At 47.3% G+C, this 71901-nt stretch overlaps 1 protein-coding gene across 7 annotated transcripts; it reads left to right on the forward strand.

Annotated features, from left to right (window-relative positions):
* Positions 1–4334: 4334 nt before the first annotated feature.
* LOC144486024 (ADP-ribosylation factor GTPase-activating protein 2-like) lies at positions 4335–57139 on the forward strand. Of its 7 annotated transcripts, none has more exons than XM_078204131.1 (17): positions 4335–4442; positions 5936–6054; positions 8946–9018; positions 9533–9664; positions 10067–10147; positions 10227–10338; positions 15809–15865; positions 17000–17052; positions 22947–23065; positions 24980–25111; positions 25517–25642; positions 43936–44076; positions 44212–44335; positions 44522–44612; positions 53326–53447; positions 53661–53694; positions 56861–57139. In XM_078204131.1, the coding sequence occupies exons 1-16, from the start codon at positions 4371–4373 to the stop codon at positions 53679–53681; spliced, it is 1575 nt and encodes a 524-aa protein (XP_078060257.1). In that variant the 5' UTR covers positions 4335–4370; the 3' UTR covers positions 53682–53694; positions 56861–57139. The 7 variants fall into 7 exon arrangements, with proteins under 7 accessions (XP_078060257.1, XP_078060254.1, XP_078060258.1 ...); XM_078204128.1 differs by lacking the exon at positions 56861–57139 and adding an exon at positions 11207–11272 and having other exon boundaries at positions 53661–54090; XM_078204132.1 differs by lacking the exons at positions 53326–53447; positions 56861–57139 and adding an exon at positions 11207–11272 and having other exon boundaries at positions 53661–54090.
* The last annotated feature ends 14762 nt before the right edge of the window (positions 57140–71901 follow it).

Genomic DNA, 71901 nt, shown 5'->3' on the forward strand with positions numbered 1-71901 from the left:
TAAGCAAACTATCTTCTTCATCTTAATTTATATTTTTTTTCATCGAGGCAACTCTGGATTTGTTTGTCCTACCTTTCCCTTTTAAGGCAATATATCTTCACTATGTCCAGACCATTTCTGTTTTGAAGGTAGCCCATTGTTCAGCTGCAGCTTTTCCCACCAACTTTTCATTCCAATATTTCCGGCCCAGCTCTGTTCTTGCCCCATTGAAGTCGGCTCTCCTCCAGTTTATTTTTACTCTGGATAGCCCAATTTTCTCTTCCCACTAGGCGGTCTATAGACTACATCAAGCAAAGTAATTGCACCCTTTTTTGTCCTTTAGCTCCAGCCAACTAGATTCTGCTCTTGAATCCTTTGGAACATCCTCTTTCTCCAGCACTGCAATGCTCTTCTAAACCAATACCCCCCCCTCCCCCTCCTCCTCCTCCTCCACACCTCCCCCCCCTCCTCCTCCTCCTCCACACCTCCCCCCCCTCCTCCTCCTCCTCCACCCCCCCCCCCCCCCCCCCCCTCTGATTTTTGCTGAACATCTTGTACCCAGTCCTGCCCTTTCTTGAGCTAGGTCTCCATTATCACCACAACACCATAGTTCCACAATGCAATCTGTGCCTGTAAGTCCCCAATCTAATTTACTGTACTCCGTGCATTCACAAACATGGAAGATAACCTTGATTTAGATGTCACTACTATCTCCCTTGCTCCAACTTCAGCTATTAACATACTATTCTGTGAGCTACCCCTCAGCTTCATACCCCCCGCCAAGCTAATTTGAACCTCCCAACAGCGGTAGCAAATCTCCTTGTGAAGATATTAATCCCAGCCTTGTTAAGGTGCAACCCATCCAGATTGTACAGATCCAACCTGCCCCAGAAGTGGTCCCAGTGCCTCAGGGATCTGATGCCCTCCCTCCATCATCAGTTCTCCAACCAAGTTTTCAATCGCTTAGTACTCCTATTCCCATGCTCAGTAGCAAGTGGCACTGGGAGTAATTGTAAGATTTCTGCTCTTGAGGTCTTGCTTTTTAATTTCCTTCCTAACTCCCTGAAATCTGTTTCAGGACCTCATCTCTCTTCTTACCTGTGCCATTGGTACCGATATTAAAAACAACTTCTGGCTGTTCAATCTCCTCCAGAAGGATGTCCTACAGCTATTCTGTGGAGACAACACACCATCCTGGAGTCACATTTACTGCTGCAGGAATGCCTCTCTGATCCCCTGATTAAAAGTAAAGTTTATTTATTAGTCACAAGTAAGCTTACATTCACACTGTAATGAAGTTACTGTGAAAATCCCCTAGGCTATGGAATCCGTGATCCCCCTATTGATCTTGCACTTTTCTTCCCCCCCCCCCCCCCTCCTGTGCAGCTGAACCCACCATGGTGCCACAGACTTGGGTCTGGCTGCACTCCCCTGATGAAGAGTCCCAGCCCTCACCAGTATCCAAAATGGAAAACCAATTAGCATGCAAGATAGTGCAGGAGTCACCTGAGTCTATCTGCCTGATCTAAGACTGTCTTACAGTCATCCACTCCCTCTCTGCTTGCATGCTCTTAAACTGTAAATGGTGGAAAATCTCAGCAGGTCTAACTGCATCTGTGGAGAGAATAGAACCAATGTTTCGAGTCTAGATGACCCTTAGTCAGAGCTCGGCTAGACTTGAAACTCTATTCTCTCTCCACAGATGCTGTCAGACCTGCTGAGATTTTCCAGCATTTTCTGTTTTTGTTTCAGATTCCAGCATCCGCACTATTTTGCTTTTATCTTTACTCTTAAACTGGTGTGACCACCTCCCTAAACAAGTGAGCCACATACTTCTTTGCCTCACGGATGCATCATAGTGACTGAGCCACAATGGAGCCACCCCTCAATTACCAAAGCCCAGAGCTCAAACTTCTATAGCCGCTGACACTTCCTGCAGATCTGTTCATCTAGGACACATGGTGCATCCAGTCATCCTGAACAGTAGTTACACCATTAGAAAGAGCATTAAACAAGAAATTACTGGAGTGTAAGAAAGCATTGAAGTAATTGTGAGGGACTTCAATTTTCATATAGACTGGGCCAATTAAATTGACAACGGTGGTGTGCAAGATGAGTTTGTAGAATGTTTTCCTGACTTTCCTGAAATAATATATAGTAGACTCAACTTGGGGACTCAACTTGGGGACAAAGAAATTTTAGTTTTAGTAGCTTGTAATGAGGCAGGGTGTGAGTAATCCCATAATGAAAGATCCACTGGGAAAGAGTAGTATTCCATGTTAAATTTGAATGTGACATGTTCCAATCACAAAAAACCAATAAACTGAAATAATCAAATTTGCAAAAGAAATTTGGGGGCGAATTTGAGCCCACACAGTCTGCATGAATGATGGCACATGTTCCAAATCCAGAAAGCACGATTCATGCCCACGAGTTTGGAGTCCCGATCTTACCTGCCCCTCGCCAGTGGCGTGACATGAAACATGCCGCTGAACTACAGAAAGCTAATTTTAATACATTAGCATGTCATTAACAAGCACCCTCGCCAGGAATCCCCCCCCCCCCTCACTGGATGATCAGAGGGCACCGGCATGCCGTCATTCTGGCGCCATTTACAACAGGTTCACCTCGATGTGAACCTGTCATGGGGTCTCCCCACTGACATAAAGTTGAGTGTAGCCCCCAGGGCAGAGGGATATGGCCTGGAAGTGACCTGATAATGCTCCTCGGAACTGCACTCTGCACAGGTTGGCACTGCCTGATTGGCATCACTATTGTACCAATCTGGTAGCGGCCAAAGTGTCAAGGTGTGTGCCCTATTTTGAGCCTCATCGGGGGAGGACTTCATTCAGATTTGCTTGTGGGCCTGGAGCGGAGGAGCAGGGCATGCGACGATGGCCTTTGGGAGGGTGGGTATCAGCTCTGACTGTGGGGAGGGGGAGGAGGAGGGGGGAGGGGCCAATGACTCCAGTTTTGGGGGGGGGGGGTGAGGAGAGAGAGAGAGGCTGAAATTAATGGTGGAGGTGAAGAAGATTCCAATGATCGGGGAGGGAAAGGGGCAGATGTTTGGGGATGTGGGGGAGAAGGGGTCGATGATTGGAGAGGGCTCTGGGAGAAGAGGCTGATGATCATGGGGTCGCTGGGAGAGAAGGGGCAGGTGGTTGTGTGGGGCGAAGAAGGAGCAAATGGATGTGGGGAGGGGGGAGCAGATGGTTGTGGGGAGGGGGGAGCAGATGGTTGTGGTGAGGGAAGAAGGAGCAAATGATCGGGGAGGCTGGGGGAGAAGGGTCCAATGATTGTGAGGGGTCTGGGGAGATGGTCATGGGGGAAGGGGCAGATGACAGGGGTGGGGGGCGCCCAAAGACTTCCATGCTGAGCATGAGGGGGGTGGCCGGGATGGGGGGGGGGGGGGGGGGGGGGGCGGGGTGGGGGGGGGGGGGGGTGGGGGGGGGGGGCGGGGCGGGGGGCGGGGCGGGGGGGGCGGGGTGGTGGCGAGGAATCTACTCAGGTTCTGACGGGGGCGCCAACTCTGAGCAGCCAGATTTTTAAAGAACAAAGAAACTTACAGCGCAGGAACAGGCCCTTCAGCCCTCCAAGCCTGCACCGACCATGCTGCCTGACTTAACTAAAACCCCCTACCCTTCCGGGGACCATCTCCCTCTATTCCCATCCTATTCATGTACTTGTCAAGACGCCCCTTAAAAGTCGCTACTGTATCCGCTTCCACTACCTCCCCTGGCGACGAGTTCCAGACACCCACCACTCTCTGTGTAAAATATCTGCCTCGTACATCTCTTTTAAAACTTGCCCCTTGCACCTTAAACCTGTGCCCCCAAGTAATTGACTCTTCCACCCTGGGAAAAAGCTTCTGACTATCCACTCTGTCCATGCCACTCATAATCTTGTAGACTTCTATCAGGTCTCCCCTCAACCTCCGTCGCTCCAGTGAGAACAAACCAAGTTTCTCGAACCTCTCCTCATAGCTAATGCCCTCCATACCATACTGTATGTTGAAGCCCTGGCAGTAACGGTGAAAATCATGCCTCATTGATTTTTGTGGCAGAATCTGGAAACACACCAGTTTTCTTGCTGGAAACAGCACTCTGCCACTTTTTGGAAAGATTGCCTCAGAGACATAAATGGGGCATTTTCCAGCTGGCAGCTCCAGCAATTAGTTATATGGTGGCAAGGATCAGTGCTGGAACCTTTGACAAAGAGACAGAGAATAGTTATCACAATTTGCTGATGATACAAAGCTGAGCAGAAAACAAACAACCTTATTTCTGGAAGGCGCTATATAAATGTACAAATGTCTGTTCTGCTGGGCGCATGCGCACTCTGATCTTCCTACGGGCGCATGCGCCGCTCCTTCCCTTTCCTGTTCCGGTGTCATGGCGGACGGGCCAGGCAGAGCTGCGTCTCAGGCTGTGTTCCGGCGTTTGCGGGCGACACAGAGCAACAAGGTCAGAGAGGCCGGAGGGGGAGGTTGGGGCATTATTGGCCTGAAGTCCCGGGGTCAGGCTCCGGGGTGGGAGGGACATAGATTCCGGCCCACGACTTCAACCCGGCCCCCTCCGGACTTAACCATTACTGACCAGATGGTGGTGGGCCCGCCCACAACGGGATGGAGCTGACTGGATGGTATATTTATCTGCCCCGCCCCCTCAATCCTTTGGTCTCGCCTTGTCTGACCCATGACTGACCTCCCCATCCTTCCATTGGCCCCAACCCATCTGACACTCTCCCTGGGTGGCACAGCAGTTATGATGTGGAGATGCTGGCGCTGGACTGGGGTAAACACAGTAAGAGTTTTAACAACACCAGGTTAAAGTCCAACCGGTTTATTTGGTAGCAAATGCCATTAGCTCACGTGTGGAGAACACCATCTACCAGGCACACGGTACCTACTCTTGCAACTTGGCCAACGTTGTCTACCTGATACGCTGCAGGAAAGGATGTCCCGAGGCATGGTACATTGGGGAGACCATGCAGATGCTATGACAACGGATGAATGAACACCGCTCGACAATCACCAGGCAAGACTGTTCTCTTCCTGTGGGGGAGCACTTCAGCGGTCATGGGCATTCGGCCTCTGATCTTCGGGTAAGCGTTCTCCAAGGCGGCCTTCATGACACACGACAGCGCAGGGTCGCTGAGCGGAAACTGATAGCCAAGTTCCGCACACATGAGGACGGCCTCAACCGGGATCTTGGGTTCATGTCACACTATCGGTAGCTTGCCTGGACCTGCAGAATCTCGCTGGCTGTTCTGTCTGGAGACAATACACATTTCTTTAACCTGTGCCTAATGCTCTCTCCACTCACATTGTCTGTATCTTTAAGACTTGATTAGCTGTAAAGATTCGCATTCTAATCAGTGTTCTGTAACTTGAGTTTGTGTCTCTGTATGCCTTGTTTGTGAGCAGATATCCACTCCATCTGATGAAGGAGCAGCGCTCTGAAAGCTAATGGCATTTGCTACCAAATAAACCTGTTGGACTTTAACCTGCTGTTGTTAAAACTCTTACTGTGGCACAGTAGTGGCACTGCTGTCTCACAGTGCCAGAAACCTGGGTTCAATTCTGTGTGGAGTCTGCACATTCTCCTCATATCTGTGTGGGCTTCTTCTGGGTGCTCCAGTTTCCTCCCACAGTCCAGAGATGTGTGAGTTAGGTTGGTTGGCCATGCTCAATTGCCCCTGAGCATCAGAGAGATTAACAGGGTAAATGTGTGGGGTAATGCGGAAAGGGCCTGAGTGGGATTGTTGTTGGTGCAGATTTGATGGGCTGAATGGCCTCTTTCTGCACTGTAGGTATTCTATGATAAACTCCCCCTCACCACCTCTGACCCTTTCCCTGGTGGTGGACAGTGTTCCTGGTGGTGGACAGTGTTCCTGGTGGTGGACAGTGTTCCTGCTTTATCTTCTCTCTCTGATCTTCTTTATATTCTTTATGCAGAGCTGTTTCGACTGCGGTGCCAAGAATCCCAGCTGGGCCAGTGTTACCTACGGGATCTTCCTGTGCATTGACTGCTCTGGAATCCATCGCTCACTGGGAGTTCATCTTAGCTTCATCAGGTAGGGTGTATGTGCTGACCAGGCAGGGATACACACCCTGGGGATCACAGCCTCTGTTGCTTATGTCCATCATTCCAGGAGCACAGATCTAGAACATAGAACAGTACAGCACAGAACAGGCCCTTCGGCCCACGATGTTGTGCCGAGCTTTATCTGAAACCAAGATCAAGATATCCCACTCCCTGTCATCCTGATGTGCTCCATGTGCCTATCCAATAACTGCATAAATGTTCCGAAAGTGTCTGACTCCACTATCACTGCAGGCGGTCCATTCAACACCCCAACCACTCTCTGAGTAAAGAACCTACCTCGGACATCCTTCCTATATCTCCCACCATGAACCCTATAGTTACGCCCCCTTGTAATAGCTCCATCCACCCGAGGAAATAGTCATAGAAACATAGAAAAACTACAGCACAAAACAGGCCCTTCGGCCTGTGCCGAACATACCCCTACCTTTTAGGCCTACCTATAACCCTCCATCCTATTAAGTCCCATGTACTCATCCAGGAGTCTCTTAAAAGACCCTATTGAGTTTGCCTCCACCACCACTGACGGCAGCCGATTCCACTCGCCCACCACCCTCTGTGTGAAAAACTTCCCCCCAACATTTCCCCTGTACCTACCCCCCAGCACCTTAAACCTGTGTCCTCTCGTAGCAGCCATTTCCACTTTGGGAAAAAGCCTCTGAGAGTCCACCCGATCTATGCCTCTCAACATCTCATATACCTCCATTAGGTCTCCTCTCATCCTTCGTCTCTCCAAGGAGAAAAGACCGAGCTCCCTCAGCCTATCCTCATAAGGCATGCCACTCAATCCAGGCAACATCCTTGTAAATCTCCTCTGCACCCTTTCAATCTTTTCCACATCCTTCCTGTAATGAGGCGACCAGAACTGAGCACAGTACTCCAAGTGGGGTCTGACGAGGGTCTTATATAGCTGCATCATTATCCCCGTTTTTGAACGTTCACTCTATCTATCCCCTTCATCATTTTATAAACCTCTATTAAGTCTCCCCTCAACCTCCTCCGCTCCAGAGAAAACAGCCCTAGCTCCCTCAACCTTTCCTCATAAGGCCTACCCTCCAAACCAGGCAGCATCCTGGTAAATCTCCTCTGCACTCTTTCCAGCGCTTCCACATCCTTCTTGGCCACACAGGCAGTGACCCGGCTTAGGTCACTGTCTGTGTGGAGTTTGCACATTCTCCTCGTGTCTGCGTGGGTTTCCTCCAGGTGCTGCGGTTTCCTCCCACAGTCCAAAGATGTGCGGGTTAGGTTGATTGGCCATGCTAAAAATTGCCCTTAGTGTCCTGAGATGCGTAGGTTAGAGGGATTAGTGAGTAAATATGTAGGGATATGGGGGTAGGGCCTGGGTGGGATTGTGGTCGGTGCAGACTCGATGGGCCGAATGGCCTCTTTCTGTACTGTAGGTTTCTATGATTTCTATGATATAGTGAGGTGACCAGAACTGCACACAATATTCCAAATGTGGTCTCACCAAGGTCCTGTACAGTTGCAGCATAACCCCACGGCTCTTAAACTCCAACCCCCTGTTAATAAAAGCTAACACACTATAGGCCTTCTTCACAGCTCTATCCACTTGAATGGCAACCTTCAGAGATCTGTGGATATGGGCCCCAAGATCTCTGTTCCTCCACAGTCTTCAGAACCCTACCTTTGACCCTGTAATCCACATTTAAATTTGTCCTACCCAAATGAATCACCTCACATTTATCAGGGTTAAACTCCATCTGCCATTTTTCAGCCCAGCTTTGCATCCTAGCTATGTCTCTTTGCAGCCTACAACAGCCCTCCACCTCATCCACTACTCCACCAATCTTGGTGTCATCAGCAAATGTACTGATCCACCCTTCAGCCCCCTCCTCTAAGTCATTAATAAAAATCACAAAGAGCAGGGGACCAAGCACTGATCCCCGCGGCACTCCGCAAGCAATCTGCCTCCAGTCCGAAAATTTTCCATCCACCATCACCCTCTGTCTTCGATCAGACAGCCAGTTACCTATCCAATCGACCAACTTTCCTTCTATCCCACACCTCCTCACTTTCATCATAAGCCGACCAGGGGGGACCTTATCAAACGCCTTACTAAAATCCATGTATATGACATCAACTGCCCTACCTTAATCAACACATTTAGTTACCTCCTCAAAAAATTCTATCAAATTTGTGAGGCACGACTTGCCCTTCACGAATCCGTGCTGACTATCCCGGATTAATCCGCATCTTTCTAAATGGTCGTGAATCCCATCCCTAAGGACCTTTTCCATCAACTTACCAACCACCGAAGTAAGACTAACCGGTCTATAATTACCAGGGCCATTTCTATCTCCTTTCTTAAACAGAGGAACAACATTCGCCACTCTCCAGTCCTCTGGCACCATCCCCGTGGACAGTGAGGACCCAAAGATCAAAGCCAAAGGCTCTGCAATCTCACCCCTTGCCTCCCAAAGAATCCTAGGATATATTTCATCAGGCCCAGGGGACTTATCGGCCTTCAGTTGATATGGGTTCAGAAGCAGATTTTGGAACTAGTACTGAGCCGAAATGACAATTGCAGCCTGAGTGCAGTGAATTCATTGTTGGATGCGCCAGCAGGGAGGGCCTCTGTGGTCAGCTTCACTGTCCCACTGCTGAGAGTAACATGCCAGCATCAGCCAGGGGGGTCTGAGGTGCCATGGAGCAGCAGGTCTGTGTTAACCTTGACCTGCATGACACAAGTGAATGATTACCATAATTGGGCCCTAATTTGCACACGTTGCAGTGGCTTGTTCACACCCAGGGTTCCATGGTACAGTTGGCTTGTGTTTCCTGGTACAATGGGCTGTTCTTGTCCTGATATTTTTATTCTGTATTTTGCTGCTTTTTCTGCAGATCTACTGAGCTTGATTCAAACTGGAGCTGGTTCCAGTTACGGTGTATGCAGGTGGGAGGCAATGCGACTGCGGTAAGTGAGACACCATTTCCAGGTTTCCCATTCTTGCAATTGGAATTGCTCAGCAGGCAGGGACTAGTTCTCCCGTGTACTCTCTTTTGTGTATGCACTGCTGTGGGCATTAATTAACATGACTTGCATGGCAGTTTTAGCTGTGTTAGAAACAATAAAGCTTCCTCTACATTGTCCCCATCAAACACTCCCAGGACAGGTACAGCATGGGATTAGATACAGAGTAAAGATCCCGCTACCCTGTCCCTGTCAAAACTCTCCCAGAACAGGTACAGCTCGGGGTTAGAAACAGCAATGCAGTGACACTCAGCACTCCCACTGCCCCAACCGGCAAGGATGCAGTTAGATATAGTGCTCTGTGGATCTGCACTGTGGATCGTGCTGTCACATGTAAAAAGTGTGGAGCAGGGATGAGTTGGGAAATTTGAAATGAGCTCTAGTTCTGTTGCTGCTTGTGTGTTTGTTTTGAGTTTGAACTGGATGTTGAGGGATTATTTTTGACTTTGCCCCTCAGGCAGCCTTTTTCCACCATGATGGCTGCATGACAAAGGACGCAAACAGCAAATATAACAACCGAGTAGCTCAGCTGTATCGAGAGAAGGTCAGGACAGCAGCCATAGCTGCTATGGAAAAATACGGCACAGAGGTAGGACACTAGGTTTGTACAATGGTAGTTTTTGGGGCAGTGTGTTGGGTTGGCACTAGGTTGGATGGTGGTGGTAGGCTACGGGCATCAGCTTGTTTTTGGAGGCACACCAGATCATTGGCAGGGTCCCTGAGTTGGGAGAAATACATTGTCCTTACTTGGGGTCACTGGGTGATGTGGGGTTTGCTGTGTCATAGCAGGTTTGGGGGGTGAGAGTTCATTGTATCAATAGGTTGCTCAGTCATGGGATTGGGGGGGCGGTTGCTGTATCGAGGGGGCGTTGGTGAGGCGGCGGGGTCACTGTAGTATTCAGTCACACTGGCATCTCGTGCTGCTCACTGCGCCCACCATTGCTTTGCTTGTTTAACACTGTTTAACTTTGATCCTTCATCCTTCCGGCAGCTGTGGATTGATGGAGGCAGCACTTCACCAAGCCCATCGCTGGGCCAAGACGAGAAAGATTTCTTTGTGGGGCTCTCGCAGGTGAGTGTCCTCCAGACTGCAACCTTTCCAATTGGTCCACAGGGTGAGAGTTTTCTGATTGTTTGTGTACTGCCCTCAGAGCACTGCTGATTGGGAGAGCAGTCTGCAATCGGGGAACAGCAGCAAGGAGCATTTAACAGAGCTAGTGGAGACAGCCAAGACACAGAGCAAGAATGGCAGCAAACCCTGTGGTAGGTACATTCATAGCATGGTTACAGCACAGAAGGAGGCTATTCGGCCCATCATGCCTTTGTTGGGCATCTGTTTTGTCTTTTCCATGCGGCCCATCACATTCTGTTAAGGAGCAGTTGACTGGAATGCAGGACATGCATGTGTCTGTGAAAAGGAAGGACAGGAAAGGCAGGATTCAGGAACCGTGGATGACCAGGGAAATTGCGAGTCTAGTCAAAAAGAAAAAGGATGCATGAGGGAAGGAAATCTGCAATCCTTACCCGTTCTGGCCTACATGTGACTCCAGAGCCACAGCAATGTGGTTGACTGTCAACTGTCCTCCGGCAACTAGGGTTGGGCAATAAATGCTAGCCAGCCTGTGACGCCCACGTCCCACAAATGAATTTTAAAAAAATATAAGGTTTGTGCAACTAAAAACAGATGAAGCACTTGAAGAATACAGGGAAAGTGGAAATAACTCAAACAGGGAGTCACGAAATGACCTTGACAGGAAGGATTAAGGAGAATCCCAAGGCATTTTATACATAGTTTAGGAACAAGAGGGTAGCTAGAGAAAGAGTTGGTCCACTCAAAGACAAAGGAGGGAAATTATGCATAGAACCAAAGGAAGTGGGTGGGATCCTTAATGAGTACTTTGCATCGGTATTCACAAAGGAGAGGGACACGTTGATTGATGGTGTCCCGGAGGGGCATGTAAACCCTTTGGCACAAGTCACCATGACGAGGGTGGAAGTGTTCGGTGTATTAAAAACATTAAGGTAGACAAATCCCTAGGGTCAGATGGCATCTATCCCAGATTACTGAGGGAGACAAGCGAGGAAATTGCTGGGACTCTAACAGAAATCTTTGTTTCCTCTTTGGCCACAGGTGAAGTCCCCTGGAGGATAGCCAATGTTGTCCCGTCATTTAAGAAGGGTAGCAAGGATAACCCGGGTAATTATAAGCCCGTGAGCTTGTGTCAGTGATAATGAAATTGTTGGAGAAGATTCTTAGGGATAGGATCTATATACATTTGGAACTGAAGGGTCTTATTAGCAACAGACAGCATGATTTTGTACGAGGGAGGTCATGTCTCACTAATTTGATTGAGTTTTTTGAGGAGGTGACAAAAATGATTGACGAGGGAAGGGCCATGGATGTTGTCTACATGGACTTTAGTAAAGCATTTGACAAGGTCCCTCATGGTGGGTTGGTACAAAAGGTTAAATCACACGGGATCAAGAGTGAACTAGCTAGATGGATTCAGGGTTGGCTTGGCCATTGAAGGTAGAGGGTAGCGGTGGAAGGATGTTTTTTTGAATGGAGATCTGTAACTAGTGGTGTTCCACAGGGATCAGTGCTGGGACTTCTGTTGTTTGTAATATATATAAATGACCTGGAAGAAAACGTAACTGGTCTGATTAGTAAGTTTGCGGACGACACAAAGATTGCTGGAGTTGCGGATAGTGATGAACATTGTCAGCGAATACAGCAGGATGTCGATAGGCTGGAAAATTGGGCGGAGAAATGATAGATGGAATTTAATCCGGACAAATGCGAGGTGATGCATTTTGGTAGATCCAAGTCAGGTGGGAGCTATAAAATAAATGGCAGAACCATCAGGAGCATAGACACACAGAGAGATCTGGGATCCAGAGATCCTTAAAAGTGGCAGCACAGGTAGAAAAGGAGATGAAGAAAGCAGATGGCATGTTTACCTTCATCGGACAGGGCATCGAGCATAAAAGTTGGTAAATTATGTTAGTTGTATAAAAAAGTTGGTTGGGCCACATTTGGAATATTGAGTTCAATTCTGGTCCCCTCACTACCAGAGGACGTGGTAGCTTTGGAGAGAGTGCAGAAGAGGTTTACCGGATGTTGCCTGGTATGGAGGGTATCAGCTATGGGGGGAGATTGAATAAACTGGGATTGTTCTCCCTGGAAAGACAGAGGCTGAGGGGGGACCTGATATAAGTTTATAAAATTATGAGGAGCATAGATGAGGTGAACAGTTGGGAGCTTTTCCCAGGGCAGAAATGACAATCACAAGGGGTGGAATGTTCAGGAGAGACATGGTGGCACAGTGATTAGCACAGCTGCATCTCAGCTCCTGGGACCCGGGTTTCATTCCCGGCTTGGGCCACTCACTGTGTGGAGTCTGCACGTTCTCCCTGTGTCTGCGTGCGTTTTCTCTGGGTCTTCCGGTTTCCGACCACAGTCCAAAGATGTGCGGGCTAGGTTGATTGGCCATGCTAAATTGTCTCTTCGTCTCCTGGGATGTGTAGGTTAGAGGGATTAGCGGGGTAAATGTGTGGGGTAGTGGGGATAGGGCCTGGGGTGGGACTGTTGTCGATGGAAGTTTTTTATACAGGGTGGTGGAGGCCTGGAGTTCACTGCCAAGTGAGGTGGTTGAGGCAGATACGTTAGCGACATACAAGACTTTTCTGGACAGGCACATGTACAGGAGGGGAATAGAGAGATACAGGCAGTTGGTCTAGGTAGGACAATGTGATCGCGCGGCACTGTTGGGTGAGGTGCGAAGAAACGCGGCACTGTGGGGTGGGTCACGAGGGAGCGCGACGCTGTCGGGGGATGGGTCGTGAGGGAGCGCGGCGTTGTCGAGGGGTGGGTCGAAAGGGGGCGCGCGTTGTCGGGGGGTGGGTCGCGAGGGAGCGCGACGCTGTCGGGGGGTGGGTTGCGAGGGAGCGCGGTGCTGTCGGGGGATGGGTCGCGAGGGAGCGCGGCGCTGTCGGGGGTGGGTCGCGAGGGAGCGCGGCGCTGTCGGGGGATGGGTCGCGAGGGAGCGCGGCGCTGTCGGGGGGGTGGGTCGCAAGGGAGCGCGACGCTGTCGGGGGTGGGTCGTGAGGGAGCGCAGCACTGTCGGGGGATGGGTCGCTAGGGAGCGCGGCGCTGTCGGGGGTGGGTCGCTAGGGAGCGCAGCACTGTCGGGGGGTGGGTCGCGAGGGAGCGCGGCGCTGTCGGGGGTGGGTCGCTAGGGAGCGCAGCACTGTCGGGGGATGGGTCGCTAGGGAGCGCGGCGCTGTCGGGGGTGGGTCGTGAGGGAGCGCAGCACTGTCGGGGATGGGTCGCTAGGGAGCGCGGCGCTGTCGGGGATGGGTCGCTAGGGAGCGCGGCGCTGTCGGGGGTGGGTCGTGAGGGAGCGCAGCACTGTCGGGGATGGGTCGCTAGGGAGCGCGGCGCTGTCGGGGGTGGGTCGAGAGGGAGCGCAGCACTGTCGGGGGGGCGGGTGGGGAGGGAGCGCTGCGCTGTCGGGGGGGGAGGGAGCGCTGCGCTGTCGGGGGGGGAGGGAGCGCTGCGCTGTCGGGGGGGGCGGGTGGGGAGGGAGCGCGGCGCTGTCGGGGGGGGAGGGAGCGCTGCGCTGTCGGGGGGGGGGCGCTGCGCTGTCGGGGGGGGAGGGAGCGCTGCGTTGTCGGGGGGGGCGGGTGGGGAGGGAGCGCGGCGCTGTCGGGTGGGGAGGGAGCGCGGCGCTGTCGGGGGGGGCGGGTGGGGAGGGAGCGCGGCGCTGTCGGGGGGGGCGGGTGGGGAGGGAGCGCGGCACTGTCGGGGGGGGCGGGTGGGGAGGGAGCGCGGCGTTGTCGGGGGGGCGGGTGGGGAGGGAGCGCGGCGCTGTCGGGGGGGGGGGCGGTGGGGGGGGAGCGCGGCGTTGTCGGGGGGGGGCGGGTGGGGAGGGAGCGCGGCGCTGTTGTGGGGGGCGGGTGGGGAGGGAGCGCGGCGCTGTCGGGGGGGCGGGTGGGGAGGGAGCGCGGCGCTGTCGGGGGGGCGGGTGGGGAGGGAGCGCGGCGCTGTCGGGCGGTGGGTCGCGAGGGAGCGCGGCGCTGTCGGGGGGTGGGTGGGGAGGGAGCGCTGCGCTGTCGGGGGGGTGGGTGGGGAGGGAGCGCGGCGCTGTCGGGATGGGCGGGTGGGGAGGGAGCGCGGCGCGGTCGGGGGGGCGGGTGGGGAGGGAGCGCTGCGCTGTCGGGGGGGGGGGCGGGTGGGGAGGGAGCGCGGCGCTGTCGGGGGGGCGGGTGGGGAGGGAGCGCGGCGCTGTCGGGGGGGGCGGGTGGGGAGGGAGCGCGGCGCGGTCGGGGGGGCGGGTGGGGAGGGAGCGGTCGGGGGGGGGGCGGGTGGGGAGGGAGCGCGGCGCTGTCGGGGGGGGCGGGTGGGGAGGGGGCGCGGTGGGTCGCGAGGGAGCGCGGCGTGGTCGGGGGGGCGGGTGGGGAGGGAGCGCTGCGCTGTCGGGGGGGGCGGGTGGGGAGGGAGCGCGGCGCTGTCGGGGGGTGGGTGGCGAGGGAGCGCGGCGCTGTCGGGGGGTGGGTGGCGAGGGAGCGCGGCGTGGTCGGGCGGTGGGTCGCGATGGAGCGCGGCGATGTCGGGGGGGCGGGTGGGGAGGGAGCGCTGCGCTGTCGGGGGGGTGGGTGGGGAGGGAGCGCGGCGCTGTCGGGGGGTGGGTGGCGAGGGAGCACAGCGCTGTCGGGGGGTGGGTCCTGAGGGAGCACAGCGCTGTCAGGGGTGGGTCCTGAGGGAGCGCTGCGCTGTCAGGGGTGGGTCCTGAGGGAGCGCTGCGCTGTCAGGGGGGGCGGGTGGGGAGGGAGCGCTGCGCTGTCGGGGGGGCGGGTGGGGAGGGAGCACAGCGCTGTCAGGGGTGGGTCCTGAGGGAGCGCTGCGCTGTCAGGGGGGGCGGGTGGGGAGGGAGCGCTGCGCTGTCGGGGGGGCGGGTGGGGAGGGAGCGCGGCGCTGTCGGGGGGGCGGGTGGCGAGGGAGCGCGGCGCTGTCGGGGGGGCGGGTGAGGAGGGAGCGCTGCGCTGTCGGGGGGGCGGGTGGGGAGGGAGCGCGGCGCTGTCGGGGGGGCGGGTGGCGAGGGAGCACAGCGCTGTCGGGGTGGGTCCTGAGGGAGCACGGCGCTGTCGGGGGGGCGGATGGGGAGGAAGCGCTGCGCTGTCGGGGGGGGCGGGTGGGGAGGGAGCACAGCGCTGTCGGGGGGGCGGGTGGGGAGGGAGCACAGCGCTGTCGGGGGGGCGGGTGGGGAGGGAGCACAGCGCTGTCGGGGGGGCGGGTGGGGAGGGAGCACAGCGCTGTCGGGGGGGCGGGTGGGGAGGGAGCACAGCGCTGTCGGGGGTGGGTCCTGAGGGAGCACGGCACAAATGGAATTGGCTGACATGATTACTGTGTTACAGTAGTTAACCGTGTTGGACATTGAGGTGAAAGATGCTGTAAAACCTGTACTTTGTTCTTTCTTAGACTAACAATGTGAGCCCCTGAGCAGTGAACAGCTTTCATCCAGTGCCAAGCTTCATCCCGTTTAAAATGCAGCAACGGCCTTCTTCCCCATTCTGGCTGCTCTCTTTCACCGTTGCAGCGTGTGTTTATGTATTGGCTGTATGAATCCTCCTGTGATCATGGGGAAAGGTGATGTTGGGGGGTTGCAGATGGCCGCTCACGTGTGTAGTATACTGGATAAAACCATTGCATTAACACATTCCTCTATTACAGAATCGGAGCAAGGACCCAGCATAAAACACCTCTCGGCTTCACCGATGACCACGTTGGGTAAGAACAACTGTTAGATGGGCCTGAGCACCTCTTCTCTCCCTTCCCACCTCCCAGTCAGGTGGGCCTGAGCTGCTCCCCTCCTGTTCAGTGGAATGTAACAATCCTATACATAGGCAACGGTCAACAAATAGCTCATAAACTGCACTCAGAACTCATATAAACCTGATGTGGCCCCTGGGCCGCAGAGGCCCATCACTGAGTTAGAGTCAACCACATTGCTGTTGGTTTGGGGTCACAGGTTGACCAGACGGGGTCATTGGTGAACTAGATGGGTTTTTACAACAGTCCCAGTTTCATGGTTACCATTACTGAAGCTAGTGAGTTATTCCCAATTTATTAATTAATTGAATGTAAACTCTCCCAGCTGCTGTCCTGGGACCTGAGCTCACGTCATCTACATCTAGAGCGCGGAGGTAATGTGGAGCATTCTTGGGAGTAATTGTGATGAATAGCATCGATAGAATCATAGTGACAAAAGGAGGCCATTCAGTCCATCAAATCTAACCATGCCCATCCCCTCTGTAACCCCCTGTATTTACCCTGATAATTCCCCAAACCTCAATATCTTTGGACACTAAGGGACAATCTTGCATTGTCAGTCTACTTAACCTGCACATCTTTGGACTGTGGAAGGAAGCTAGAGCGCCCGGAGGAAACCCACGAGGACACAGAGAGAACGTGCAAACTCCACACAGACGGTCACCCAAGGTCGGAATTGAACCCAAATCCCTGGCACTGTGAGACAGCAGTGCTAACCCCTGTGCAGCCCTTATATTTAAGGAAAGCTCAGTAAGGACAAGAAAGGAATAGAAGGAGATGCTGACTGGGGGAAATGGAGGAAAGTGGGAGGAAGCTCATTTTCCGGACAATCACCAGCATAGCACTCGAGGGCTCAATGGTCTGTTGTACGGTCTAATTCTCTCCTCCGCTGGCTGTCCCATTCTTACTACCGATTAATCTGCATGAGGTTTGGGCTGGGGTGAGAGCTGGGCACCTGGGGGAGGGGTAAACGCTGGGGACTGTGGGTGCTTTATTCACAAGGTGCTGAGCAGTGATGAGGTTCCCCTGACAGCCCCTGTCCGACTCTGGTCGCCCTCTTTAACCCTTTTTTAATCCATGTTTCTTTTCCAGAGATGAAACCCAGTATTATCGGGAAGAAAAAACCGATGACAGCCAGGAAGAGGGTGAGTGAAAGCAGATGATGAACTAACTCTTCACGTTGCCCCGTGCTGCTGCCTTCAGCCTGATCCTCTCTCTGTACAGTGTCTTCTTGAACCTATCCCTGTACTGACTCTGTGCAGACAGTGAAAGTGGGGAGTGTCTGGTGCAGCTTCCATCGGAAGAATCCAGAGAAGAGAGACCAAAGGGACTGAGTTGGACAGAAAGAGTCTCACTTCGTTTTGCTGGAGAATAGACTGTGGCAGATAGAGGATGAAAGAACCCCTGTACAGAAAGAGGGCTATCCAATTAATCCAGTTTTCTGCCACTCATAGAACATTACAGCGCAGTACAGGCCCTTCGGCCCTCGATGTTGCGCCAACCTGTGAAACCAATCTAAAGCCCATCAAACCTACACTATTCCAATATCATCCAAATGTTTATCCAATGACCATTTAAATGCCCTTAATGTTGGCGAGTCCACTACTGCTGCAGGCAGGGCATTCCACGCCCTTACTACTCTCTGAGTAAAGAACCTACCTCTGACGTCTGTCCTATATCTATCATCCCTCAATTTAAAGCTATGTCCCCTCGTGTTAGCCATCACCATCCGAGGAAAAAGGCTCTCACTATCTACCCTATCTAATCCTCTGATCATCTTGTATGCCTCTATTAAGTCACCTCTTAACCACCTTCTCTCTAACGAAAACAGCCTCAAGTCCCTCAGCCTTTCCTCATAAGACCTTCCCGCCATACCAGGCAACATCCTGGTAAATCTACTCTGCACCGTTTCCAATGCTTCCACATCCTTCCTATAATTTGGCGACCAGAACTGTACGCAATACTCCAAATGCAGCCGCACCAGAGTTTTGTCCAGCTGCAACATGACATCATGGCTCCGAAACTCAATCCCTCTACCAATAAAAGCTAACACACCGTACGCCTTCTTAACAACCCTATCAACCTGGGTGCCAACTTTCAGGGATCTATGCACATGGACACCGAGATCTCTCTGCTCATCCACACTACCAAGTATCTTATCATTAGCCCAGTACTCTGTATTCCTGTTACTCCTTCCAAAGTGAGTCACCGCACACTTTTCCGCATTAAACTCCATTTGCCACCTCTCAGCCCAGCTCTGCAGCTTATCTGTATCCCTCTGTAATCTACAACATCCTTCTGCGCTGTCCACAACTCCACCGACTTTAGTGTCATCCGCAAATTTACTAACCCATCCTTCTATGCCCTCATCCAGGTCATTTATAAAAATGACAAACAGCAGTGGCCCCAAAACAGATCCTTGCGTATCACTAGTAACTGAACTCCAGGATGAACATTTCCCATCAACCACCACCCTCTAGCCAATTTCTGATCCAAACCGCAAAATCACCCTCAATCCCATGCCTCCGTATTTTCTGCAATAGCCTACCATGGGGAACCTTATCAAACGCTTTACTGAAATCCATATACACCACATCAACTGCTTTACCCTCATCCACCTCTTAGGTCACCTTCTCAAAGAACTCAATAAGGTTTGTGAGGCATGACCTACCCATCACAAAACCATGTTGACTATCCCTAATCAAATTATTCCTTTCTAGATGCTTATAAATCCTATCTCTCATAATCCTTTCCAAAACTTTGCCCACAACAGAAGTAAGGCTCACTGGTCTATAATTACCAGGGTTGTCTCTACTCCCCTTCTTGAACAAAGGGACAACATTTGCTATCCTCCAGTCTTCTGGCACTATTCCTGTAGACAATGACGACACAAAAATCAAAGCCAAAGGCCCTGCAATCTCCTCTGCAATCTCTTCCCTCAGCCCTGAAAATTCCTCCTTTTCAACGTTTTGTAGTATTTCCTTTTGAAAGTTACTGTTGAATCTGCATTTAAAACTCATCTGTATCATCTGGTTACTGACCCCCAGCCACAGAAAACTTTATTTCAAACACCTTGATTAAGTCATCCCTTAATCTTCTCTGCAAGAAGCTGCCTCAGATCAGCCGGTGGATAAAAGAGAAGGAGCCATGAGCTCTGAAATAACAGGTAGGACATGGATATACTGGTGAAAGGGAAAAGATTGAGATGAGAGAGCAGAATTAGTGACTGAAATCACTGAATGTCAACATTTGTGAACAGGCTTTAGATAGATGGATAGGGGATATGGGGCATTTGGGATACTGCTGTCGATTGAGTAAGAATGAAAAGACCTGTATCTCTGTTATAATTTTAAGAATGGGACATTCAATCATTGGATTGTGTTGAATTGTGGAGCAAGCTCTACTCCTGTTCCTGGTGGCCCACCCAACATTTCCCTCTCAATCAACATCATTAGCTGCATAGTTCGCACATTCAACACTTGGGGTTGTAAGGCCCTTTGGGATGCCCCAAGATGATATATAAATGCACGGCCTTTTCCCTTAATTCCCATGGAAATTGTCTAGTTCAGGCATTGACAAGGCACAGGACACAGCACAAGATTTACTAACTTTGAACAGAGTTGGAAGTTAGAACAAATTTCTCCACCTACAGGTCGGAATGAAAGAAGAGCTGATTAATGACCAGCTACAGGAAGCTGGTTGATAACCAGCTGAGCAGGGCCACTTGAGGGTTTCAGATTTACAATGCTGTCAAGTTTTATTAGGGACTTGTGATTTACAGAGACGTTTAAATCATAAGGTGTTTAAATGGAGTAAATAAGGAGAAACTGTTTGCAGTGGCAGGAGGGTAGGTAACCAGAGGAGTCAGATTTAAGGTGATTGGCCAAAAAATCACATATAAGATGAGAATTCATTGACACTGAGTTCTGATCTGGAGCACACTGCCTAAAAGGTGCCACACCCACATTCAACAGTAACATTCCAAAGGGAATTGGATATGAATTGAAAAGGGGAAAAAATGATCAGGCTATGGGGAGAGGGCAGGGGAGTGAAGCGAATGAGATAGCTTTTTCAGATAGCCTTATCAAATGATACAAAGATTGATAGGACAGTAAGTTGTGAAGACGACAAGAAAGCTACAAAGGGAGTGGACAAAGATCTAGCAAGTGGGGCATAATATGGGATTGCTCATTTTGGCAGGAAGAGTAAAAATAAACTTATTATCTAAATGATGAGAGATTGCAGAGCTCTGATGTGCAGAGGAATCTGGGTGTCCTCGTGAAGAATCTCACAAGGTTAGTTCTTTATTCATTTATGGGAGCTTTCTTGTGAGCTGCCTTCTTGAACTGCTGCAGTCCCCGAGGTGTAGGTATACCCACAGTGCTGTTAGGAAGTCAATAACAGGATTTTGACCCAGCGACAATGAAGGAATGGCGCTTTATTTGTAAATCAGGATGCTGAGTGGCTTGGAGGGTCACCTCCAGGTGGTGGTGTTCCCAGATATCTGCTGCTCTTGTCCTTCTAGATCAGGGGTCTCCAAACTACGGCCCGCAGTTTGGAGACCGCTGCTCTAGATGGTTGTGGTCGTGGGTTTGGAAGGTGTTGCCTAAGGAACCTTGGTGAGTTCCTGCAGTGCATCTTGTGGATGGTATGCACAGCTGCCACTGTATGGTTTGTGGATTGGATAGCAATCAAGTGGGCTGCTTTGTCCTGGATGTTGTTGGAGCTGTACTCATCCACACAAGTGGGGAGTGAGTATTCCATCACACTCCTGACGTGTACATGGTAGACAGGCTTTGGGGCGTAGGGAGGTGACTTACTTACTACAGGATTCCTAGTCTCTGACCTGCTTTTGTGGCCACAGTATTTATATGGCTAGTCCATTCAGTTTCTGGTTAATGGTAATCCCCCAGGATGTCAATAGTGGGGGATTCAGCAATGGTAATACCATTAAATGTCATGGGGCAATGGTTAAATTCTCTTGTTGAAGATGGCCTATGCCTGGCACTTGTGTAGTGTGAATGTTACTTGTCACTTGTCGGCCCAAGCCTGGATATTAATATAAAAGCAAAACACTGCGGATGCAGAATATGAAGAAGAAACAAAGTGTTGAAAAAATGTAGCAAATCTGACAGCATCTGTGGAGAGAGGAACATAGTTAATGTTTTGAGTCCATATGACTCTTCTTTAGAGCTACAGTTAATTTGGTTAATCCGGTTCTGTTTCTGATTAATGGTAAACCCCAGTGGGGGATTCAGTGATGATAATTCCATTGACTGTCGGGGTGAAGTTTAGATTCTCTCTTGTTGGATGTGGTCATTACCTGGCACTTGTGTGCTGTGAATGTTGCTTGCCACTTTTCAGCACAAGCAAGCCTGGATATTGTCCAGGTCTTGCTGCATTTGGACATGGACTGCTTCATTATTTGAGGAGTCGCGAATGGTGCTGAACATTGTGCAGTCATCAGCAAACAGCCCCACTTCTGACCTTATAATGGAAGGAAGGTCATTGATAAAGCAGCTGAAGATGGTTGGAACTGGGACACTCCCCTGAGAAACTCCTGCAGTGATGTCCTGGAACTGAGATGATTGACCTCCAAACACCACAACCATCTTCCTTTGTGCCATGTATTACTCTAACCAGTGGAGGCTTTTCCCCCTGATTCCCATTGACTCCGGTTTCACTCAGGCTCCTTGGTGCCATTCTTGATCAACTGCTGCCTTGATACCAAAAGGCAGTCACTCTCACCTAGTCTCTGGAATTCAGCTCTTTTGTCCATATTTGAACCAAGTATGCAGGTAAAACAAGTGATTAAGAAAGGTAATTGAATGTTATAATTTATTGTGAGGCGAATTGAATACAAAAGTAGAGGGGTTATACAGTTTTACAGGGCATTGGTGAGATCACATCTGGAATATGGTGTACAGTATTGGTCTGTTTGTTTAAGTGGCAATGAAGGTTTATTAGATTAATAACTGGAATGGGCAGGTTGTCTTGTGAGGAAAGTCTAAACTTGTATCCGCTGGAGTTTAGAAGAATAAGAGGCATATGGATTGAAACATATGAGATCCTGAGGGGTATTGAGAGGATGGATGTGAAAAGGATGTTTCCTTTTGTGGGAGAATCAAAAACTAGGAGTCACTATTTAAAAATAAAGGGTCACTCACAGAGATAGAATCCCTACAGTGCAGAAGGAGGTCATTCAGCCCATCGAGTCTGCATGAACTCTCCGAAAGAGCATCTTACCAAGCCCCCCTCCCCCCCACCCAAACATCTCCATAACCACTTGCATGTGCCCTGGCTAATCCACCTCACCACACATTTTTGGAAACTAAGGAACAATTTACCATGGCTAATCCACCTAACATACACATTTTTGGACTGTGGGAGGAAACTGGATCATCCGGAGGAAACCCACACAAAGACAGGGAGAACGTGTAAACTCCACACAGTCACCCAAGGCTGAAAGTGAACCTAGGTCCCTGATGCTATCCGCTAACCAATGTGTCACCATAAGGAGAATTACTTTCTCTGAGGGTCGCGAGTCTCTGGAACTCTCTTCCTCAGAAGTCTTTGAATATTTTTAAGGCTGAACGAGATAGATTCTCGATTAACAAGAGGGTGAAAGGTTATCAGGGTGGATGGGAGGTTACAGTCAAAACAACCATGATCTTATTGAATGGCAGAGCCGGCTCGAGGGCCGAGTGACTTCTGCTCCTGATTCGAATGTGTGTATGTTTTGCCTCTTCCTCTCCCATCTGTGAAAATGCATCACCTCAGTCTCTCTCTTTCTCAAATTCTATCTGCCTATTTTCCAGTCTGTGAATGTCCTACTGCAGGAGTCTGGTATTCTCCTTAATGTCTGCTGTACTTTCAGGCTTTGTGTTATTGGTTAATTTTGGAAATTTGCATTGTATTCATTTATATATATCATAAAAAACAGTGGTCCTAACACTTACCCCAAAAGAACACCACTATGTGCCATCCTCCAATCACACAGGCTATCCAATCTTGAGCCCGTGTTCTGCTCTGCTTCCAGCTGGGTGCTCAGAAGGTCAGCGGCCAGAGCTTCAGTGAGATTGAGCGGCAGGCACAGGTAGCGGACAAAGTGATGGAGCAGCAGGTAGCCGAAGCCAGGAAACAAGCCGAGGAGTCAATGTGAGTATTCCCCAGGACCAGAACACAAATAGCTTCCTTAACATTTTAGGGCAGTCCCTAAGTTGAGCTTTTCTGGGGTGGGAGAGCACGGTATCAGAAGGAGCATGATAAAACACAAGAATGAACCAGCAGTGATTTTTCAGTCTCCTGCATTCCCACCCCAGTCCACACCCAACCAGCCCAATTCACTACACCTTTCCCAGAGATAGCAAGCTGTAAATACTCAGCAGGTCTGGCAGCAATTATGGAGAGAAACAGAGAACTGGATCTTCTGCAAAGTGACAGTCACCATTGGATTGCTGCTCCCACTGTACTGTTTTGTGCCCCATCACAGCTTCACATATCTGGCCAGGCCTTCTGAACCTGGTTTCCCCAGAAAAGTGGAATGTATAATCCATCAGAGAACTCCATTGCAGTGGCATAAAGTCCGGGGAAGACAGTACGTGCCCCTCTGTGTGGTACTCGCTGTCAGAAGTTTATATGTCCATTGTCAATATTAGTGAGTGCATGGGTAAGCTGTTCGGCGGGGTTGGGCAGCAGGTCTAGAGGGATGGTCAGGTTGGGAGCTGGTCGGGTTAGGGGTAGTCAGGTGGTGAAGTCTGTGCAGGTTGAGTAGGTGGTTGGGGGTTAATGTGGTGAGCAGGGCGAGTCAGGAAATGGTCCAGGGGTTGAATTGGGAGTGGGAAAATCTGTGTGAAATGATTGGAGGGACAATTCTGTAATTACCCAGGAGTTGGACTCGAGTTTTTCTGTCTAACATTTCTTGGGCAAGTACATCGGAACTGTCCGAAGTCTCCAACTCCAGCTCTTAGTTGAAGATGTTCTTAGCGGGTTCCGGGGAGCAGAGGCGATGGGAAGTTTAAACTTCCTGGTTAATTCCCTCAGAGGTCAACGCATCAGGACCCCATGGAGTCCAACAACAATCCAGAGACCGGAAGATCTGGGCCAGGATTAGTATTTATTTCAAGTTGTGACCTTTCATCAGGACACTCACAACTGGTTCTTTGTGATATTAGCCTCATTTTCAGTCGGATTAACTGTCTTAACCAGAGTGGTCAATGACCTTTACTGAGGACACAGGAGATAGATACTGGGGTCAGCTTGTGAAATACTTTATGGAGCCAGTCACCTTAAATATGTGCCCTCCAGTTTACTGACCCTTCTGCCATTGGAAACAGTTGCTTCTTTTTAACTCTATTAAGTTCTTCATTTTGGATACCTCAATTATATCTCCGCTTCTCTGCTCTAAGGAAAGTCATCCCAACTTCTCAGTGTCTCATAGAATCAAAATGTGGCCCATTGTGTGTGCGCCTGCTCTCTTTAGGAATAATTCACCTCGTCCCATTCTTCCACCATCTCCCCCTAGCGTTGTACATTTTTGTTTTAGGATAATTATCAAATCCCCTTTTGAAAGCTTCAATTGATTCAGCCCCCATCACATTCTCAGGCAGTGCATTCCAGATCCTCACCACTTCACTGTTTGAAAAAAGTTTTCCTCTTGTCGCCTTTACATTTTTTGCCAATGACCTTAAATCAGCATCCTCTGGTCCTCGATCCTTCCACCAATGGGAACAGTTTCTCCCGATCAACTCTGTGAAGACCTCTCTAAATTCCCTCTGAACCTTCTCCAATCTTTCCACATAACTGAAGTTCCTCAGCCCCATTTGAGTAAATCTCTTGAGCAACTTGACATCCACCTTGAAGTATGATGCCCAGAATTGGACATGATGCTTGGAGACTTCTCCAGTTGCGATCTGTAAATGCTTGTCCATGTTACATTATAGCTGCACTGTTGTGTAGTCGTGCAGTACTTTTAATATTTGACTCACTGTGGGGAGATGCTGCTTGATTGGCTGTCGCTCCCCTACCTTGTATACTTCTCTCTCTCATCTCTCTCTCTCACTTCTTACCCAGTGTCACCTCCATGCGCCAGGCTTACCAAGAGCTTCAGATCAATCGTAAAGTGGAGGAGAAGAAGCTACAAAATCTGGAGGGTCAGAAACGACAGCAGGCGGAGCGACTTGGAATGGGCCTGGGTGGCAGGGGGTACGTTATTAGGCCTGGGCGGCCTTTACCATGGTTTTGAGGCAGCGGATAGAATGAAATCAGGGAGTGGGTTGGAGGAATGGCGAGTGAATAGATCTTGACTGGGATGAGGGTAATCGGCCTTTCCGGGGAGGGCGAGGAGAACGGTCCTTTACAACTGATAATAATCAATGGTTTGGCAGTGCAATTTTTAGCACATGCAAGTACTATTGAATTGTGGAATCAGAACAAACATTAGGCATGATCATGTGAGTTTTGCAAGCACGGGGCAGGTTGATGGCAGTCAGTACTCGGTCTCTTGTAACCAGCATGGTCCTCCAGCCATTGGCATGCAGGGCCTACATACCTTGCATCAAGTGATTTGACTCACTCCAAGGATTGATCTGTCTTTCCTTTTCTCCCCAGCCCAGTAGCCCACTCAATCCTGACAGAGATGCAAACCATCGAACAGGAGAACCCAGTGTTAGCCAAATCGTCCCGCTCAAAACGCGACAAGTTGGAGGAAGCTGCTTTTGCCTCTGGACCACCAATGTACGTCCTGTTTATTCATGGTTTCATCTATTGCAGAAAGTTTTAATATATGCCATAAATACAACACCCTGTCATCTATACTGTTCCCATATATACCGTCAATATAACACCCTGTCATCTATACTGTTCCCATATATACCGTCAATATAACACCCTGTCATCTATACTGTTGTGGAGATGACGGCGTTGGACTGGGGTAAACACAGTAAGAAGTCTCACAACACCAGGTTAAAGTCCAACAGGTTTATTTGGTAGCACAAGCCACTAGCTTTCGGAGCGCTGCCCCTTCATCAGGTGAGTGGGAGTTCTATTCACAAACAGGGCACATAAAGACACAAACTCAATTTACAAAATAATGGTTGGAATGCGAGTCTTTACAGGTAATCAAGTTTTAACGGTACAGACAATGTGAGTGGAGAGAGCATTAAGCACAGGTTAAAGAAATGTGTTAAAGAGACATCCAACCATTATTCTGTAAATTGAGTTTGTGTCTTTATGTGCCCTGTTTGTGAACAGAACTCCCACTCACCTGATGAAGGGGCAGCGCTCCGAAAACTAGTGGCTTGTGCTACCAAATAAACCTGTTGGACTTTAACCTGGTGTTGAGAGACTTCTGTTTGTGATTTATATAAATGATCTGGAAGAAGGTGTAACTGGGGTGATCAGTAAGTTTGCGGACGACACAAAATTGGCAGGACTTGCAGATAGTGAGGAGCATTGTCAGAAGCTACAGAAGGATATAGATAGGCTGGAAATTTGGGCAAAGAAATGGCAGATGGAGTTCAATCCTGATAAATGCGAAGTGATGCATTTTGGTAGAAATAATGTAGGGAGGAGCTATATGATAAATGGCAGAACCATAAAGGGTGTAGATACGCAGAGGGACCTGGGTGTGCAAGTCCACAGATCCTTGAAAGTGACGTCATAGGTGGAGAAGGTGGTGAAGAAGGCATATGGCATGCTTGCCTTTATAGGACGGGGCATAGAGTATAAAAGTTGGGGTCTGATGTTGCAGATGTATAGAACGTTGGTTCGGCCGCATCTGAAATACTGCGTCCAGTTCTGGTCGCCACACTACCAGAAGGACGTGGAGGCTTTGGAGAGAGTACAGAGGAGGTTTACCAGGATGTTACCTGGTATGGAGGGGCTTAGTTATGAGGAGAGATTGGGTAAACTGGGGTTGTTCTCCCTGGAAAGACGGAGGATGAGGGGAGACTTAATAGAGGTGTATAAAATTATGAAAGGCATAGATAGGGTGAACGGTGGGAAGCTTTTCCCCAGGTCGGTGGTGACGTTCACGAGGGGTCATAGGTTCAAGGTGAAGGGGGGGAGGTTTAACACAGATATCAGACGGACATATTTTACACAGAGGGTGGTGGGGGTCTGGAATGTGCTGCCAGGCAAGGTGGTGGAGGCGGACACACTGGGAACGTTTAAGACTTATCTAGACAGCCATATGAACGGAGTGGGAATGGAGGGATACAAAAGAATGGTCTAGTTTGGACCAGGGAGCGGCGCGGGCTTGGAGGGCCGAAGGGCCTGTTCCTGTGCTGTATTGTTCTTTGTTCTTACTGTATCCATACTGTTCTAATATATACCGTCAATACAACACCCTGACATTTATACTGATGACAATTCAATTCAATCTGATTTTTTGGAAGTGTGCCACCCTTGTGAGATTGGTTTTGTGACTGGAGCTGGATGAAGTTGGTTGTCCTATCTTCTTGGAGCCAGTGTAGCAGTGTTTGCCCTTTCTTTGATTTGATTTATTATTGTCACAAGTATTAACATACAGTGAAAAGTATTGCTTCTTGCACGCTATACAGACAAAACATACTGTTCATAGAGAAGGAAACGAGAGAGTACAGAATGTAGTGTTAGTCATAGCTAAGGTGTAGAGAAAGGTCAACTTAATGCAAGGTAAGTCCATTCAAAAGTCTGACAGCAGGGAAGAAGCTGTTCTTGAGTCGGTTGGTACGTGACATCAGACTTTTGTATCTTTTTCCCGAAGGAAGAAGGTGGAAGAGAGAATGTCCGGGGTGCGTGGGATCCTTAATTATGCTGGCTGCTTTGCCGAGGCATCGGGAAGTGTAGATAGAGTCAATGGATGGGAGGCTGGTTTGCGTGATGGATTGGGCTACATTCATGACCTTTTGTAGTTTCTTGTGGTCTTGGGCAGAGCAGGAGCCATACAAAGCTGTGATACAACCAGAAAGAATGCTTTCTATGGTGTATCTGTAAAAGTTGGTGAGAGTCATAGCTGACATGCCAAATTTCCTTAGTCTTCTGAAAAAGTAGAGGCGTTGGTGGGCTTTCTTAACTATAGTGTCAGCATGGGGGGACCAGGACAGGTTGTTGGTGATCTGGACACCTAAAAACCTGAAGCTCTTGATCCTTTCTACTTGATCCCCATTGATGTGGACAGGGGCATGTTCTCCTTTACGCTTCCTGAAGTCGATGACAATCTCCTTCGTTTTGTTGACATTGAGGGAGAGGTTGCCACACCAGTTCACCAGATTCTCTATCTCATTCCTGTACTCTCTCGTCATTGTTTGAGATCCGACCCACTACGGTGGTGTTGTCAGCAAACTTCAAAATGGTATTGGAGGGGAATTTGGCCGCACAGTCATAGATGTACAAGGAGTATAGTAGGGGGCTGAGAACACAGTCTTGTGGTGTACCGGTGTTGAGGATTATCGTGGAGGAGGTGTTGTTGCCTATCCTTACTGATTGTGGTCTGTGAGTTAGGAAGTTCAGGATCCAGTCGCAGAGTGAGGTGCCGAGGCCCTGGCCACGGAATTTGGAGATGACTTTCGTGGGAATAATAGTGTTGAAGGCTGAGCTGTAGTCAATAAATAGGAGTCTGACATAAATGTCCTTGTTATCTAGGTATTCCAAGATTGGGTGCAGGGCCAGGGAAATGGCGTCTGCTGTGGACCTGTTGTGGCGGAAGGCAAACTATAGTGGATCCGGGTAGTCCGGGAGGCTGGAATTGATTTGTGCCATAACTAACCTTTCGAAGCACTTCATAATGCTGGATGTCAGAGCCACCGGCCGATAGTCATTAAGGCACGCTGCTTGGCTTTTCTTAGGTACTGGGATGATGGTTGTCTTCTTGAAGCAGATCGGGACCTCAGATTGTTGTAAAGAGAGGTTGAAGATGTCTGTGAATACCTCCGCCAGCTGATCAGTACAGGATCTGAGTGCTCGTCCAGGCAACCCATCCAGGCCAGTTGCTTCCCATGGGTTGACCTTCAAGAAAGCTGCTCTGACATTTGCAATGGTGACCCCAGATACAAGTTCATCCAGGGCTTCCAGAGTGGAGGGCGTGCTCTCGTTGACCTCTTGCTCAAAACAGGCGTAGAATGCATTGAGCTCATCAGGGAGGGGTGCGTTGGAGCTGGTGATTTTACATGTCTTCATCTTGTAGCCTGTTATGTCTTGCAGACCTTGCCATAGTCGGCGGGGGTCAGTGTGGCTAGCCTGGAACTCTAGCTTGGTCTGGTACAGTCTTTTGGCATCTTTGATAGATTTGCTTTGATCGTATCTGGCTCTCTTGTATAGACAGCAAGAGTTTTAACAACACCAGGTTAAAGTCCAACAGATTTATTTGGTAGCAAATGCAATTAGCTTTCGGAGCGCTGCTCCTTCGGCAGATGGAGTGGAAATCTGCTCTCAAACAGGGCACAGACACAAAATCAAGTTACGGAATACTGATTAGAATGCAAATCTCTACAGCCAACCAGGTCTTAAAGATACAGACAATGTGAGTGGAGGGAGCATTAAGCACAGGTTAAAGAGATGTGTATTGTCTCCAGACAGGACAGCCAGTGAGATTCTGCAAGTCCAGGAGGCAAGCTGTGGGGGTTACTGATAATGTGACATAAAGCCAACATCCCGGTTTAGGCCGTCCTCATGTGTGCGGAACTTGGCTATCAGTTTCTGCTCAGCGAACTCTGCACCGTCGTGTGTCGTGAAGGCCGCCTTGGAGAACGCTTACCCGAAGATCAGAGGCTGAATGCCCGTGACCGCTGAAGTGCTCCCCCACAGGAAGAGAACAGTCTTGCCTGGTGATTGTCGAGCGGTGTTCATTCATCCGTTGTCGTAGTGTCTGCATGGTTTCCCCAATGTACCATGCCTCGGGACAACCTTTCCTGCAGCGTATCAGGTAGGCAACGTTGGCCGAGTTGCAAGAGTAGGTACCGTGTACCTGGTGGATGGTGTTCTCACGTGAGATGATGGCATCCATGTCAATGATCTGGCACGTCTTGCAGAGGTTGCTGTGGCAGGGTTGTGTGGTGTCGTGGTCACTGTTCTCCTGAAGGCTGGGTAGTTTGCTGCGGACAATGGTCTGTTTGAGGTTGTGCGGTTGTTTGAAGGCAAGAAGTGGGGGTGTGGGGATGGCCTTGGCGAGATGTTTGTCTTCATCAATGACATGTTGAAGGCTCCGGAGGAAATGCCGTAGGTTCTCCGCTCCGGGGAAGTACTGGACGACGAAGGGTACTCTGTCCACCGCGTCCCGTGTTTGTGTTCTGAGGAGGTCGGTGCGGTTTTTCGCTGTGGCGCATCGGAACTGTCGATCGATGAGTCGAGCGCCATATCCTGTTCTTATGAGGGCATCTTTCAGCGTCTGGAGGTATCTGTTGCGATCCTCCTCATCTGTGCAGATCCTTTGTATTCGGAGGGCTTGTCCGTAGGGGATGGCTTCTTTAACGTGTTTAGGGTGGAAGCTGGAGAAGTGGAGCATCATGAGGTTATCCGTGGGCTTGCGGTACAATGAGGTGCTGAGGTGACCGTCCTTGATGGAGACGCGTGTGTCCAAGAATGCAACCGATTCCGGAGAGTAGTCCGTGGTGAGTCTGATGGTGGGATGGAACTTGTTGATGTCATCATATAGTTGTTTCAGTGATTGTTCACCATGAGTCCAAAGGAAGAAAATGTCATCGATGCATCGAGTGTATAGCATCGGTTGATGGTCCTGTGCGGTGAAGAAGTCTTGTTCGAACCTGTGCATGAAGATGTTGGCATATTGAGGTGCGAATTTGGTCCCCATGGCTGTTCCGTGTGTCTGGATGAAGAACTGGTTGTTGAAGGTGAAGACATTGTGGTCCAGGATGAAGCGGATGAGTTGTAAAATTGCATCTGGAAACTGGCAGTTGTTGGCGTTGAGTACTAGGCCGTTGCAGCAATGCCATCATCGTGGGGGATGCTGGTGTAGAGTGCCGAGACATCCAGGAGTGCTCCTGGTTCAACTGCTCCATGTGCGTTGAGTTTCTGTAGGAAGTCCGTAGTGTCGTGCCAAAAGCTGAGGGTTCTTTGTACAATGGGTTTCAGGATGCCCTCGACATAGCCAGAGAGGTTCTCGTATCTGTATAGGTCAGTGTTGTCTGATTTGAATGCCTCAGACCTAGACTTCAGCAAGCAGTGGACATCCCTGTTCATCCATGGTTTCCAGTTGGGGAACGCACGGATTTGCTTCTTTGGCACACAGTCTTCTACGCACTTACTAATGAAGTCAGCTACTTAGTGGCGTACTCGTTCAGGCTGATCGCAGAGTTTTTAAATACTGACCAGTCCACTGACTCCAAGCAGCCCCGTAGGAGATCATCCGATTCCTCAGACTAACATTGCACGACCTCTTTGATGGATTCTCCCGCTTCAGCTTTTGCTTGTAAGCTGGGAGCAGGAGCACAGCCTTGTGGTCTGATTTGCCAAACTGTGGGCGGGCGATAGAGCAGAAGACATGTTTGATATTTGTGTAGTACTTGTCTAGGATGTTTGGGCCTCTGGTGGAGCAGGAGACATGGTGGTAGTAACTTGGTAGTACGCTCTTGAGCTTGACCTGATTGAAGTCCCCGGCCACAATGAACAAGGCCTCGGGATGTTTAATCTCAAGCCTATTCATAGTGGTGTATATTTCGTCCAGCACGATCTTCATGTTTGCATGGGGTGGGATGTAAACTGCCATCAGGATAACGGAGGTGAACTCCCGTGGAAGGTAGTAGGAGTGGCATTTTAGCATCAGGCATTCTAGGTCTGGGGAGCAGAAAGTTCCCCACGATAACCTCATGATGCTCCACTTCTCCAGCTTCCACCCTAAACACGTTAAAGAAGCCATCCCCTATGGACAAGCCCTCCAAATACAAAGGATCTGCACAGATGAGGAGGATCGCAAGACACCTCCAGACGCTGAAAGATGCCCTCATAAGAACAGGATATGGCGCTCGACTCATCGATCAACAGTTCCGACGCGCCACAGCAAAAAACCGCACCGACCTCCTCAGAAGACAAACACGGGACACAGTGGACAGAGTACCCTTCGTCGTCCAGTACTTCCCCGGAGCGGAGAAGCTACGGCATCTCCTCCGGAGCCTTCAACATGTCATTGATGAAGACGAACATCTCGCCAAGGCCATCCCCATACCCCCACTTCTTGCCTTCAAACAACCACGCAACCTCAAACAGACCATTGTCCGCAGCAAACTACCCAGCCTTCAGGAGAACAGTGACCACGACACCACACAACCCTGCCACAGCAACCTCTGCAAGACGTGCCGGATCATCGACATGGATGCCATCATCTCACGTGAGAACACCATCTACCAGGTACACGGTACCTACTCTTGCAACTCGGCCAACATTGTCTACCTGATACGCTGCAGGAAAGGATGTCCCGAGGCATGGTACATTGGGGAAACCATGCAGACGGTACGACAACGGATGAATGAACACCGCTCGACAATCACCAGGCAAGACTGTCTTCCTGCGGGGGAGCACTTCAGCAGTCACGGGCATTCAGCCTTGGATCTTCAGGTAAGCGTTCTCCAAGGCGGCCTTCACGACACACGACAGCGCAGAGTCGCTGAGCAGAAACTGATAGCCAAGTTCTGCACACATGAGGACGGCCTAAACCGGGATGTTGGATTTATGTCACATTATCAGTAACCCCCACAGCTTGCCTCCTGGGCTTGTAGAATCTCACTCGCTGTTCTGTCTGGAGACAATACACATTTCTTTAACCTGTGTTGAATGCTCCCTCCACCCACATTGTCTGTACCTTTAAGACCTGGCTGGCTGTAGGATTCGCATTCTAATCAGTATTCCGTAACTTGATTTTGTCTGTTTGCACTGTTTGAGAGCACATTTCCACTCCATCTGACGAAGGAGCAGTGCTCCGAAAGCTTATGATATTTGCTACCAAATAAACCTGTTGGACTTTAACCTGGTGTTGTGAGACTTCTTACCGTGTTCACCCCAGTCCAACGTCGGCATCTCCACATCATGAGCAGAAAGTTGCCAGTGTTGTAACGTCTAGGCACCACGAGGTGTTGATTAGGAACCAGACCCCACCTCCCCTAGCCTTGCCTGAGGCCGCTGTACGGTCCATTTGATGGATTGAGAAGCTCTCTGGTTGTAGGGCACTGTCCGGTGAAGCAGGAGTGAGCCAGGTCTCTGTGAAACAGAGCACGCAGCAGTCCCTCAGTTCTCTTTGGAAAGTGAGTCTGGCTTTAAGTTTGTCTAGCTTGTTTTCCAGAGTTTGGACATTTACAATCAGTAAGCTGGGAAAGGGGACCTTGGGACCATATTGTATCACTCTCAGCTGCAGGCCTGCACGTTTTCCATGTTTCAGTGACTGCTGCCTTTCGAGCCTGGGAGACGGTGAGAGTGGTTTGTGGTGTTAAGGGTATAGTTGTGTCCAACGAGGTTCTTCGCTGTGGTTGGTGTGTGGCTGGAGGATTTGTTGCCTTGCTTGCAGTTCCTGTGTCTGTAGGTGGGTCTGCACAGTTGGGCGTTCCGGGTCGCTGTCGGGCTGCGTTTTGGCTTTGCCGGTTGGTGGATATCCAGACCACGCTCCGGCGTGGACGGGTCGAAGGCCGGGAAGTGGATGATGTCCCTGGGGTCGCAGTCGCGGATGAGTCCGTGTATCGGGATCCACTGGCTCACTACCAGTTCAGGCTCTTCCTTCAGAGGTCGGAGTATCTTTAGACCTGCAATTGAATTTAAAAGAGCAGTGTTAGTGATTGTTAGGCAGTGAGAGTTTATTTTTAGGAGTGTGGGGCGACTGTAGAAGGGGAGAGGGGAGGGAGTGCTTGGAGCCTGCAGAAGGTCGCAGCTGTCCGGGTCAGAGGGGTTGGGGGCTGGGGGGGGGGAGAGGGCTCCAGCCTCAGGGATGCAGTCTAGTCGTTGGGGACCAGCAAAGTGCAGGCCCTGGCTCCCGCGGCCTTTTCCTGGGCTCTAGCAATGCTCCGAGTGTAGGCCCAGGCTTCTGGGGCGTTTTGCTGCTGTGTGGCAGCCACTGTGGGGGAATCCCTGGCTCTGGGGCTGCAGCTCACACATGAGCAGCTGTTCCGGGTCAATTCCAGGTCAGTCAGGTCGGGTGTCTCCTGGGTCCTAAGGATCGCTAAATCTGTAAGAAATTGCATTAAAGCATTGTTAGAGAGTTTAAAAAAGTTAAAATGAAGTTTTATGTGGGGGTAGGGCCCGGGTGGGATTGGGGTCGGTGCAGACTTGATGGGCCGAATGGCCTCCTTCTGCACTGTAGGGTTTCTATGATTTCTATGATTTTAGGAGCATAGAGCGAGAGTAAAAGATAGAATTAGAAGCTATGCTGGGCACAGCTTGCAAGGAGTCGCCTTCGCTCCGCTTTCAATCTGTAAATGGTACATTGTGACTGTGGCACTGTGTCAATTCTTGTTGACAATGCTCAAATAGTTTAAAACAAGAATCGGAAAATGCTGGAAAATCTCAAGTCTGACAGTATCTGTGGAGAGGGACCAAAGTTAATGTTTCCCAGTCTGAATGACTCTTCGTCAGAGCTGGCAGAGCCAGCATCCGCATTAATTTGCTTTTATCTTAATGCTAAAATTGTTTGGTCATTTTTATGTCCACCATCTACAAGGTATGATGGAATACTCCCCACTTGCCTGGATGGGTGCAGCTCCAACAACACTCAAGAAGCTCTACACCATCCAAGACAAAGCAGCCCGCTTGATTGGCACCACATCCACTCCCTCCACCACCAAAGCAGCAGTGTGTACTATCTACAAGATGCACTGCAGCAATTCACCAAAGAGCCTTAGTCAGCACCTTCCAAACCAATGACGACTTCCATCTAGAAGGACAATCAGCAGATACATGGCAGCAACACCCTCCAAGTTTCCCTCCAAGCCATTCATCATCCTGATTTCAAAATATATTGCTGTTCCTTTAGTGTGGCTGGGTCAAAATCCTGGAATTCCCTCCCTCATAGCTTTGTGGATAAACCCACAGAACATGTACCGGGGATGGGCAATAAATGCTGGCCAGCCAGCGACACCCATGTCCCACGAATGAATAAAAAATAGATGTCAGTGATTTCCCCAAGGAGATCTACACCTGACTAGATTTGGCAGCTTGATAGTTACAAGATTGTTTAAAAAGATGCGTTATATTTTGAGGCCTAGATTATAAAAGCAAGGAAATTATGTTTATTTTGTTTAATAAAACACCCATTAGGCTTCAGACTGAGTGTTCTGTGTAATTCTACACATGTAACTGCCCGACTAGACTACACTTCATCCTAAAATGTAATATTTATAAATGTTTACAGTGAGGGCACTGGTGGTCTCTCCGAGTATAATGTACAATTCAGTGGAGATTTACTAGATTGGTAACAGATGAGGGTCTGCAGTTATGTATTGGCAAGAATGGTTGTGGAGGATTTAAACTAATATGGTAGGGGGATGAGAACCTATGTAAGAATTCAGAGCAGGAGAAATCAAGAACAACAGGAAAGACAGCAAACAGAATAAGAAAAGTGATAGGCAGAGAAATCACGGGCCAAAGTCAGATAGATAAAGGCACAGTAAAGCATGGTAAGAAAGGTTAAGAGGGCTTGCCTTAAGGTTTTCTACCTGAACACTTGGAGCATCCGAAACAAAATGGATGAATTAGTTGTGTAGATAGGTGTAAAGGGATATAGTATAGTTGACATTACGGAGTCATGGCTTCAAGGTGACCAATGATGGGAAGTAAACATTGAGGGCTATTCAGTATTTAGGAAGGACAGACAGAAAGGGAAAGGTGGTGGAGTTGCATTGTTGATTAAAGAAGATATTGATACAATATTGAGGAAAGATATTAGCACAGATGATGTGGAATCTGGCTTTGGGAAAATAGATGGGATTGAAGGTGGCTAAATCTCCAGGTCCTGATAATCTTCACCCCAGAGTACTTAAGGAAGTAGCCCTGGAAATAGTAGATCCATTGGTGGTCATTTTCTGAAATTCTTTGGACTCTGGACTGGCTCCTACAGATTGGAGGCTAGCTAATGTAAGCCCGCTATTCAAAAAGGGGGGTAGAGAGAAGATAGGAAACTACAGACCAGTGAGGCTAACGTCAGGACTGGGGAAGTTGCTAGAGTCCATTATCAAGTAATCAGACAAAATCAACATGGATTTGTAAAGGGGAAATCATGCTTGACGACTCTATTGGAATTCTTGTTGTATAGAACTTTGAGGCCATAACTGGAGTACTGTCTGCAGTTCTGGTCGTCACATTGAGTTTAAAAATTGGCAATTCATTTATAGAACCTTCGTTAGGCCGCACTTGGAACGTAGTGTTCAATTCTGGTCACCACACTACCAGAAGGATGTGGAGGATTTGGAGAGGGTACAGAAAAGATTTAACATAGAACAGTACAGCACAGAACAGGCCCTTCGGCCCACGATGTTGTGCCGAGCTTTATCTGAAAACAAGATCAAACTATCCCACTCCCTATCATCCTGGTGTGCTCCATGTGCCTATCCAATAACCGCTTAAATGTTCCTAAAGTGTCTGACTCCACTATCACTGCAGGCAGTCCATTCCACACCCCAACCACTCTCTGCGTAAAGAACCTACCTCTGATATCCTTCCTATATCTCCCACCACGAACCCTATAGTTATGCCCCCTTGGAATAGCTCCATCCACCCGAGGAAATAGTCTTTGAACGTTCACTCTATCTATCCCCTTCATCATTTTATAAACCTCTATTAAGTCTCCCCTCAGCCTCCTCCGCTCCAGAGAGAACAGCCCTAGCTCCCTCAACCTTTCCTCATAAGACCTACCCTCCAAACCAGGCAGCATCCTGGTAAATCTCCTCTGCACTCTTTCCAGCGCTTCCACATCCTTCTTATAGTGAGGTGACCAGAACTGCACACAATATTCCAAATGTGGTCTCACCAAGGTCCTGTACAGTTGCAGCATAACCCCACAGCTCTTAAACTCCAACCCCCGTTAATAAAAGCTAACACACTATAGGCCTTCTTCACAGCTCTATCCACTTGAGTGGCAACCTTTAGAGATCTGTGAATATAGACCCCAAGATCTCTCTGTTCCTCCACAGTCTTCAGAACCCTACCTTTGACCCTGTAATCCACATTTAAATTAGTCCTACCAAAATGAATCACCTCACATTTAGAACCATAGAAAATTACAGCTCAGAAACAGGCCTTTTGGCCCTTCTTGTCTGTGCCGAACCATTTTATGCCTAGTCCCACTGACCTGCACTTGGACCGTATCCCTCCACACCCCTCTCATCCATGAACCCGTCCAAGTTTTTCTTAAATGTTAAAAGTGACCCCGCATTTACCACTTTATCTGGCAGCTCATTCCACACTCCCACCACTCTCTGCATGAAGAAGCCCCTCCTAATATTCCCTTTAAACCTTTCTCCTTTCACCCTTAACCCATGCCCTCTGGTTTTTTTCTCCCCTAGCCTCAGCGGGAAAAGCCTGCTTGCATTCACTCTATCTATACCCATGAAAATCTTATACACCTCTATCAAATCTCCCCTCAATCTTCTACGCTCCAGGGAATAAAGTCCGAACCTATTCAATCGCTCTCTGTAACTCAGCTTCTCAGGTCCTGGCAACATCCTTGTGAACCTTCTCTGCACTCTTTCAATCTTATTTACATCCTTCCTGTAACTAGGTGACCAAAACTGTACACAATTTATCAGGGTTAAACTCCATTTGCCATTTTTCAGCCCAGCTTTGCATCCTATCTATGTCTCTTTGCAGCCTACAACAGCCCTCCACCTCATCCACTACTCCACCAATCTTGGTGTCATCAGCAAATTTACTGATCCACCCTTCAGCTCCCTCCTCCAAGTCATTAATAAAAATCACAAAGAGCAGAGGACCAAGCACTGATCCCTGCGGCACTCCGCTAGCAACCTGCCTCCAATCCGAAAATTTTCCATCCACCACCACCCTCTGTCTTCGATCAGATACAGTAAGAAGTTTAACAACACCAGGTTAAAGTCCAACAGGTTTATTTGGTAGCAAAAGCCACACAAGCTTTCGAGGCTCTGAGCCCCTTCTTCAGGTGAGTGGGAATTCTGTTCACAAACAGAACTTATAAGACACAGACTCAATTTACATGAATAATGGTTGGAATGCGAATACTTACAACTAATCCAGTCTTTAAGAAACAAAACAATGGGAGTGGGGAGAGCATCAAGACAGGCTAAAAAGATGTGTATTGTCTCCAGACAAGACAGCCAGTGAAACTCTGCAGGTCCACGCAACTGTGGGAGTTACAAATAGTGTGACATAAATTCTGATTCTAGGATCGCATGATAAAGACTCAGGAGGAAAAAAGCAGAAATATTTATGTGAAATAGTGTGACATAAACCCAGATCAGATAGCCAGTTACCTATCCAATCGGCCAACTTTCCCTCTATCCCACACCTCCTTACTTTCATCATAAGCCGACCATGGGGGACCTTATCAAACGCCTTACTAAAATCCATGTATATGACATCAACTGCCCTACCTTCATCAACACACTTAGTTACCTCCTCAAAAAATTCAATCAAATTTGTGAGGCACGACTTGCCCTTCACAAATCCGTGCTGACTATCCCGGATTAATCCGCATCTAATGGTTGCAAATCCCATCCCTAAGGACCTTTTCCATCAATTTACCAACCACCGAAGTAAGACTAACCAGTCTATAATTACCAGGGTCATTTCTATTCCCTTTCTGAAACAGAGGAACAACATTCGCCATTCTCCAGTCCTCTGGCACTATCCCTGTGGACAGCGAGGACCCAAAGATCAAAGCCAAAGGCTCTGCAATCTCATCCCTTGCCTCCCAAAGAATCCTGGGATATATTTCATAAGGCCCAGGGGACTTATCGACCTTCAGTTTATTCAAAACTGCCAGGACATCCTCCCTCCGAACATCTATTTCCTCCAGCCTATTAGCCTGTAACACCTTCTCTTCCTCAAAAACATGGCCCCTCTCCTTGGTGAACACTGAAGAAAAGTATTCATTCATCACCTCGCCTATCTCTACTGACTCCATACTCAAGTTCCCACTACTGTCCTTGACTGGCCCTAACCTCACCCTGGTCATTCTTTTATTCCTCACATAAGAGTAAAAAGCCTTGGGGTTTTCCTTGATCCGACCCGCCAAGGACTTCTCATGTCCCCTCCTAGCTCTCCTAAGCCCCTTTTTCAGCTCGTTCCTTGCTAACTTGTAACCCTCAATCGAGCCATCTGAACCTTGTTTCCTCATCCCTACATAAGCTTCCCTCTTCCTTTTCACAAGACATTCCACCTCTTTTGTGAACCATGGTTCCCTCACTCGGCCATTTCCTCCCTGCCTGACAGGGACATACCTATCAAGGACACCCAGTATTTGTTCCTTGAAAAAGTTCCACTTTTCATTAGTTCCTCTCCCTGACAGTTTCTGTTCCCATCTTATGCCCCCTAATTCTTGCCTAACCGCATCATAATTACCTCTCCCCCAATTGTAAACCTTGCCCTGCCGTACGGCCCTATCCCTCTCCATTGCAATAACAAAAGACACCGAATTGTGGTCACTATCTCCAAAGTGCTCTCCCACAACCAAATCTAACACTTGGCCCGGTTCATTTCCCAGTACCAAATCCAATGTGGCCTCACCTCTTGTCGGCCTATCCACATATTGTGTCAGGAAACCCTCCTGCACACACTGCACAAAAACTGCCCCGTCCGAACTATTTGACCTGCAAAGGTTCCAATCAATATTTGGAAAGTTAAAGTCCCCCATGACAACTACCCTGTGACCCCCACACATATCCATAATCTGCTTAGCAATTTCTTCCTCCACATCTCTATTACTATTTAGAACATAAGAACATAAGAAATAGGAGCAGGAGTAGGCCATCTAGCACCTCGAGCCTGCCCCGCCATTCAATAAGATCATGGCTGATCTGACGTGGATCAGTACCACTTCCCCGCCTGATCCCCATAACCCTTAATTCCCTTACCGATCAGGAATCCATCCATCCGCGCTTTAAACATATTCAGCGAGGTAGCCTCCACCACCTCAGTGGGCAGAGAATTCCAGAGATTCACCACCCTCTGGGAGAAGAAGTTCCTCCTCAACTCGGTCTTAAACCGACCCCCCTTTATTTTGAGGCTGTGTCCTCTAGTTTTAACTTCCTTACTAAGTGGAAAGAATCTCTCCGCCTCCACCCTATCCAGCCCCCGCATTATCTTATAAGTCTCCATAAGATCCCCCCTCATCCTTCTAAACTCCAACGAGTACAAACCCAATCTCCTCAGCCTCTCCTCATAATCCAAACCCCTCATCTCCGGTATCAACCTGGTGAACCTTCTCTGCACTCCCTCCAATGCCAATATATCCTTCCTCATATAAGGGGACCAATACTGCACACAGTATTCCAGCTGCGGCCTCACCAATGCCCTGTACAGGTGCATCAAGACATCCCTGCTTTTATATTCTATCCCCCTCGCAATATAGGCCAACATCCCATTTGCCTTCTTGATCACCTGTTGTACCTGCAGACTGGGCTTTTGCGTCTCATGCACAAGGACCCCCAGGTCCCTTTGCACGGTAGCATGTTTTAATTTGTTTCCATTGAGATAGTAATCCCATTTGTTATTATTTCCTCCAAAGTGTATAACCTCGCATTTATCAACGTTATACTCCATTTGCCATATCCTCGCCCACTCACTCAGCCTGTCCAAATCTCTCTGCAGATCTTCTCCGTCCTCCACACGATTCACTTTTCCACTTATCTTTGTGTCGTCTGCAAACTTCGTTACCCTACACTCCGTCCCCTCCTCCAGATCATCTATATAAATGGTAAATAGTTGCGGCCCGAGTACCGATCCCTGCGGCACACCACTAGTTACCTTCCTCCAACCGGAAAAACACCCATTTATTCCGACTCTTTGCTTCCTGTCGGATAGCCAGTCCCCAATCCACTTTAACACACTACCCCCAACTCCGTGTGCCCTAATCTTCTTCAGCAGCCTTTTATGGGACACCTTATCAAACGCCTTTTGGAAATCCAAAAACACCGCATCCACCGGTTCTCCTCCATCAACCGCCCTCGTCACATCTTCATAAAAATCCAACATGTTCGTCAAGCACGACTTTCCCCTCATGAATCCATGCTGCGTCTGATTGATCGAACCATTTCTATCCAGATGCCCTGCTATCTCCTCTTTAATAATGGATTCCAGCATTTTCCCTACGACAGACGTTAAGCTGACCGGCCTATAGTTACCCGCCTTTTGTCTCCTTCCTTTTTTAAACAGCGGCGTTTAAAAAAGGGCCTATAGTAAACTCCTAACAACGTAAAAAAGGGCCTATAGTAAACTCCTAACAACGTGACCGCTCCTTTCCTTTTTCTAACCTCAGCCCATATTACCTCAGTGTGCAGATCCCCCTCGAAGTGCCTTTCCGCAGGCGTTAAACTATTCTTGATGAACAATGCTACTCCTCCACCTCTTTTACCAGCTTCCCTACACTTAGTGAAACATCTATACCCCGGAACGTCCAACAACCATTCCTGTCCTTGTTCTACCCACGTCTCCGTAATGGCCACAGCATCGTAGTCCCAAGTACCAATCCACGCCCCAAGTTCATCTACCTTGTTCCGGATGCTCCTTGCATTGAAGTAGACACACTTCAACCCACCTTCCTGTCTACCGGTACCCACCCTTGACCCTGATACCTTCCCCAATACCTCACCACCCTCACTGACTTCTGGACTACAACTCCTTTTCCCACTCCCCTGACAAATTAGTTTAAACCCCCCTGAAGAGCCGTATCAAATTTCCCTCCCAGGATATTGGTGCCCCTCTGGTTCAGGTGCACCCCGTCCTGTTTGTAAAGGTCCCACCTTCCCCAGAATGTGTTCCAATTATCCACGTATCTGAAGCTCTCCCTCCTACACCATCCCTGCAACCACATGTTTAACTGCACACTCTCCCTGTTCCTCAACTCGCTATCACGTGGCACCGGCAACGTACTAGAGATGACCACATGTTTTGTCTTGGCTCTCAGCTTCCAGCCCAGCTCCCGAAATTCCTGCTTTAAATCCCCGTCCCTTCTCTTACCTATGTCGTTGGTACCAATGTGTACCACGACTTGTGACTGTTTCTCCTCCCCCTTCAGAATCTGGAAAGCACGGTCTGAGACGTCATGGACCTTGGCATCCAGTAGGCAACATACCATCCGTGAGTCTCTTTTGCTGCCACAGAACCTCCTATCTATCCCCCTAACTAATGAGTCCCCAATAACTATTGCCCTCCTGCTCTGCCCCTTAACCTCCCGAGCCACAGAGACAGACACAGTGCTGGAGATCCTCTCACTGCGGCTCACCACTGGTATGTCATCCCCCTCAACCGTATCCAAAGCGGAATACTTGTTGCTAAGGGGAACGACCACCGGGGATCCCTGCACTGACTGCTTCCTCCCAGCCCCTCTCACCGTCACCCATCTGTTTTCATTCCTCGGAGTAACTGTATCCCTAAAGCTTCTGTCTATGGCCACCTCTGCGTCCCTAATGATCCTAAGTTCATCCAACTCTAGCTCCAGTTCCTTAACACGGTTTTGGAGGAGCTGCAGATGGGTGCACTTCCCACAGATGTAATCAGCAGGGACACTGTTGTCGTCCCTCACCTCAAACATAGTGCAAGAGGAACATAGCACTGCCTGCACACCCATCCCCTCTAGATACCTTGCCAGTACCAGGTAGAAACAGCAAAAACAAATTAAGCTCACCCCTGCTCGCCCTATCTGCCTAAGCCCTGTGAACCAAAGCCCTTATAGCTCATACTCTGCTTCCCACGCACTCCACTGCCCGCTCCCGACGCTGCCCGCTGTATACTGCAGCCTACCTTTTATACTTCGCGCGCTTAAAAAAAACCCTTCCCAGACTCCTTCGCAGCCCACTTCCGGTTTTCACTTTAAACTTAAGAAAAATACTACTACAAAAGTAAAGGCCAAAAAAAAATTAGCTGACCAATTAAATAAATAAATAATTCAATCAATCTCTCACCAGCACTCCTGCCTCCAATCACTCCCTCTCAGCTTGCTCCAGTGGAACAGTGAGGGGGAACCTCCCAGGTAACTGACTTTTAAAGTTAAAATAAAAACCCTTCCCAGACTCCTTAGCAGCCCACTTCCGGTTTAACATTGCAAAGGAGTCTTGTGGTAAAGTATGGCCGACCAGTGGGGGGAACTTCTAATTCTAAACAATTTTTGGAAAAAATTGAAACATATATGGAAAAAGTAAACACCGCAGTACTCTGGGGAAGCAACAGGGGATGAGATTGAGAAGAGAGTCTGTCAGAGTGAGGGGACATGGGGGTTGGGACTGAGGGAGAATCTGTCAGAGAGAGGAACAGGGGAGATGGGACTGAGGGGAGAGTGTCAGAGAGAGGGAGCCAGTGACAAGGAATGGGACTGTGGGGAGAGTCGTTCAGAGAGAGGGAATGGGGGGTAGGACTGAGGGGACAGCCTCAGAAAGAGGGAACAGGGGTGATGGGGGATGGGACTGAGGGGAGAGTGTCAGAGAGTGGAACTGGTGATGGGACTGAGGGAAGAGTGTCAGACTGAGGGAACATGGGGGATGGGACTGAGGGGAGAGTGTCAGACTGAGGGAACATGGGGGATGGGACTGAGGGGAGAGTCATTAGAGAGAGGGAATGGGGGGGGTAGGACTGAGGGGAGAGCCTCAGAGGGAACAGTGGTGATAGGGGATGGTATTGAGGGAAGAGTATCAGAGAGAGAGTCAATTATGTGGTGGGTTTGTCCAGATTGGGTAAGAATGGCCAATATCCATCAATTTTGTTCTTATGATAATAGTCATTTTATCCAGTGCCAAGACCACATATTCCCAGATTTACTAACTTGTCTTGGTGGGATTCTGGGACTTGTAGACTGCCATGGACCCTGTGTAAGAGGTAGACTCGATAAACCATTAAAGCTGACCATTGACTCTGATGTGTCTTATCCACAGGTATCGGGATAACCCCTTTGCAGTGGGTGAGAGTTTCGGCCCACACTGGCAGATGGATAGTGGACATGGCTTGATACCAGGGAGGGAGCAGCCCAAGGAATTTGACATCAACATCTCGAGCAGTCAGCCAGCAACTGAGCGGTTAGAATTGCGTAACCCTTGCCAACCTGTATGTGTGTGTGTGTCCTCACTAACCCCCCCTCCTGTCATCTGCGTGTTTGTGTTTATTTTGAATACTGCCCAATCTCATTTCCTCTGATTGCCTTTTGGTTACAGGCCAGCAAGTCGATGGAAATTAGACAGTGTTGTTCCTCCTGAACCAAAGGAGGCTCAGCAGAAATTTGGCAATGCCAAGGCCATTTCTTCAGACATGTTCTTTGGGAAAGAGGATCGGGCAGAGGTTAGTACTCGGCATGACTGGTGCAGCTCTCTAGGGTAAGGTGGGAGGAGATGGCCTATATATGAGCCCAATGAGGGCTTCCTGAAACCCTTGTATCCTGATTGGTTGTTGCAGCCTTTAATTTTTTACCACCTGACCTCTGCTCTCTTCTTCCCCACCCACACCCTCACTCCAATCATGTCTCAGTATGAAGCTAGGGCCAGGCTGGATCGATTGTCTGCAACCTCCTCCATCAGCTCCTCAGACCTCTTTGGTGATGGCAGAATAGACTCAGCAGGTGAGTGTCTATATGGAACCAGTGGTAAGATGGCTTACTGGTAAAACCTGTACCAAGGTGCCTGTTGGAGATTCAAGAAAAACAGAGACCCCAGTGGAATGGCTCCAAGCTAGACCCCAGAGCTGGGTTCTGAGGAAGGAAGTTCAGAAACTGAGCCTGGAAATAATAGCTGGATGTGGCACGGTGGCACAGTGGTTAGCACTGCCGCCTCACAGTTCCAGGGACCCAGATTCGATTCCCAGCTTGGGTCACTGTCTGTGCGGAGTCTGCATGTTCTCTCCATGGTCTGCGTGGGTTTCCTCCTCCCACAGTACGAAAGATGTGCTGGTTAGGTGCATTGGCTATGCTAAATTCTCCCTCCGTATACCCGAACAGGCTCCAGAATGTGGTGACTACAAGGGGTTTTCACAGTGGCTTTATTGCAGTGTTAATGTAAGCCTAATTTTGACACTAATAAATAAACTTAAACTCATAGCACCAGGGATCTGGGTTCAATTCCGGCCTTGGGTGTCTGCCTGTGTGGAGTTTGCGCGTTCTCCCTTGCATGGATTTCCTCCGTTTGCTCCAGTTTCCTCCCACAGTCCAAAGATGTGTGGCTTAGGTGGATTGACCATGGTAAATGTGCGGGATGTAGGGAATAAGGTGGAGGGAAGAGCTAGGGTGGAGAGTGGGTGCAGACTTGATAGGCCGAGTGGTCTCTTTCTGTACTGTAGCTTTTTTATGATTAAATTCTTCAGTGATTCCAACGTGAGAGATCAACAGGAAATGTGTTGCAATAGAGGAGTCTCGAGGTTACCAATGTTTCAGATGAGCTGGAGACAGAAGTAGATGGTCTTGGTGATGGAGCAGATATGTGGTCAGAAGCTCATCTAGCACCAAACAGTCTGATTCAGCTTCAGGCAGTGGCCTGGGTGTGGATGGCTAGGGATGGTGAGTGGCAAGGAGATGGAAATTGTGGTTGGTACATAATTGATACCTTTGATCTTTGGAGTGTTTACTGAAGGACGTTGAGGCTTATCTGTGTGTCCCACAAGCCATGTTCAACGTAGTAGCATGCAAGTGTGGTGAGAGGACAGTGGCATTCATGTCAATATGAAGCTGATGTTGTGTCTTCAGATGGTCACAAATGTGAAGCAGGTGGAAGTAGAGAATGTCATGCCTAGAGCAGGGTATGCTGGGCCCTCAGCTAAATAAATACTGAGAAAATTAAATCCTTTCAAAAGGAGCTGGAGAGAATTTGACTAAGGTTCTAAAGACAATAAGGTGCAAGATAATGGAACAGTGCGCAGGACAGGAAGCCTTTCGAGCAGAGGGAGAGTGAGCTTATTCCTTGCGGAGGGCAATAGACTAGGGCTGGAGATTGAATGGTTAGGAGAATGAAGCATTTTGGAATTCTGCACAATTGACATTAGAGATTAAGAACAAAGAAAAGTACAGCATAGGAACAGGCCCTTCGACCCTCCAAACCTGTGCCAATCATGATGCCCTAACTAAACTTATTATTCAGTCCATATCCCTCTATTCTCTCAAAGAACAAAGAGAACAAACAAAGAACAATACAGCACAGGAACAGGCCCTTCGGCCCTCCAAGCCCGCGCCGCTCCCTGGTCCAAACTGGACCATTCTTTTGTATCCCTCCATTCCCACTCCGTTCATATGGCTGTCTAGATAAGTCTTAAACGTTCCCAGTGTGTCCGCCTCCACCACCTTGCCCGGCAGCGCATTCCAGGCCCCCACCACCCTACTTCTCCTATTCTTAGCAAGAGATTCTTAGCAAGAGCAAACTCTTAGCAAGAGTTTATATATTATTTTCACTTTGGTATAGGGAAGGAAATTTAATAGGTGAATAAGGTCAATGGCAGAGTCAACAGTTATTGCGGAAAGAGACTTTTTAGTGAGTGGGTCTCTGCTAGAGAAAGAAAATTGAGGCTGTGGAAAGATGGGTGAGGTGGCATCCAGAACTGAAGGAGAAGTTGGGTTTGATGAGCTAGGGTTTGCAAAAGCGGGTGTGAGGCCCCACTGTTCAGGTCCAGTCTGGCTGTGCTGGCTGCTGGTTTTGATGGAAGTAGGAATATTGGCCTTGAATATGAAGTTGGGAATGAGTGAGTCTCTGGTTTTTAAATGATGCCCGGTCAAGCTGACCATCTCAACTGACAGATCCTGGAATTAATCTCTCGGCGCGGCACAGTGGTTAGCACACTCAGCACCAGGGATCTAACCTGCATGTCTTTGGACTGTGGGAGGAAACCGGAGTACCCAGAAGAAACCCAAGCAGGCACGGAGGACATGCAAACTCCACACAGACAGTCACCCAAAGCCGGAATTGAGCCAAGGTCCCTGGTGCTGTGCGGCAGCAGTGTGAACCACTGTGCCATCCAGTGATTGTGCAACAGTGAGTAAGATACAGGCAGGGAATAGTCGTCAAAAAAGAATGAAAGGCTCCTTATCTGAATGCATGAATCATTCGCATTAAAGTAGATGAACTAGTGGCACAAAGAAGATAGATGGTGTATATCTAATTGTCATCACAAAAAATATCATTATAAGGTGACCGAGGTTGGGAACTAAATAATCCAGAGTACCCAACATTTTGGAAAGGCAGCCAAAATGACAAAAGACGTGGGGTAGTAAAGGATGACAGGATATTAGTGCGAAATGATCTTGGCTCAGAAGATCAGTAAATAGAATTGTTATGGGCGGAGATTAGGAATAACAGGGGTCTGGTGGGATGGGAGTAGTTTATAGTGCTAACCGCCCCTCCAAAAAACCCAGTGCAACTCTCAACTCAGTGTGGGGCCAACAAGAGATAAAACATTTTTAGATCTAGTATTGTGTAATGAGGCAAGTTTAATTAGCAAAAGATCCATTTGGAAAGAGTGATCATAATGCAATTGAATTCCATTTTAGGTTTGAAAGCAATATATTCCAGCCCCGAACCAGACTCTTAAAACTTGTAAAAAGCTAATTAGATAGGCATGAGGAGAGAACTGGCTACAATTGATAGGGTAAATAAACTAAAAGGTATGGTGGTAAATGGTGAGAAACATTTAAAGGAACAATTCAAAATGTCCAACAAAAATACATTCCATTGAAAAACAAAAATTCGGCAAGAAAGATCCATCTCAGAATCCGTAGAATCCCTAAAGTGTAGAGGCCATTCGGCCCATCAAGTCTGTACCGACCCTCTGAAAGAACACTCTACCTAGACCCACTCCTTATCCTACCTGTATTGATCATGGCCAATCCACCAAACCTGCACCTCTTCTGACCACAAAGGAGAAATTTAGCATGGTTAATCTGGGTCTAATCTGAGTGAAGAAATTTAACATCAGCAGAGAAAAGTTTTGGAGAAACTTAATGGTCTAAAATCTGACAAATCCCCAAGACTTGATAACCACACCCTTGGGTTCTAAAAGAGACAGCTGCAGAGAGAGTAGATCACTGGCACTGATTTTCTAGTATTGCCTAGATTATAGAACAGTTGATGCAGATTGGAAGTTAGCACATGTAACAGCGCTATTCACAGAAGGAGAGAGAGAAAACAATTAGTCTGACATCAGTCAATGGAAGCTATTATTCAGGAAGTCTTGAGAATGAATTTAGAAAATTGAAATATGGTCAGACATGTCAACACGGTTTAAAGGAAAAAATGGTGTCAATTTTATTGTTCAAAGATGTGTAGATTAGGTGGATTAGCCATAGTAAATGTATGAAATGTAATATACGGGAGTAAGGGGATAGAGCTGGGGGGGTGGGTGGGGGTGGTGAGGGGCGCGCAGTGAATCTGAGTAAGATGTTCTTTTGGAAAATCCATGTAGACTCAATGGGTCAAATGGCCTCCTTCTGCACTATAGGGGTTCTATGAACATTTTTGAGGATATAAATTGCAGGATAGATAAAGGAGGACCAGCATACTTGGATTTCCAAAAGAGATGTCTTGGATGGAGTAGTTATACTCCCTGTAAGGACTCCATCCCATTCTCCCAGTTTCTCTGCTTCCTCTTCAAAAACTGCATGTTGGATACGTCTGCCTTTTTCCTCAACTGTATCCAGCCCATCTCTTGTGCCTCTGTCCTCACTCCTTCCCCTCTCAAAAAACAAGACAGGATCCTTCCTGACCTCACTTTTCACCCCACCAGCCTCATCATTCAAGGGATCATCTTCTGCCATTTCCACCAACTCCAGCATGATGATCGGCTGCCGTTAGTGGTAGTGGAGGCAAACTCAATAGGGTCTTTTAAGAGACTCCTGGATGAGTACATGGGACTTAATAGGATGGAGGGTTATAGGTAGGCCGAGAAGGTAGGGATATGTTCGGCACAACTTGTGGGGCCGAAGGGCCTGTTTTGTGCTGTAGTTTTTCTATGTTTCTATGATACCACTGATCACATCTTCCCCTCAGCCCCCTGTCAGTATTGTGCAGGGACCACTCCCTCTGCGACACCCTGGTCCACTCTTCCATCACCCCAAACACTTCATCCCCATCCCAATGCACCTTCTCCATGGAATTATAGAAGGTGCAACACCTGTCTGCCCTTTATCTCCTCACTGTTCAAGGCCTTTTGGGTGAAATAGCATTTAACTTGGTCGACTGTATTCACTGCGCCCAATGTGGGCTCCTCTACATAGGGAAAACTAAACGCAGACTGCGTGACCGCTTTGCAGAACACCTTCACTCAGTCTACAAGCATGACTCAACCTTCCTGTTGCATGCCATTTCAGCTTGCCACCCTGCTCTCATGCCCACATGTCCATCCTCAGCCTGCTGCATTGCTTCAGCAAAGGCCAACACAAACTGGAGGGACAGCACCTTATTTTCTCATTAGGCACTTTACAGCCTTCTGGACTTAACATTGAGTTCAACAACTTTAAACCGTAAACTTTTGCCTCCATCTTAAATTACACCCCCTCCCGCCCCCCCACCTCCCTGGCCTGTCTCAACACAACCCCACCCCTTCCCTACTTGGCATCTTTCCCTGGCTGTTCACTTGCACATTCTGCTATCTCACCTTTTGCCACCATTAGCACTCCTCATCCCTCAATGGCACCATTAACACTCCCCTTTGTCTTGTGTCAAGGACAAATTTGACCATAATCCCCTTTGCCCAGACCTATCCTAGCTCCTCTACTCCAACTATATACTTCTGCACATTTCTACCTTTCTTTGGATGCAAAATGTTAACACTGTTTCTCTCTCCACAATTCTGCCAAATCTGCTGAGTTTATCCACCATTTTCTTTTTATTTGATTTCCAGCATCTGCAGTATTTTGCTTATAAGATTCCAAAGGGTTGAGGGGTTGACCCCATGTTCTAGATTCCCCAGTAAGAAGTCTTACAACACCAGGTTAAAGTCCAACAGGTTTATTTGATAGCACAAGCTTTCGGAGTCTCGCTCCTTCTTCAGGTGGGCGGCACGGTAGCACAGTGGTTAGCACTGCTGCTTCACAGCTCCAGGGTTCCGGGTTCGATTCCCGGCTCAGGTCACTGTCTTTTTATTTGATTTCCAGCATCTGCAGTATTTTGCTTATAAGATTCCAAAGGGTTGAGGGGTTGACCCCATGTTCTAGATTCCCCAGTAAGAAGTCTTACAACACCAGGTTAAAGTCCAACAGGTTTATTTGGTAGCACAAGCTTTCGGAGTCTTGCTCCTTCTTCAGGTGGGCGGCACGGTAGCACAGTGGTTAGCACTGCTGCTTCACAGCTCCAGGGTTCCGGGTTCGATTCCCGGCTCGGGTCACTGTCTGTGTGGAGTTTGCACATTCTCCTCGTGTCTGCGTGGGTTTCCTCCGGGTGCTCCGGTTTCCTCCCACAGTCCAAAGATGTGCGGGTTAGGTTGATTGGCCAGGTTTAAAAAAAAAAATTGCCCCTTAGAGTCCTGGGATGCGTAGGTTAGAGAGATTAGCGGGTAAAATATGTGGGGGTAGGGCCTGGGTGGGATTGTGGTTGGTGCAGACTCGATGGGCCGAATGGCCTCCTTCTGCACTGTAGGGTTTCTATGATTTCTATCCCAGAGGGTTGTGGATGCTCCATCGATGAATATATTAAAGGCTGAGATAGTCAGATTTTTCGTGTCTCAGGGAATCAAAGAATGGGTGGGAAAGTGGAATTGAAGCCCAGGCAGGGTCAGCCAAGATCATATTAAATTGCGGAGTAGATGCAATAGGCTGTGTGCTCTGTTCCTGCTCCTGTTTCTTATTGTTATGTTCATAAGATGACAAATAATACATAGGGAATTCAGGAGAATCTTGTTTACCCAGAGGGTGGTGAGGATGTGGAACCCGTTAACACAGGGAGTGATTAAGGTGAACAGTGTAGAGGCATTTAAAAGGAAGCTGAATAAACACACGAGGGAGAAAGAAATAGAGGATAAAAGAATGTTATCATTTATTGCAAGGGGAATGGGTGGCACGGTAGCACAGTGGTTAGCACTGCTGCTTCACAGCTCCAGGGACCTGGGTTCGATTCCTGGCTTGGGTCACTGTCTGTGTGGAGTTTGCACATTCTCCTCGTGTCTGCGTGGGTTTCCTCCGGGTGCTCCAGTTTCCTCCCACAGTCCAAAGATGTGCGGGTTAGGTTGATTGGCCATGCTAAAATTGCCCCTTAGTGTCCTGGGATGCGTAGGTTAGAGGGATTAGTGGGTAAATATGTAGGGATATGGGGGTAGGGCCTGGGTGGGATTGTGGTCGGTGCAGACTCGATGGGCCGAATGGCCTCTTTCTGTACTGTAGGGTTTCTAAGAATTGAATACAAAGGTAAGGAGATTGCCCTTCAGTTGTTTAGGACATTGGTGAGACCACAGCTGGGTATTGTGTACAGTGTTACTTATTTAAGGAAAGCTGTTAATGTGTTAGAAGTAGTTCAGAGAAAATTTACCAGACTTTCACCAGGAATGGGAAGTCTGCCCATTTTATGAGGAAAGGTTGGAGAGGTTTAGAAGAGTTAAGAAATGATTTGATTGAAACCTTATAAGATCCTGAGGGGTCCTGCAGGGTGGATGTGGAGAGGTTGTTTCCTCTTTTGGGAGAATCTAGAATTAGGGGTCACTGTTTAAAAGCAAGGGGTCACTCATTTAAGACAAAGATGAGGAGAATTTCTTTCTTTCGGGGTCACGAGTCTCCGGAACTCCCTTCCCCAAAAGGCAGTGGTACCAGAGTCTTGGAATATTTTTAAGGCTGAACGAAATAGATTCTTGATTAACAAGGGGGGTGGTGAAAGGTTATCACGGGTAGGCAGAAATGTGGGGTTAAAGTTGCAAATAGATCAGCCATGATCTCATTGAATGGTTGGAGCAGGCTCGAGTGGCTGAGTCCAGCTTCTAATTCATAGGTACATTTTTCTGTATGTACAAATGTAAAGGAGTGGATTTGGGGATATAGATTGTGTGTGAGGGACCCAGGAAGGTGTACACAATGTGAGAGTTGCTGACAGTGGGAGGTGGATTATGTTTGGCCAGGCCCCACTCTGTGTCTTGTCCCACTCTGTGTCTTGTATGCCAGTTCCCAGTGGGTTGACAAGTCATGGTACCTGGCTGTAGTAAATGATCAGCAGCTTTGGGGTCCATGCTGATGAACATTCTAGCTGTTCTCACAGCTGTTCTGCGATACTTTCAGTAGCTGTAAGGGGAAAACCATTTTCTTTGTTACATCTGTTAGGACAGTATTTCTGTTGAAAAAAATGGTGGGCATAGTAAGAAGTCTCACAACACCAGGTTAAAGTTCAACAAGTTTATTTGGTATCACGAGCTTTCGGAGTGCCTCTCCTTCATCAGGTGAGTGTTGAGAATATGGACTTTATCTTGGTTTCCAGGTTATAGCTTCTGCTGTAGAGCTGGTGTATGAGGTGGTTGAGGAGTGAGAGAGAGATGCGACGGCAAAATCTCTCAGCGTAGTCTGTGTTGTAGGTCGACTTGAATGGGTTCATGATCTGTAGTCCTTTCGGGATCTTGTCTGCTTTCTTGCATCTTTGTAGAAACTCACTCACCTGATGATGGAGCAGTGCTCCGAAAGCTCATGATACCAAATAAACCTGTTGGACTTTAACCTGGTGTTGTGAGACTTCTTACTGTGCCCACCTCAGTCCAACACCGGCATCTCCACATCATGGAAAAAAATTGTAGTTAGGAAATTGACATTCCCCTTTACGACCAGTTTGCACATTATGCTGACCTGGTTTGGCCTTGGAACCAACATAGTTAACAGGGTGTGGCTGCTACTGTGCATAAGCAGCTACATGGAGCCAGGCGGGGGAGAGCCACGGAAGAGGCAGGTGGAGAGAGTTCATAGAAACCCTACAGTGCAGAAGGCCATTCAGCCCATCGAGTCTGCACCGACCACAATCCCACCCAGGCCCTACCCCCACACATATATTTTTACCCGCTAATCCCTCTAACCTACGCATCTCAGGACTCTAAGAGGCAATTTTTAACCTGGCCAATCAACCTAACCTGTACATCTTTGGACTGTGGGAGGAAACCGGAGCACCCGGAGGAAACCCACGCAGACACGAGGAGAATGTGCAAACTCCACACAGACAGTGACCCGAGGCCTGGGTGTAATTATCCACCCAACTACGAGGGAAGCTATGGCTGACTCCTGAGAATAATCTATCTCTGACACACACACCCCATACTCCTGGTGACATTCTCACAGAATGTTTATTTTTGTGCTGGCTTTGTCAAGCAATATCCTCTAATAGGAGTTATCTGTTTTCCAGATGGTGTCACAGTGAGTAACGTGCTCTCCTCTGGACCTGATATGACCCATTTCAAACAAGGAGTGAAAACAATGGCAGGAAAACTGTCTGTACTTGCCAATGGAGTTATGACCAGTATTCAGGTGAGGGGCAGACTCACTGGTTCATGGCACTTTGGCCAGGAACTGATACCCTGGGGACAGGAGGGAGGAAGAGCTGTGGATAGTGGAATGAGGATTGAGAGCTGAAATGTAACCCCTGCTCTCTGCCCTGCTACCTACCCTCCTACCCACGCTGTGATAATGAACCTCATGTCTTTTGTGCTTCTTACCGTTGTGGTTTCTCACCCTCAACAGGATCACTATGGATCGTACTGAGACTGGTGTTGACGTGAGGAATGATTCCAATCTGCACGAATTTATCACCTGGATTTTTCCAGAGACCAGTATTTGATTTTGAGTGGCCCTTGAAGCAATGTTTGAATTTATTTGTGAAGTTGAGGTGGGGAGGTTTGCCTCTTGATTTGTCTCCACAGCCAGTGATTGTGATGTAGCAGGGCTGCTTCTACCTTTGTGTCTCTACACTCTGAGAATTCAACAGCACTAAGAGGCCATTCTGCTCTCCCTGCCTCTGGCAGCTCCTTGCTCAAGCTATCCAGTTCAGTCTCAGTCCCCTGCTCTTTCCACAAAGCCCAAAGAGTTTCTCCCTTGTACTTGTCTAATTCCCTTTTGAAAATTACACCACCCTTTCAGGGAGTGATTCCAGATCACAATTGTGTGTGTTAAACCTGTGAACTCCAGTTACTGATTCTTCTCTCATTAATAACACTTTCTGCCTGTTTGCTCAATCTAAATCCCACCTTTTAACGATATCTGCCCTAAGGAGAATAATCCCAGCTTCTCCAGTCTCGCCACATTAACTGAAGCCCCTCATACCTGCTTCCATTGTAGTAAATCTCCTCTGCATCCTCTCCAAGATTTGACATCCTTCCTAAAGTGTGGTGCCCAGAATTGAGCAGCTTCGGCCTAACCAGTGTTCTGGAAAACTTCATTTCTTTTCTACTCTGCTAATAAAGCCAAGGATCCTATATGTTCTGTTTTAGACAAACTTCTCAACCGATCATGCCACCTTCACTAATTTCTGTACATGCGGCCCCAATTCTCTCTTGTAGAATTGTAGTTTTTTAAACCCTGTTGAACCTCACCAACTGGGGATGAGGGGAGAGCAAGAGAGCTGTTGGCGTGTGGAGCTGGGGGTTGAACTGGCTAATCGGTGTGGACCCAAATTTCTGCCAAACCATTTTTCTGCCTTATTATTTAGGAGTTTGAGAATTGAAAAGGCCAGGTGACCCATGGTGACAGGAACTCTGACCAACATGGGAGCAACTGGCTTGTGCACTAAGAAATTGTATTTTTTGTAACTGTAGTTATGAAGGCAAAGAACAAAATATTCCCCACAGTGTGCTTGTGATTGCTGTTGATTGACTGATGTCTGATGCTCACATGATCATTGTCGAGCTACATGAGTTAATGCAGTTGTTTTCTCAATTTTATTTATTTTAATCATTGGAAATTGAATTTTAAAGTTGGAAGGTTGGATAATGTGCAGCTTCCTTGCCTGTCGCATTAAACCCTGTCCCAACGTCCGCCCCAGCTCTGCAGGGGTAAGATGATGGCACTTGGGCATCTGCAGTATTATGAATTGTTCTTTTTTCCCCTGCTTCCCCTGAACCCTTTCCCCATGGACCTTAACTCACAGCAGTTTCTAGGCTAACGCCAATCACTGTCAGGTCCTTGATGACCAGAGAGCATCAATCCTAAGCTTCTGGAGTTGTCAGTTCCGATGTAGCCAGACTACTTTGCTCAGAGCATCAGTAAGTGACCAGAAGAGGGACACAACGAGAGTCTGACTGGGGTCACCTGTCTTGTCTCTTTGGCCATTCCTGGGAGCTGGAGATGGGATGTTCAATGAATGACAGTCTCTCCAGACCCCTCTACTTTGAGCTAATAACTAACAAGAGATTATTTCACTGGAGTATCCCCAACTTGAGCCTGACAGAAACTTGCATACATCTCTTTCTAAAACTTTGTAAAGCTGATGATGAATAAATGACAATCTGGGAGTGAGGCAGCAGCTCACTCTCGGTATCAAATCTCTTTGTCTTTATCTTTAATCAGTTCCTTCCGATTAGAGACAGGAGGGAGGGGAGTGCAGTGAGCAGGGGAAGGGGCTGGGAGCACGGTCAGTGGGGAATGGGAGCAGCTAGAAGAGCATGTAATGTCCTAACTATGTCAGGGGTTGTGGGTTTTAACAGAAAGAAAGGAACATGTAGAATCAAACTAAGAAGAGGTTTTATTGAAAGAGATGTTCTTTGCTCTGCATAGAATACAATGAAAAGTAAAACAACAGCCTGTGCAAACACCCTAATGACATCACCATCAAATCAAGTGATCAGCTCTTAACGCAACCTGCAACCCCTTTAAATATATAACAAATCTTCCCCCTTTACTTCCGTGGTCATGACAGTAAATTCATAGAAACCCTACAGTGCAGAAGGAGGCCATTCGGCCCATCGAGTCTGCACCGACCACAATCCCACCCAGGCCCTACCCCCACATATTTTACCCGCTAATCCCTCTAACCTACGCATCTCAGGACTCTAAGGGGCAATTTTTAACCTGGCCAATCAACCTAACCCGCACATCTTTGGACTGTGGGAGGAAACCGGAGCACCCGGAGGAAACCCACGCAAACACGAGGAGAATGTGCAAACTCCACACAGACAGTGACCCGAGCCGGGAATCGAACCCGGGACCCTGGAGCTGTGAAGCAGCAGTGCTAACCACTGTGCTACCGTGCCGTCCACGGTATTACAATGTTATACATATGATCAATAATACCCTAGACACTGTTATGCATCATTAATCATTCAACACTAACGTTGATCAGGCGGACATCTGTTCCTCTTTGGTTGTATACAACATTGTGGAATTTGTCATAGAAGTATGATTTGGAACTTCAGTGGACACTTCTCTTGGTACTAATTTTGTAACATTCTCATGTGGTATAGTTGCAAAGACTCAATCATCAGGCAATTCGGATTCAACTAAGTCTAACATGAGCATTTCCAACACTCGAGACAAAAGATGTTGATACTTTGGGAGATGATTGAGCAATAATTTCGAGATGACAACAATTGGTCAGTATGGCGTTGCCAAATTAGTTCATCTTCGGTTTGAACCGTGTAAGAAATAGGACCTGTTTTTGATAAAACTTTGGCTCCCATTTCTCACTCGTGACATAAATACACATTCGATCTCTATGATCGTGTTGAAATTAGTGTTGTTTTGAACCCACTTCTCATTTAACGATTTGAGATTGTTGTTGACGCTCTACTGTCTCTGAAATTTCTGGAGGTAATAAATCAAATAGTTATTAACTTCCTCTTTAAGAGTAGTAATGCAGCTGAACTTTGGGTAGTTGCGTGCGTAGTGTTTCTATAAGATGCTACTATTCATGACATGGTAACGAACCTTGCTCTTTTGAATCTTTCAAGGATCCTTTCGGCTAATCCATTGGTTGATGGAAGATAACGTACGGATTTTATATGCTGAATACCATTTACTTTGAGATAATCCTCAAACTCTTGTGAAATAAACTGAATGATTCTCAATTACAAACTGTTCAGGTTGACCAAATATTGCAAAAATTTCATCAAATTTTCCTATGTAATAGAACTCATAATTTCTTCTGGCCACTTGCACATCAATTAGGACTAAGGATGTGTAAAGTAGCCATAGTCCCAGATGACCATGGACTGCTCTCCCCTTTTGAGGGGGAGAACTGACTGGTGGTGATTTAACCTCAGGATCATCACACCTCAGGTGGCAGGGGGCAAGGTTGAGAAGAACAAAGAAAATTACAGCACAGGAACAGGCCCTTTGGCCCTCCAAGCCTGCACCGACCATGCTGCCCGACTGAACTAAAAACCCCTACCCTTCCGGGGACCATATCCCTCTATTCCCATCTTATTCATGTATTTGTCAAGACGCCCCTGAAAAATCACTACCGTATCCGCTTTCACTACCTCCCCCGGCAACGAGTTCCAGGCACCCACCACTCTCTGTAAAAAATCTGCCTCATACATCTCCTTTAAACCTTGTCCCTCGCATCTTAAATCTGTGCCCCCTAGTAATTGACTCTTCCACCCTTGGAAAAAGCTTCTGACTATCCACTCTGTCCATGCCTCTCATAATCAGGTTGCCTCCATCGTTCCAGTGAGAACAAACCAAGTTTCTCCAACCTCTCCTCATAGCTAATGCCCTCCATACCAGGCAACATCCTGGTAAATCTTTTCTGTACCCTCTCCAAAGCCTCCACATCCTTCTGGTAGTCTGGCGACCAGAATTGAACACTATATTCCAAGTGCAGCCTAACTAAAGTTCTATAAAGCTGCAACATGACTTGCCAATTCTTAAACTCAATGCCCCGACTGATGAAGGCAAGCATGCCGTATGCCGCCTTGACTACCTTCTCCATCTGCATTGCCACTTCCAGTGACCTGTGTACCTGTACACAAGATCCCTTTGCCTATCAATATTCTTAAGGATTCTGCCATTTACTGTATATTTCCTATCTGTAGTAGACCTTCCAAAATGCATTACCTCATATTTGTCCGGATTACACTCCATCTGCCATCTCTCTGCCCAGGTCTCCAACTGATCTATATCCTCTGATGGTCCTCATCGCTATCCGCAAATCCACCAACCTTTGTGTCGTCCGCAAACTTACTAATCAAGCCAGTTAAATTTTCCTCCAAATCATTTTATATATATATATATATATTACAAACAGCAAAGGTCCCAGCACTGATCCCTGAGGAACGCCACTTGTCACAGCCCTCCATTCAGAAACGCATCCTTCCACTGCTACCCTCTGTCTTCTTTGACCGAGCTAGTTTTGTATCCACCTTGCCAGCTCACCTCTGATCCCATGCGACTTCACCTTCTGCACCAGTCTGCCACGAGGGACCTTGTCAAAGGCCTTACTGAAGTCCATGTAGACAACATCCACTGCCCTACCCTCATCAATCATCTTCGTCACTTCCTCGAAAAACTTTATCAAGTTCGTGAGACACGACCTCCCCTTCACAAAACCATGTTGCCTCTCACTAATAAGTCTGCTTATTACCAAGTGGGAATAAATCCTGTCTCAAAGAATCCTCTCCAATAATTTCCCTACCACTGATGTAAGGCTCACCGGCCTGTAATTACCTGGATTATTCTTGCTACCCTTCTTAAACAAAGGAACAACATTGGCTATTCTCCAATCCTCTGGGACCTCCCCTGTAGTCATGATGTGGAGATGCCGGCGTTGGACTGGGGTAAACACAGTAAGAAGTTTAACAACACCAGGTTAAAGTCCAACAGGTTTATTTGGTAGCAAAAGCCACACAAGCTTTCGGAGCTGCAAGCCCCTTCTTCAGGTGAGTGGGAATTCTGTTCACAAACAGAGCATATAAAGACACAACCTCAATTTACATGAAGTCACCTCAGCACCTCACTGTACCGCAAGCCCACGGATAAACTCACGATGCTCCACTTCTCCAGCTTCCACCCTAAACACGTTAAAGAAGCCATCCCCTACGGACAAGCCCTCCGTATACACAGGATCTGCTCGGATGAGGAGGATCGCAACAGACACCTCCAGATGCTGAAAAATGCCCTCATAAGAACAGGATATGGCGCTCGACTCATCGATCAACAGTTCCAACGCGCCACAGCGAAAAACCGCACCGACCTCCTCAGAAGACAAACACGGGACACAGTGGACAGAGTACCCTTCGTTGTCCAGTACTTCCCCGGAGCGGAGAAGCTACGGCATCTCCTCCGGAGACTTCAACATGTCATTGATGAAGACAAACATCTCGCCAAGGCCATCCCCACACCCCCACTTCTTGCCTTCAAACAACCGCACAACCTCAAACAGACCATTGTCCGCAGCAAACTACCCAGCCTTCAGGCGAACAGTGACCATGACACCACACAACCCTGCCACAGCAACCTCTGCAAGACGTGCCGGATCATCGACACAGATGCCATCATCTCACGTGAGAACACCATCCACCAGGTACACGGTACATACTCTTGCAACTCGGCCAACGTTGTCTGCCTGATACGCTGCAAGAAAGGATGTCCCGAGGCATGGTACATTGGGGAAACTATGCAGATGCTACGACAACGGATGAATGAACACCGCTCGACAATCACCAGGCAAGACTGTTCTCTTCCTGTTGGGGAGCACTTCAGCGGTCACGGGCATTCGGCCTCTGATATTCGGGTAAGCGTTCTCCAAGGCGGCTTTCGCGACACACGACGGTGCAGAGTCGCTGAGCAGAAACTGATAGCCAAGTTCCGCACACACGAGGACGGCCTCAACCGGGATATTGGGTTCATGTCACACTATTTGTAACTCCCACAGAGTTTCACTGGCTGTCTTGTCTGGAGACAATACACATCTTTTTAGCCTGTCTTGATGCTCTCTCCACTCACATTGTTTTGTTTCTTAAAGACTTGATTAGTTGTAAGTATTCGCATTCCAACCATTATTCATGTAAATTGAGGTTGTGTCTTTATATGCTCTGTTTGTGAACAGAATTCCCACTCACCTGAAGAAGGGGCTTGCAGCTCCGAAAGCTTGTGTGGCTTTTGCTACCAAATAAACCTGTTGGACTTTAACCTGGTGTTGTTAAACTTCTTACTGTACCTCCCCTGTAGCCAGTGAGGATACAAAGATTTCTCTCAAGGCCCCAGCAATTTCCTCTCTTGCCTCTCTCAGTATTCTGGGGTATATCTCATCAGGCCCTGGGGACTTGTCTACCTTGATGTTTCTCAAGAACCCCAATACCACCTTTTTTATCTCAACATGACTCAAACTATCTACACATCCTTTCCCAGACTTGTCAGCCACCCAAGTCCTTCTCTTTGGTGAATACTGATGCAAAGTACTCATTTAATACCTCGCCCATTTCCTCTGGCTCCACACATAGATTCCCTTCCTTGTTCTTGAGTGGGCCAACCTTCTCCCTAGCTACCCTCTTGCTCTTTACATATGTATAAAAAGCCTTGGGATTTTCCTGCAGCCTTCATGAATAACAAGAATTGAACCTGCACTGTTGGTGCAAACTTTACATGCAAACATTGCCATGGCATTTTAGCCACTTTTCCAAGTGTGTAAAGGAGACAACGATGGTGTATTTCTTATTTGTGCAAAGGATTGATGCTGTCCTACTTTGTGTTCAATCTGAGCATCTCGATCTGTCCATCAAAAATAACTGTGTTAATCCCTTCCTCTGGGCTATACCAGGATTTCCTTTGTGTAGTTGTTCAGGAACTCATTCATGCAGACTAGAAAAAATGATCACTTGCATTCCCCACAATAGACACTCAAATCAGAATGCGTGTACGATGCGTTCCATTGTTTCTTTCAATACCATATCCATTACCTTCCCGATCAGTTGTTCAGTCCCATAGCTGTTTCTCACATAGTACATTATAATTCAGGTCAGAAACGCCAAGGTTTTTATGAAGTCGGCCTAGATTGTAAGTTTTGCACTTTGAATTTAGCATGGGTAAGCATAAGGTGTTTCACTCCAGGTATGATTCAAGTGATCCACTCGGCAACTTTTATCAAACAAAATTTATTTAAGAATACAGTTAACATATAAGACAATTAGCAACAACTTTTACCAATTACATTACAAACGAAAAAACAACCATGATGTTGTATAACCTTAACAGCTGAATATACTGTTTCAAACAACATCCCTACGAACATATATCCCATTCTAGAATTAGCACAGAAAGCAAGTATGCTCATGTGATGTAGGATCTTGCAGCTTTCCATCCCCTGCTGTGGATTACTCCTTTGGATAGTGAGTAGAAAATGTTGAGGCCTTCCAGCCCTGGAACGTTCAGCACACTTCAGGAGACAGAGGCAACACTTGTCTCGAGCTGCTAACTAGCCAGCTACCAACCGCAGAATTTCAAATACCAGGGAGAGAGATAAAAAAAACACTGCGTTCACCCTGCAATCCCAACAGCTTCTGCCAAAATGAAAGTATCTATTGTGGGGAATGCAAGTGATCTGGACGGTTTTTTTCCCACAGGAGAAATCCAAAGACATGTGACCTGCCGAACAGTTGCATATGAACAATTCCCAAAAGGGTCATAAAACTTCATAAAACAAAACTGCACGAGCCCAAATTTTAAAATGGACATTGCTTCAATTATCCTTCTTCAGCAACCTTAAAAAGTCGGCACAGTACAAAAACAAAAGGTTAGGCCTCTTGAAAAAATTTGTGCATGGAACGTGATTAAAATACATTTCTTAAAGGCACAGTAGTGTCACAGTGTCAATAATGTAGCTAAATTAGGAACAGATTTGCCATAATTACTAATCCTAGAAGGGACCTCAATTGTGTCACATTTGTTGGACATGGTGCTTCTAAAATCTAAAAATGAGTTTTCACGGAAAGAAAGAAACATGATTTGCACACGTATATTCAAAATAACACACAGTGGGTTTTATTGAAAGAGATATTCTCTGCTCTGTACAGAGCACAAAACTGAAAGTAAAACAGCAGTCTATGTAAACACCCGAATGATATCATCATCAAATCTTATGCTCAATTCTTAAAGCAACCTGCAACTCTTTTAAATATGGGAGGGTGGGGATCTCAGTTCAGTGGGGGAGGAGGGTAATGCAGTTGGGGCAGAGTGTGGTCAGTGGGAGAGGGTGTTGTCACTTTGAGAGAGAATATGTTAATTAGTAAGTAGCCTGGATGTAAACCATGTGACCAGCAGTGGTGATTTCAGTTTAGCTGGCACCATGTGATGTGAAGGAACTACAGCTGTACATTCCTATTAATATTAGCTGTTGCACCTTTATAATAACCAATGTTTAGTTTCCTAGTCCTATGTGAAATTGGTAAGTTGGTCTTAAGCAAACATAGAAATTTAACATGGTGAGTAGCAGTGGTTCCTCTCGAACAAAATGATAAAGATGTTCCTTTAGACACAGTGATTGACAAAGCACTGAGCTATGGGGTAGCTCGATTAGTGGTGAATAGACAGTTGGTTTTGAGTTGGACACTATCATGATCGGCTTATGATGAAAGTGAGGAGGTGTGGGATAGAGGGAAAGTTGGCCGATTGGATAGGTAACTGGCTGTCTGATCGAAGACAGAGGGTGATGGTGGATGGAAAAGTTTTGGATTGGAGGCAGGTTGCTAGCGGAGTGCCGCAGGGATCAGTGCTTGGTCCTCTGCTCTTTGTGATTTTTATTAATGACTTAGAGGAGGGGGCTGAAGGGTGGATCAGTAAATTTGCTGATGACACCAAGATTGGTGGAGTAGTGGATGAGGTGGAGGGCTGTTGTAGGCTGCAAAGAGACATAGATAGGATGCAAAGCTGGGCTGAAAAATGGCAAATGGAGTTTAACCCTGATAAATGTGAGGTGATTCATTTTGGTAGGACTAATTTAAATGTGGATTACAGGGTCAAAGGTAGGGTTCTGAAGACTGTGGAGGAACAGAGAGATCTTGGGGTTCATATCCACAGATCTCTAAAGGTTGCCACTCAAGTGGATAGAGCTGTGAAGAAGGCCTATAGTGTGTTAGCTTTTATTAACAGGGGGTTGGAGTTTAAGAGCCATGGGGTTATGCTGCAACTGTACAGGACCTTGGTGAGACCACATTTGGAATATTGTGTGCAGTTCTGGTCACCTCACTATAAGAAGGATGTGGAAGCGCTGGAAAGAGTGCAGAGGAGATTTACCAGGATGCTGCCTGGTTTGGAGGGTAGGTCTTATGAGGAAAGGTTGAGGGAGCTAGGGCTGTTCTCTCTGGAGCGGAGGAGGCTGAGGGGAGACTTAATAGAGGTTTATAAAATGATGAAGGGGATAGATAGAGTGAACGTTCAAAGACTATTTCCTCGGGTGGATGGAGCTATTACAAGGGGGCATAACTATAGGGTTCGTGGTGGGAGATACAGGAAGGATATCAGAGGTAGGCTCTTTACGCAGAGAGTGGTTGGGGTGTGGAATGGACTGCCTGCAGTGATAGTGGAGTCAGACACTTTAGGAACATTTAAGCGGTTATTGGATAGGCACATGGAGCACACCAGGATGATAGGGAGTGGGATAGCTTCACCTTGGTTTCAGATAAAGCTCGGCACAACATCGTGGGCCGAAGGGCCTGCTGTACTGTACTGTTCTATGTTCTATGATGTCCTCAGTGCTTTTCCCATGCAAAAGACAGCGTGGAAGACGCAAAATACCTGAATTCCACCCCAAAGGGAAAGAGGAAGAAAGGAAAAAAGCAGTCGCTGCATTGCTGAATCTCCCGTTGGAGTAGAGAAGTTACAAGTCCTCAACACATTGACAGCATTCCTAAAAGGCAGGCTACATCAGGAAGCTGACACCAAATTTCACAGCAAGAATTAGAAGGCCACAGATGTTCTATCTGAATTTAAACTTTTTAAACAAAGGGTGGAGCTATGCCTTTTTGATTTATCCATCACAGCCAGATAACCAAGCAGTGAAAATAAAAATAGCCATTGAAAACAAGGAGTTCTACAGAGTCAACACTATGGACCTGACTGAAGAGGATCAGAAAGATCCCGTCGCTGTGGTTACTAGCCTGAATGGAACTAAACATTGTGATCATACTGGAGATCACCAAGATACCAATCTCAGCAAAGGAAGTGAAGAGTAATGGCATTGAGTCAGTTCATGACCAACAACAGCTGTACCCAGACAAATTCAACTACACCTCACAGAAGAAGTGACATGGTGCAGTGGTTACATAGCTGCCACACAGCTGCCTCACAGCACCAGGGACCCAGTTTCAATTCCAGCTTGGGTGACTGTGTGGAGTTGGCACGTTCTCCCCGTGTCTGTATGGGTTTCCTCTGGGTGCTCTGGTTTCCTTCCACAGCCCAAAGATGTATAGGTTAGGTGAATTGGTCATGCTAAGTTGCCCTTTAGTGTCCAAAGATGTATAGGTTAGATGGTTTGTGTAGGATTACAGTGATAGGATGGAGGGGAAGGCCTGGGTGGGATGCTCTTTCAGAGAGTCGTATCAGATACAATGAACCAAATGGCTTCTTTCTGCACTGTAGGGGTTCTATGGGACACCACAGAAGATACTCTTACAATGATGGGCAACCTAGGCCAGAGCGTGGGTCATATGAGTGGCCCTCATTCATCTCAGTGGGCCGCAAATGACATATTTACCCTCAAATGGAAGCAGTGTGCACGGCTCTCAAAGTCAATGTTGTGTAAATCAGCAAGCACATCACTTTATGTGTGTATCATTTCAGTCATGCCGGTAGGAAAAAATGATGTAGATAGAAATCAGTGGAATGTGGCAACTGTGCCATGGACAACAGTCAACAAAATGTCTCGTGGGGCTGCACTCAAAACCCTAATGGGCAGCCTGTGGCCCCTGGGCTGCAGATTGCCCACCCTATACTATCCCATCGATCGACTCCTCTAGAAAGTGCAATGTGCATGCACATACAGGAAAAGCTCAAGAACGAGTTGGATGGGAATAAAGCGGCATCAGCAGTTCCATCATGTAAGTACTGAAAAAAAGATGGCACAATCTGGGTACGCTTGGTGTGATGGCAACAAGCAGGTGTTAATTGCTCAGCAGAGGGAAACTTGGCTAATGGGCCATTTTATGTATTCTCAAAACGAGAAGAAAAATATTGACCTCAGCAGCAAGAAGTCCAGTACTTTTGGAACTTTTAAAAATTAAAAGTAGTGTTTATTAACAAGAAGAAGACTTAAGCGCACAATATTACAGTTACACAATTAAAATTAGTCTTAAAAACATTCTCCCAAAAGCCTTTGTCAGACACTCAAGTCAGCACCTTCCAGGCAACACTCCCTTTATAGATGTTTAACGATAAAAATGCCGTAGTATTACCCCAGGCAAAACTCCTGCCGCTTTAGTAAAGTATACCACATGTCGACATGTCTATGAAGGTGACAGAACAAGTGGAATATAGAATATTTTCCTTTATTGGGCAAGGTATTGAATACAAAAGCAATGATGTAATGATGGAACTGTATAAAATGCTGGTTACACAGCTGTTGCTTTGTGCCTAGTTCTGCTCACGACATTACAGGACGGATGTAAGAGGAAACTGGAGTACCCAGAGGAAACCCACGCAGACACGGGGAGAACATGTAAACTCCACATAGACAGTCACCCAAGGTCAGAATCAAACCCGGGCCACCATCACAGTGTTTTGTTCCAGAGAGGCTTTCCCTTACTCATCTAACAACATCAGTAAACAATTAAATTTTAAGAACTATAGGAGCAATCATTGATGGCAGCTGATAATATGATTTATATTCCAGGAAATTCTATGAAGAAAAATGTGCTAATAAGAATCCCCTACAGTGCAGAAGGAGGCCTTTCTGCCCAGCAAGTCTGCACCGACCACAATCCCACCCAGGTCCTATTCCCGTAACCCCACATATTTACCCTGCTAAGCCCTGACACTAGGGTCAATGTAGCATAGCCAATCCACCTAACCTGCACATTTTTGGAGAGGTATCAATAGAAGAGATGGACCTGTTTCTTTATGTAAAATTAACTTAAGTACTTTTGCAAGTGGATTTGTTACAGTGGGAATTATTCCTAAATTACATATTGCAGAAATAGATTTCATCCTAGGTAATAATTTGGCTTGTGGAGACAGTAATGCGATGACAACTATTGCAACCTGATGATCATGATCTTAACTAACATGGGAAACTACTGTGGAGAAAAATGAGATGCTTATTGGATAACAAGCAATTGAAGGAAAACTTGATTAACGCTGAAAATCAACTTTCATGTATGAAAGAGGAATTTGCAAGTGAAAAAAAAGAACTGATTAAAACAATTGAGAATCAGTTAGTGAAAGTGGAACATTTGATTGAGGATTTGAACTGTCTAAAGGATAAACTTGAAAAAGCAAACTTAGCAAAGGTCAATCTTCAGTTAAAACTTGATGAACTTCAAGCAATAGAAGTATTGATTGTAATGTTGTAGAAAATGCCTTGAACAAGAAAAGGAGGTTCTGGTAAATCAGAATAATTGATTGAATGCAGGATTAAAAAGCAAAACTAATGAACTGTTCGAACGTCATCATGAGAAGAACAATGAGGTTTTTGAATTTCAAAGCAGAATGGAGGAAATGAAGAAGAAGTTGGATGGTATGGAGTGTCACAATTCAAAATATGTTCCTGTGACTAAAATCACATCGTTAAATAGTGATCAAGTTGAGTAAAGAACTGATCTAAGTAATATTACTGAGGTATGAAAATCAGTAATAGAGAATAAGAAAACAAAGTGCCTGTAAAACAGGAAGTTACGACTTGTCAACCAGAAGTGCTGAAATTGTAAAATAATCTTTCTGAGTCAAAGACCAGAGTCACTGATTTTAAAATGCTTGTTGGTGATACTAGTTGTAACAGTTGGAATAAAGATAAGTGAACAATTTTCCAAAGACCGTTCTAACTCCTTTGAGAACTGAACTGAAACAATTTTTGCAAAAAACATTGAAGGATTAGAACAAATTATGAAACCTCAAAGAGATGAAGTGATGGACATGGTTCTAGTGGAATTGAAAATAATTCATTTGAAATGGGACTGGGACAAACAACAAGATCATAAAGCTCAAAGAATAAAGCAAGAAGATGAAGCCATTCTGAGTGAGCATGAGAAACAGCTTAACATTCTTGAAACAGCTAAAAGGTATTTTGACTAAAAAATGAGATATTAATGCACAAAAAGTACATTTTAACTTTGTTAAATCAAAATGTAAGTTTACCACGTGTGGATTTAGAAAGTGGGCTTGGGAATGGAACTGTGCCTCCTAGTGACAAAAAGAAGAATTGCACTGTAGACTTAAATGAGACTTTTTTTCAGAATTGAAAACTGGAAATCAGGAGAAAAAGGAAACACAAGACTTGAGTTATAATACTGTTTATAGATTCTGATGATACTGCTAAAGCATTGTCTTTGTTTTAGTTAAATCATTGTAATTATATAATGATATGTGTCACTTTGAACTAAGAAATCTGTACTTACATGATGTACAAATTTGTATGGTTAGATATCTGATTATGAAGATTGAGAATCTGGAAGATGGGCGGCACGGTAGCACAGTGGTTAGTACTGCTGCTTCACAGCTCCAGGATCTTGGGTTTGATTCCTGGCTTGGGTCACTGTCTGTGTGGAGTTTGCACATTCTCCTCGTGTCTGCGTGGGTTTCCTCCAGGTGCTCTGGTTTCCTCCCACAGTCCGAAGATGTGTTGGTTAGGTTGATTGGCTATGCTAAAAATTGCCCCTTAGAATCCTGAGATGCGTAGGTTAGAGGGATTAGTGGGTAAATATGTTGGGATATGGGGGTAGGGCCTGGGTGGGATTGTGGTCGGTGCAGACTCGATGGGCCAAATGGCCTCTTTCTGCACTGTAGGGATTCTATGATTTCTTTCTTTCAAAGGGGGAGGTGTTAGGAAACCAAAGCTAATTTTAAGGGATTTATATTTGTATGGGTAAACATTAGAAATGAAATATTGCATCAGGTAGGTTTAATTTAACATTTCTGTGCCTGGAAGGGAGTTCGATTTCACGCTGAACCAAAGTGTATGTCTGTGTGGAGGTTAGTTTCAGTTCCAGCTGAGATACTATTGTGTTTAAAAACCTGTGACATGAAGAAAATAGTTGCTTAACAAATGGAGGGGCTCTGTAGGGGGAGCAGAAGCTTTCTTTGTTCTGTAGATTTATCTGGAAGCTAGAGACAGCTGCAGACAGACAATGAAGCAGTAAACAACTTTCTCTCAAATCTGCTAGGGAAGTTATATGGGAACCAGCTCTTTTAGCTTTGCTGTAAAAAAAACCTGACAATGGAGTAATGGTTCAAGATAGTCAGTGCCAAAGATCTAAAGAACAACTAGTTAAGAAGCTAGAGAAATGAAGATAAGTTTTGGAGTTTGTCATCCGTGTTAATTTTATACCTGCATGTATTGTTTAGGAGGAGTAATGGAGTATTGTATTCTAATCAAATTTTCTAGTTAAATAAATATTTTTTCCTTGGTGTCAAACTAATTTTAAAAATTCATTCATGATGTCACTGGCTGGCCAGCATTTATTGCCCATCCCTTGTTGCCCTTGAGAAGGTGGTGGTCATAGAATCATAGAAACCCTACAGTGCAGAAAGAGGCCATTTGGCCCATCGAGTCTGCACCGACCACAATCCCACCCAGGCCCTACCCCCATACCCCTACATATTAACCCGCTAATCCCTTGAACCTACACATCTCAATACACTAAGGGGCAATTTTTTAGCATAGCCAATCAACCTAACCTGCACATCTTTGGGCTGTGGAAGGAAACCAGAGCACCCGGAGGAAATCCACGCAGACACGAGGAGAATGTGCAAACTCCACAGAGACATTGACCCAAGCCGGGAATCGAACCCAGGTCCCTGGAGCTGTGAAGCAGCAGTGCTAACCACTGTGCTACTGTGCCGCCTATGGTGGTGGTGAGGTGGTGAGCCTTCTTGAAAGGTTGCAGTCCATGTGTTGTGAGGTTGACCCACAATGTCGTTAGGGAGGGAATTCCAGGATTTTGACCCAGTGACTACAAAGGAATGGCCATATATTTCCAAGTCAGGATCGTGAGTGGCTTAGACAGGAATTTGCAGATGGTGATATTCCCAAATATCTGCTTCACTTGTCCTAGATGGAAGTGGTCATGGATTTGGAAGGTGTTGTCTAAGGATCTTTGGTGAATTACTGCAGTGCATCTTGTAGATAGTACACACTGCTGCTACTGAGCAGTCCTGTGACTGTTCCTCCATATTTGATTTAAAAAAATAAATGTTACAGTCTTTTGAGCTAGGGTTCCACTTTGGGACCTTCCAGTCCAGTTATATCAACTAGCATTGTATCACAATCAAACCATCAAAAGAGAGGTTATTGGGCCTTACTAAATTGAAAAAAAAACTAAGTAAAGTGAATCATTGGATAAGAACTCCAAGTAAAAGAAAAATTCAGAGGGTGTGTTGTGTAAATATGCCTAACAAGTAATTTGATAGGGAGGATAATCAAAAAAGTATTAGTAGTGGTGGATCAGGATCAGGAGGTAAAAATTGAAGATTCTGAAATTGGCTTTGGTTGAATTAAATAAGACAATGAGGAAGTGCTTAAAATTTGAATGAAATACTGAATTAACTTTCAGACAAGAACCAAAGAGCTATTGCAGTCACATAAAGCTTGATGCGGAAATAAACTGGGGAAACTAAATTTGGCTATAAATGATGTAGATGTGAGGGATTCTGTTTCAAATAGGCAACAATAAAATAATCTCAAGCGCAAAAAGAAATTCAATTTATGCTCAAGAATTACATCATAGAGTTGAGTTGCATAACTGGAGTTCACCTATTGTGATGATACCAAAACCAGATGGAATGAAAAGATTGTGTGAGGATTATCGAAAGGTGAATGCAGTGATGAAAGAAAATTCATATCTTATTCCACATTTGGAAGACTGTATTGAGAATGTTGGACAATCAGATTATTACAAAGATTGATTGGCTAAAACAATATTGGCAAGTACCCCCATCAGAAAGGGCAAAAGAGATTTCAGATTTTGTGACACTAAATGACTTCCATCAGTTCATAGTTGTGCCATTTGGTATGAAAAATGTGCCAGCAACTTTTCAAAAACTAGAGGGCATAGGTTTAAGGTGAGAGGGGAGAGATACAAAAGGGTCCAGAGGGGCAATGTTTTCACACAGAGGGTGGTGAGCGTCTGCTAGTAGTAGAGGCGGGTACAATTTTGTCTTTAAAAAGCATTGACAGTTACATGGGTAAGATGGGTATAGAGGGATATGGGCCAAACGCGGGCAATTGGGCCTAGCTTAGGGGTTAAAAAATGGGGTGGCATGGAAAAGTTGGGCCGAAGAGCCTGTTTCCATGCTGTAAATGTCTATGACTGATGAATAACGTTATCACTGGACTGAGTGATTGTGCTGTGTACATTGATGATGTTCAATCAAACGAGGAGCATTTACAACATTGGAAAGAACTGTTCAATCAACAGCGAGAAGCTAATTTGGAGGTGAATTTGACGAAGAGTAAATTTCTGAAAGCACAAATTATATATTCAGGCCATACTTAGCATTTGTCCTTTTCGGACATGGTCAAATGGCTCCAGTGAAATATAAAAATAAAAACTTGCTGAATTGCTGAACAGTATTTACTGTTGAGAAAAGCATGGATGTGAGGGAACTTGGGGAAATAAATAGTGATGTTTTGAGGAGTGTACATATTACAGAGAAGGAGGTGCTGGAAGTCTTAAAGCGCATCAAGGTAGATAAATCCCGGAACCTGATGAAGTGTATCCCAGTACATTGTGGGTCCCCTAGCAGAGATATTTGAATCATCGATAGTCACGGGTGAGGTGCCTGAAGATTGGAGGGTGGCAAATGTTGTGCCTTTGTTTAAAAAGGGCTGCAGGTAAAAGCCTGGGAACTACAGGCCAGTGAGCCTCACATCTGTGGTGGGTAAGTTGCTGGAAGGTATTTTGAGAGACAGGATCTACAAGCATTTAGAGAAGCAAGGACTGATCAGGAACAGTCAGCATAGCTTTGAGAGTGGAAAATTATGTCTCACAAATTTGATTGAGTTTTTTGAAGGGGTAACCAAGGCAGCAGATGAGGGCAGTGCAGTTGATGTTGTCTACATGGACTTTAGCAAGGCCTTTGACAAGGTACTGCATGGTAGGTTGTTGCATAAGGTTAAATCTCACGGGATCCAGGGTGTGGTAGCTAAATGGATACAAAATTGGCTTGATGACAGAAATAAGAAGTCTCACGACACTAGGTTAAAGTCCAATAAGTTTATTTGGTAGCACAAGCTTGATGACAGAAGCCAGAGGGTGGTTGTAGAGGGTTGTTTTTCAAACTGGAGGCCTGTGACCAGCTGTGTGCCTCAGGGATCGGTGCTGGGTCCACTGTTATTTGTCATTTATATTAATGATTTGGATGAGAATATAGGAGGCATGGTTAGTAAGTTTGCAGATGACACCAAGATTGTGGCATAGTGGACAGTGAAGAAGGTTGTCTCAGATTGCAACGGGATCTTGATCAATTGGGCCAGTGGGCTGACGAATGGCAGATGGAGTTTAATTTAGATAAATGCGAGGTGATGCATTTTGGTAGATTGAACCAGGGCAGGACTTACTCAGTTAATGGTAGGGCGTTGGGGAGAGTTACAAAACAAAGAGATCTAGGGGTACAGGTTCATAGCTCCTTGAAAGTGGAGTCACAGGTGGACAGAGTGGTGAAGAAGGTATTCGGCATGCTTGGTTTCATTGGTCAGAACATTGAATACAGGAGTTGGGATGTGTTGAAGTTGTACAAGACATTGGGGGAGGCCACACTTGGAATACTGTGTACAGTTCTGGTCATCCTAAAATAGAAAGGATGTTATTAAACTAGAAAGAGTGCAGAAAGGATTTACTAGGATGCT

Source organism: Mustelus asterias, unplaced genomic scaffold (genome assembly GCF_964213995.1).
Source record: "Mustelus asterias unplaced genomic scaffold, sMusAst1.hap1.1 HAP1_SCAFFOLD_272, whole genome shotgun sequence".
NCBI classification, from domain to species: Eukaryota; Metazoa; Chordata; class Chondrichthyes; order Carcharhiniformes; family Triakidae; genus Mustelus; species Mustelus asterias.

Coding starts and splice junctions, on each gene's coding strand:
- LOC144486024 (XM_078204128.1), top strand. CDS start 4,371: ATGGCGGACGGGCCAGGCAGAGCTGCGTCTCAGGCTGTGTTCCGGCGT. Junction 17,053..22,946: donor CGATGACAGCCAGGAAGAGG/GTGAGTGAAAGC, acceptor CTCTGCTTCCAG/CTGGGTGCTCAGAAGGTCAG. Junction 25,643..43,935: donor TTTGCCTCTGGACCACCAAT/GTACGTCCTGTT, acceptor TCTTATCCACAG/GTATCGGGATAACCCCTTTG.